General features: G+C 41.9%; 2 long non-coding RNA genes across 2 annotated transcripts; one reads left to right on the top strand and one right to left on the bottom strand.

Annotated features, from left to right (window-relative positions):
* Nucleotides 1–20,934: 20,934 nt before the first annotated feature.
* LOC135964594 (uncharacterized) lies at nucleotides 20,935–32,527 on the top strand. Its single transcript, XR_010577097.2, has 3 exons — nucleotides 20,935–21,072; nucleotides 23,488–23,637; nucleotides 25,966–32,527. It is a non-coding gene; the product is annotated as an uncharacterized lncRNA (long non-coding RNA).
* Nucleotides 32,528–33,205: 678 nt separating this feature from the next.
* LOC135964593 (uncharacterized) lies at nucleotides 33,206–41,966 on the bottom strand. The gene is made up of 3 exons (XR_010577096.2): nucleotides 41,900–41,966; nucleotides 34,264–34,345; nucleotides 33,206–33,537 (listed from the first exon to the last, which is right to left on the bottom strand). It is a non-coding gene; the product is annotated as an uncharacterized lncRNA (long non-coding RNA).
* Between the last annotated feature and the right edge of the window lie 15,739 nt (nucleotides 41,967–57,705).

Here is a 57,705-nt window from a genome sequence, read left to right as displayed (position 1 = left end):
GGAGCATCAGGATGGCTCCCTGGCCCTGCTCTCTCTCCTTGGGAGGGTTTGTTCCTTCAATCATGAACTCCGTGGGTGTATCCTACATGCAGAAGAAGCTCTCTATTTCTTCACATTGACTCTCTACTAAATGTGCATATCATCGACCTCGGGGAAAATGTGCCTTCGGTCCAAAATAATCCATTGTCTTTCCTAATCTCAAGATTGAAAAAAGTAACCAGCCCTTGTTAGAGTAAAAGCATTTTTATCTGGATGCAGATTTTATCCAGATGTGATGACAGAGCCAGGACTAGGGTGAAGCGAGGGAGGCTCTGGCCTCAGGTATAAAACGTAAGCATTAATATATTCCATACTTAAGACAGATGATCTCATAATGTGATAGATTTTTACAAAAATAATATTCATGAAAAAATCACCATAATCAACAAAACGTCCAAAATTTAAATCAAGATGGGGTCTAATCCTGTAATTGTCCAACTCAGTCACACTCACCTACCTTGATGCCAGGACAGTGAGACTCTGCCTTTATTTAGTCATTTACTATTCACCATGTATACATTATTATTTTGAATAAATTAGTGGATTTCCTGGTTCCTGGAAGCATATATCATTTGATTGTATAAAAGAAGTGAAGTTTCACAAGGAAAAAAAAATTAAAATGTCACCATGACAATGACATTCATCCCTATGTTCTAGGGGAAGCAGCAAAACTCTCTTAGGAAGAAACTCTCCTTTTATTTGAGAAGACCCTGTAATGGCCATTTGGGTCTTGAAAGATAGGACAGGGAGGAAGACTCCCATGGAGACCAGCATCCTGTGGCATTGAGAAGACCGAGGTCAAAGCTCACACAACACAATACTCCCTGTGTTAGTCTGTGTGTGTTGCTCTAAAGGAATACCTGATGTGGGATAATACAGCAGGAAAGGAAGTTATTTTGGCTCACTATTCTGCAGGCTGTGTGAGAAGCATGATACCTGCATCTGCCCCTCGTTAGGCCTCAATCAGCCCTCAGTCCTAGTGGAAAGTGAAGTGGGAGCAGTAATATCACCTGGTGAGAGCAGAGCGAGAAGGTGAAAGGAGGTCCCAGACTCTTTTAAACAACTACATGTTGTATGAAGTCGGAGCAAGAACTCACTCATTATTGGGAGGAAAGCACTTAGTCATTCATCAGGGATTCACCCCACAACTCAAACACTCCCCACTAGATTCCACTTCCAACATTGAGGATGAGACTTCAGCATGAGGTTTCGAGGGGACAAACATCTGAAAAATATTATTCTTCCCCTGGACCCTCAAATCTCATGTCCTTCTCACATTGCAAAATACAATCATCCCTTCCCAATCACTCCCAAAAGTCTTAATTCCTTCTGGCATTAACTGAATCAAAAGTCCAAAGTCCAAAGTCTCATCCCCTGAGACTCAAGTTCCTTCCACCTTTTAGCCTGTACTATCAAAAACAAGTTATTTATTTTCAAGTTACAATGATGGTTCAGGCGTTGGCTACTCACCATCATTCCAAAAGGCAGACACTGGACAATAAAAGGGATTACAGGCCCCACACATGTCAGAAACTCAGCAGGGAAGCTATTAAACTTCAAAGCTCCAAAACAATTCTTGATTCCCTGTTCTGAATTCTGGTGTGAGGGTGGGCTCTGAAGACCTTGGGCAGCTCTGCCCCTGTGGCTTTCCAGGGTGCAGCCCACATGGCTCCTGTCACAGGTCAGAATCTGATGCCTGTGGCTCTTCCATGCTGAGGGTACAAGCTGTCAATGGTGCTCCTATTCTCAGGTCTGGACGGCAGTGTTCCCCGTCTCTCAGCTCCATTAGGCAATGCCCCACTGGGGATACTGTGTGGGGAATCCAACCCCACATTTCCCCTTAGCACTGCCCTGGTAGAGTTTTTCTGTTGGTATTCTCCCTCTGCAGCAGTTTTCGGCCTGGAGAACCAGGCTTGGCCACACATCCTCTGAAATGTAGGTGGAAGCTGCCAAGCCTCTTTCCTTTTTGCACTCTGCATACTTGCAGGCTTAACACCACATGAAAGCTGCCAAGACGTTATGGCTTTCACCCACTGAAGCAGTGGCCAATCTGTACATTAGGTCCTTTGAGCTGAAGCTGGAGCCTGGGCAGCCAGGATGTGGGAACAGTGTCTTGGGGCTGAGCAGGGCAGCTGTGCCCTGGGTGTGGCCACTGAAACCATTCTTTCCTCCTAGGCCTGTGGGCTGTAGTAGGAGGGAATGCCTCAAAGTTTTCAAAAATGCCTTGTAAGCCTTTTCCCCATTGTCTTGGCCATTAGCACATGGCTCCTTCTCAGTCATGGAATCTCTCTAGCAAGTGATTCTCCACAGCCCACTTACATTCCTCTTCTCAACATGCTTTTTCTTTCTCTACTAAATTCCTAGGCTGCAAATTTTCCAAACTTTTATACTTTGCTTCCCCTTTAAATATAAGTTCCATATTTAAATCATTTCTTTGCCCCTGTATCTCGCTGTAAGCTTGTAGAAGGAGCCACATATCTTGACTATTTTGCTCCTTGGAAATTACTTAGATCAGATCCTCTAAGTAATCACTCTAAAGTTCAACTTTGCTGAAATCCCTAGGACATGGACACAATGCAGGCAAGTTCTTTACTGGAGTTTAACACTGGTGACCCTTGTTCCAATTCCCAATAACTTCCACTTTTCCACCTCACACCTTGATAGCCTGGACTTCACTGTCCATATCTCTATGAGCATTTTGGTCACATACATTTAACAAGTTTCTAAAGAGTTCCAAACTTTCCCTCATCTTCCTATCTTTTGCTGGGCCCTGGAAACTCTTTCAGACTCTGCCAATACCCAGTGACAAAGCCACTTCCATATTTTCTGCTGTCTTTACAGCAATGCCCCTTGCTCAGTACCAATTTTCTGTGTCAGTTTGTTTTTACTGCTATAAAGGAATACCTAATGCTGGGTAGTTCATAAGGAAAAGAAGTGTATTTTGGTTCCCTATTCTGTAGGCTGTATGAGTAGCATGGTGCCAGCATCTGCTCCTTTTGAGGCTTCAGAAAGCTTCCATCTGGGTAGGAAAGGGAAGGGGGAACAGGAGTATCACAAGTCAGGAGAAGGAGCCAGAGTTGGGGAGGTGCCACACTGTGTTAAACAACCAGATCTCCTATGACTCAAAGAAGGAACTCACTGATTATCTCTGGGACAGCACCAAGCCATTCATGAGGGATCCACCCCAATGACCCAGACACCTCCTGCCAGGTTCCACCTCCAAGACTGGGGATTACATTTCAACATAGTATTTGGAGAGTACAAACAGCCAACCTGTACCAGAGCCCAATTTCCAGTGCACATATCAGAGAGTGGGCCAGTGAAGGAAGCATTGATCTTGAGTGTTGGAGAAAATAAGAGTGCTTTCACTCTTGGGCTATGTCATGACGTGTGCACACGTGGGCTAAGATTATCCAGGCCAGAAAAAAGCAAAGACTCTGTAAGGGAGTGAATGGCAGTTTCAGGAGGACAGACAAGTCTTGAAAACTCTTCATCCCCACAGCAAAGTGGAGAGAACTCAGAGTCCTCAGAAAGTCATCAGCAAGTAGTGGTGCTAGTCAGCTCTAGATTAAACTGTTCTGCAACTACTGCATCAAGACAATTTGAATTCATTCCTGAAAAAAAGCAAATGAATGTATAGAACCCCAAAAATGAACCAGATAATCTCTAGCATTCTTTCGGAAAAAAAAAAAAAAAAACCAACAACCAAAATTGTTATTCAGCAATTTAAGCTGATCAGGCGTGGCGGTTTATGCCTATAATCTCAGCACTTTGAGAGGCCAAGACAGGTGAATCACTTGAGGACAGGAGCTCAAGATCAGCCAGGCCAACCTATGTCTACGAAAAATACAAAAATTAGCTGGGCATGGTGGCACAGGCCTGTAGTCCCAGCTACTCAGGAGGCTGAGATAAGAGAATTGCTTCAACCAGGGATGCAGAGATTGCCCCAATGCATTCCGGCGTGGGCAACGGAGCAAGACCCTGTTTCCTAATTTAAAAAAAAAAAAAAGGCCTTATTAGATCCTGATTCCAATAAAAGATTTCCAAGCATGAAAAGAAGTAGGAAAATATGGCCCAAAACTAGCAGAAAAGTCATTCAGTAAAAACAGACCCAATAATGACAAAGATACTAGGATTAGAAAAAGGAATGTAAAGGAGCTATCACAAAAGTTATAAATATGTCAAGGGCTGAAGAGTAAACCTTTTTGATGAGGAAGAACACATGTAAAGAACAAAATGGACCCTCCAGCAATAGAACAAAATGAGCGTGTGAACAAAAAATATTCTGAATTGGATTTACGACGTATGACAGTATAGAAGAAAGGATCAGTAAGGCTGAATCTACATTAACACAAACAAATGAGGAAATGAAGCAAAGGGAGAAAATAAAAGGCTGAATAAAAAATAAACAGTGCACTTCATAGAAATATCAAGCAATCCAGCACCTACGTGTGTGTGAAGGCAGAAAGAAGTTCCGGGAGAAAATATAAAGTTAATGAAATAATAGCCTATTTTTATTAATGCCATGAGACTAGAAACATACAAATTTGGTACTGAAAGGCATCCAAGAAGAATAATTATTTTAAAAAAACAGAACAAGAATATCATAATTACACAAGTTCATTTTCAGACTGCTGTAAAGATCTACCTGAGACTGGATAATTAGAAATAAAAGAGGTTTCTTTGACTCACAGTTATTCAGGATTAACAGAAAGTATGGCTAGGAGGCCTCGGGAATCTCACACTCATGATGGAAGGTGAAATGGAGGCACGTAAGTCTACCATGGTGTCAGAAAAAAGAGAGAGAAAGAGAGAGAGGAAGAGAGACAGAGCTCAAGAGCAAGCACAGAAGGAAACTGCCACTTATAAAACCATCACATCTCTTGAGAATTCACTCACTATCATGAGAACAGCCTGGCAGAAATCACCTCCCCATGATCAACACCTGCCACCAGGTCCCACTCCCCACACTGGGGATTATAGGATTATAATTCCAGATGAGATTTGGGTAGGGACACAGAGCCAAACCATAAATAATCAAATTGTTTTGAATCAAAAATAATGAGAAAATCTTAAAAACATGCTGAGAGAAGACACCGCTTACAGAAGTACAAAAAATAAAGTGACATATTTAAGTACCAAATGAAGAAAGCTATGTCAACATAGGACCCTTACAAGCAAAAATACATTTCTAGATCAATGCTAAACACAGATTCCAATAATAAGTAAAGGCATTTTCTTTTCTTTTCTTTTCTTTTCTTTTTTACTTTTTTTTTTTTTTTTTTTTTTTTGAAGAGACGGAGTCTCACTCTGTCACCCAGGCTGGAGTGCAGTGGCTGGATCTCAGTTCACTGCAAGCTCTGTCTCCCAGGTTCATGCCATTCTCCTGCCTCAGCCTCCTGAGTAGCTGTGACTACTGGTGCCTGCCACCACGCCCAGCTAATATTTTATAGTTTTAGTAGAGACAGGGTTTCACCATGTTAGCCAGGAAGGTCTTGATCTCCTGACCTCGTGATCCGCCTGCCTCGGCCTCCCAAAGTGCTGGGAACTACATGCATGAGCCACCACACTCAGCCTTGGGTGAATTTCTTAATGTCCAGGTGTCCTTGACTGAGAAATGGTAGACTAGATTCATTCCAAGCAGATGACATTATTTGTGTGCATAGAGGGGAATGCGGAAGGCCAGGCATTTTCTAATGACAACAACAAAAACTAAGAGAATTCCTCACTAGCAAACTTGTAGTATAAAACAAGACCCAAATACATGCTGTCTATAAAAATCCAATGTCTTTATCAAATGTAAGGACAAAGATAGGTTCATAGTAAAGGGGTAGAAAGAATTATCGTATGGAATCATTAATCTAATGAAAACAGAATTAGCTGTATTGGCTAATTGGCTATAAATCAAAGTAGATCTTACAGCAATGTGTATTATTACTGGTGAAGAGGCTATGTTTTCCAATGATAAAGTTGTTAAATCCCAAGAACAGATATTATTATTATTAAATTAGTATGCACCAAATAAGAGAATCTCAAAGTTCTTAAAAAGAAATTAATAGAACTAAAAGAAGAAATTTAAAAATTAACAATTATCATTGAATATTTCAACTCTTTTTTCTTTGAAATGGTTTTTTTTTTTTAGCAGCAAAGTATAAATAAAGATAGAGAGGACTTGAATAACAGTATCATCCATTGCGACCTATTTAAGCTTTATGGGACACTCCTCCCAATAACAGTAAAATGCATTAAAATATTATCTAAGAGAGCTCGTACTGGTCTAAGAAACAAAAAATCAAAGCAATTTAAAATCATATGAAACACAATGTCTATCCACAGTGGAATGTATGAAACTGTGATTAAAGGAAAATAGCTGGAAAATTCCCCACATATTTGGACATTACTCAACATATTTCTAATGAGTCAAAGGAGAAATTTAAAAATGTTTTCACATGACAGCAAATGGAAACATAACATACCAAAATTTGTGGCAATACAGCTAAAGCAGTGCTTGGAGGGAAATTCATAACATTAACTGCTATTATAATGGGAAGTAGAAAAGCTCAGAAATAGACAATCGAATATTCCACTGTAAAAACCCTGGGGGAGAAAAAGAACAAATGAAGCTGAAAGTAAACAGGAAAATGAGTGAATAAAAAAGAATGTGGACACAAAAGAGAACATTAAAAATAAATAAATGAAAGCTAATTGCTTGAGAGAATGTATAAAATTGTGAGAATTCTCAATAGGTTCATTAGGGGAAATGAGAAATTACTAGAAGTCTCAGGTGCACATCCAGGCTTCAGGCAGCCAGGAAACTGAGATTAATCTGCGTTTCAGGGTCAGATAGATGAGCCGCCAACAGGTGGCAGTAACTGCGCGTTCATTCCCTCACCTCCGCCAGGTCAGGCTCTGGACTCAGCACTCAGCTCAGGAGATGGGAGAGGATGACAGTAGCTCCATGGACTCTGGCCTTAGGCAGAGCATTACTGTAGCTTTGGCGTTGTAGGAAGAGGAAGAGCGGAGGTTGTCCGGACACCATGTGGCAGTGGTAAGGAATACGGACTTTGAAGAGAGGGAGATTTTATTTCAAATTGCATCTCTGCCACTTAGTAGCCAGGTGACTTTGTCCTCTAACCTTTCTAGGCTCCAGGACCTGCCTCTGTAAACCAGGGTAATACCGCCCTGGCATGTTTGCTTCTGAGGATCAAATGAGATAACTTGTATAACAATGGCCATGGCAGGGCCGGCTACAAAATTCCCAAGGCTCAGTGCAAAATGGACATGCGGGGCACCTTGTTCGAAGAACAGCAGAAGAAAGTGTCGTGAAAGGCGGGAGGATATTCAGCTTTCTCAAGCCTATATTTTTTATCATTTGAAATATGTAATAGGGATAATATTTATAGGAGAGTAACAACAGAATCATATAAATCCCCACCAGAAATCAGTGTCATAGTTTTAATAGAATAAATAATATTACTTTATTAATTGGATCTAGAAGATTCCAATAATTTTTCTAGCCAACTTTTCTGTCAATTTATTTATTAGGTCAACGAACTTTATGCCTGGAACAACTTCATTTTTCCTTTTGAAAAGAATCTGCTGAAGCAACTCTTTCTGGAATATTATCTAAGCTCTGACAACACTGGGACAAATTATTTTGACACAAATTTTAGTATATCTGGAGCTGGTGGTTCTTGTGGAACTATTTTTTTCAAAGGATTAAACTCTTCAAGCAAATCAGTTTTATGGAAGTTTGAATTTAATTTTAAATGTAAGTTTCTCCTGTGGAATATTGATGCATCTTCTGACATGTTCTGTAAGTTGCAGAGACCCATAGCCGACCAAATGTGGCATCATGATTTGTAACTTATTCAAAACTCTTGTTTTTGAATTCTATTGTTGTATCTTTAACAAGAAGAACTTTATTTTTAAAATTACTCGACTTGTTAATAATTGATTGATCAGAAGTTTTCTTTTCTTTTTTTTTTTTTTTTTTTTTTTTGAGATATGGTCTCCATCTGTTAACCAGAGGTTATCGTGGCTCACTGCAGCCTCAAACTCCTGAACTCATGTGATCCTCCTTCCTCAGCCTCCCAAGTAGCTAGGACTATGGGCATGTGCCACTGTGCTCAGCTAATCTTTTTTTTTTTTTTTCAAAATGGGGTCTAACTATACTGCCCAGTGTGGTCTCCAATACATGGCTTCAAACATTCCTCTAACCTTAGCTTCACAATGTGCTAGGATAACAGATGTGACCCACCATGCCCGTCCCATCAGAGGTTCTATGACTATCATTATATATTTAATTTCTATTTCTGAGCCTTGGATAACACCTTGAAGAACTCTAAACCCTCTGAGGAATTCCAAGAACTCCCTGGCATACTCTCTCCCTGGTGTACTCTCTCCCTGGTATACTCTATCCCTGGTGTACTCTATCCCTGGTGTACTCTATCCCTGGTGTACTCTATCCCTGGTGCACTCTATCCCTGGTGTACTCTCTCCCTGGTGTACTCTATCCCTGGTGTACTCTCTCCCTGGTGTACTCTCTCCCTGGTGTACTCTATCTCTGGTATACTCTGTCACTGGTGTACTCTATCCCTGGTGTACTCTATCCCTGGTATACTCTCTCCCTAGTGTACTCTATCCCTGGTGTACTCTATCTCTGGTATACTCTGTCACTGGTATACTGTCTCCCTGGTATATTCTATCCCTGGTATACTCTGTCACTGGTATACTCTATTGCAATGTCCACCGGCACACTTTTGTTTTGTGATTCTCTCCTCCCAATTTTCTATCTGAGCACCTACGGTTCCTGTCCCGGTGCTCAGGTCAGGGGGTAAATATTTGTGCAGAAGCTCCAAGGATGACTCTGAGAAAGCACAGGCACAGAAGTTTCGGGGCTGCCTCCACACAGAGACCCTCCTTTCACCCCAGGGCTGAGGACACTGCTGCTGCTGCTGCTGCCACCTCCCATCCTGGTCTGTTGCCATCTTCCTTCCCAGTCCAGATGTGCCTGGGCCACTCCAAGGCCCTGTGCTCAGGGCAGCAAGCTTTAGCATGTGGCCTTCGTGTCCCTTGGCCTGAGCCTGCCCACCTCGACCCCTTCATAGCCACTCTGCCCATGCGCCTGCTCCATTGTCTCAGTGGACTTCACTTACAAAACACAAGTTCAAAGAAAAAACTAAGAAGGTCAAGAGGGTGTCAGCAGAGCCTGATACCAGGCACTGACCCTTCTGAGGGCATGTCCCTGTGTCACTGCCCAGTCCTCAAGCTCATGAAGTTGGCCCTGCCTCCAGCGTTGAGAGCCAGTAAAAGTGCTTCTGTTATTTACCATTGAGGACAGAGTGCAAAGAAACTTGGCTTTCTAAAATTATAGATATGAGAGAGTTTGCTTTCTGGGAGCCTCTCTGAAGGAATGCCCACTCTTGCCTGGGGAACTGAACCAGTTTGCCACAGATAAGAGCCTCTGGTTTTGGAAAAACCCCTTGTCTGTGCTGGTGAATAGTCTTCCTTGCTGAAGCAAGATAATCATCCTACCTTTAAGACAAAAGTACTCCTCCCTTGATCTTTATCAAACACTTCATCACTAGGATGAACACTGCTATGAAGGAGTCACGTTGGGCTGTTCCAGGAAAAAAGAAGCAGCTGCAACCATAGGAATCTTCATGGGAACAGTCAGCCCAGCTGTCCTTGAGCGACCAGGCCAATGTTACCTAAGCCCTGGTGGTTTCTTCCCCAGGGACACAGAGGCACTGCATGTCACAGTGACTTTCCTATTTCAGAGCAATTTCACCTCCTTCTCTAACAAGGTCTCACAAACGTACTGAGATCTAGAGAGGACAAGTATAAAACCACAATGCTATCGGTTTTGCGATGGGATTATAGGAGAAATTCATGCTCTTCTATGCGTGAGTTTTTAAATGCGAGTGTATTACTTTTATAATAATCATGTTAAGCATAGGAGTCATTAAGAACATATCCATCGGGAGTGATGCCACACATGAAAAAGATGGGAACCACTTTCTTAACTCAAACTCTCATTTACATATAAGAGTTATGTAATAACTCCAGTAAGGCCCCTTGCCAGGTACCATGGCATTTCCTTAAGAATATTTACTCAACAAAGAAAGAGGTGTGACAACCTAATTCGATGTGTGAATCTAGATTGAACATGTACCCAGAAAAATCGACAGCCATCAAGTTATTCTTGGAACAATTTCAATGTCTATGCACACACTTTTGTTTGGCAATAATTTACTGACAGTTTGCTTCCTGAGTACCTATGGCTCCTGTCCCAGTGTTCAGGCCAGGGAATTTTTCTTGTTAATGTGCATAAATGGTATTGTGATTGATGCGGGAATTTTTTCCTTATTTATAACAGATTCAGGTTGAGATAATTAGGGTGAAGTGTCATGACATTTGCCTGTTACTTTCAAGAGGTGACAGTGACATAGAAAGTATATTTTTAAAATTATTTATTAATTTAGAGCACATATAGACTTTTTTTTTTTTTTTTCACATTCAGTTTTTCTATTTGGCTTCCTTGGCCAGGAATAAATAGTCTTAGTGTCAGTAATGAATGAGTCTGTCCCTCAATTCCAGCCTGCTCAGCACAGAGGAAAACAAAGCCCTGACAGAGGAAGTGACGCCCTGGTGAGGCAGCAGCAGCCCCGGATGCAGATTCTTTTAGCAGTTCTGAGGGCACCCAACCCAGCCCTCTCTTCGCATACCCCATCAGAAACTTTCTTTCATGATAAGAAAGACATTAAAGATCTTGGTCATACAATGCATTGCAGCTTTCTTTAAAAACACCTCTGGCCTGCCTCAAACTGTGAGGCTTCAAAGTGTGACATTTTCAGTGTAGACCACGGCTCGAGGCTCATTGTCCCCAAGGCTGTCACTGCTACACTTCCGTGACAGTATAGACACTGACACTGGGGCCTGCTCGTCTCTCGAACTTCCCTTAGATCCAAAGAGGGAGGAACCAGGATGAATGCCACTTATTTTCCCATGAAAAGCCCCACCCTTGAGCATCTGGCACCAGGGGCTCTGTTCATTGCTTGTGGCCACCGATTGCTACTCTGGGTTATGGAGGAAGGACAGAGTCCTGAGAGTCCCCAGAGACCTCACACAGCCCTGAAAACACAGCGCTTCTGCAGAAGTGGGTCCCATCACCAACATGGAGACCATGTGAAGGCCTTGCACCCCCACTCCGTGCTTTTCCACCAAATCCCAATGGCAGTGAACTCCCTTAGCGCTGACGTCTGTGGAAAGCAGAGAAAGCCTGGCTGGCAAAGTCCTGAAGTCCTGTGGAGCGGACGTTCCCTGAGTGACGGTGTGAATGGAAGGAACTCAAGTGTGGGCCATAGGCCACCTCCTGGCCGGGCCTGGGTGGACTCTGAGGGGACACATGTAGTCACAATCCTACCCTCCCATTCTCCTTCTCAGAGGAAGCAAGTGGGCACCCATCTGCCTCATCTCTGTCCCGGGGGGAAGATGGGGAGTTTCGGGGCAACTTTCGCATGAATTTCACCAGCTCAGATCTCCTGGGAGGACGGGGCCCACCATGCTCCTGGTACTGCCGGAAGTCGTGAGCCCCTCCAGGGCCCCTGGGTTTGAGCCAACCCTGTTTCATCCCCAGGAGCTGAATGTTCCAGCAATAGATAGAATTAGATGGAACCGGCTCGCAGTTTGGCCTGAGACTGTCCCTTGACATTCAGGAAAAACAGGACGTCCCACAGAGCAGGCAGGTGATCTCCAGTTCACAGGCCCTGAGTCTGTTCCCCTATAAGAAAGGCATTGCCCCTCACTCCACTCACATCCCAGGTCCCAAATGGCGCAAGACAGAAAGAAGTCCTGGTCCTAAGAGCAGAACAAGGGGATTTTCTGGGGTTTCCTGAGTCCAAATTTGCCTAGGAGCTCCTGGGTGTACTTTGCTCTCAGAGGGCCATTTCTCTGATGCCCCGGTAAGGTGGTCAGTTTCAATCACTGTAATCACTAACATGGCAGGCAATACCTGTTCTGAACTCTGCCCAGTGACCAGGGGCCAAGACCTGTTTAGGTGGAAGGCTCGGTGTCCTCCCCAGCCTCAGCTTGTGGTGAAGCTCCCAGCCATTGCCCATGAGGGCTCTGTATCTTCTCTTCTCGTTCCTCTTCATATTCCGGATGCCTCTTCCACGTGAGATGGGTCAGGGAAACAGGAGGCTTGGACAAGTGGAAAAATGGGGTAGAGACTCTCTCTTGCCACTCTCTCACCTCTTTCTCTCTCATCCAAGTACTAATTAGGCCCACCCCTGCTTAGCTTCAGGGGTCGGCCTCTGCTAAGATCAGAGGAGATCAAATGTGTTCAAGGTGGTATGGCCGTAGACACTGTCTCTCTTTTTCTCTGTCTCTCTTAGGTCTGTATCTCTCCCTTGTCTCTCTTTCTTCTTTCTCTGCCTCTTGTATTTCTCTCAGTGTCAGGGCACTCCCTCTCTCCCTGTCTCTCCTACAGCTTGACTCCCTTTCTCTCTTTCTCTCTTTCTTCTACGCTCACTTCTAGACTGAGTAGATTGCATGCCTTGCTTTATTGAACCAAACTCTATTTCCTTCAATATGAAAGGAGTTGAAAAGCCTCATGGCTGCCTCACTCCCTCTTCTAAGCCAGAGGGGCCCAGTAGCTTGTAAATCTCATGTCCTCCCTGATCTTCACTCTATGACCGCGAAAACGATGGTTGAAACCTGTCAGGTGACTTTTATTTTTCAATAAAAGCGAGAAATTTTGGTTTTATCCAAAGAAGTAAATATAGAATGTCATTTTCTAAATTTTAGAATTTAAAGTGTAGATTTGAGTGACCTAGAGAATTTCAGGGAATGATAAGGCACAGCCCGTACTTTGGGAAGTTGTGTTTGGGACACGGGCCCTTCGTCTTTTCAGATGGAAGGCCATGGAGAACACTTACCCTCTGTGGCTGCTCTAGGTTCACAGAACAAAAAAGCCTATTGAACACCACTTTTAAAATCGAATGCCTAATTTTATTTTCTCCTTGATATTATAAGAATAAAATAAAAGGGTGAAGGAGGAAAAGGAGAGTGGAAGGGAGGGAGAGAGAAAGATAATTTGAGACCAAGACCTGAGATATCAAATCTGATAGAAATTACATTGAAAAAGCCTCATTTTATCCATATTGTTTATGGGTTTGGGTTACAGAGAAGCAGCAGCGTTCCTGGAGGCACCAGACACTGGCGATATTCCACCACTTAGGAGAGTAGGAAGGAAGAGACAAAAGGGAGGGAGGGAGGAGGGGAAAGAGGGAGGACTAATGGAAGGGTGAGATGGAGAACAGAATTTAGAGATTAGAAACAATTCATTACCAAGATTTACTTCTACTATTAATTATTGTTTTTAATTGTAAGCTACTTTATTTTTCTTTTCTTTTTTTTTTTATTCCCAGCCTCCCTCCCACTGACCCTCCCTGTCCCTCTTTTTTTTCTTCTTTTTTTCTTTTTTTTTTTTTTGAGACGGAGTCTCGCTCTGTCACCCAGGCTGGAGTGCAATGGTGCTATCTTGGCTCACTGCAACTTCCACCTCCCAGGTTCAAGTAATTCTCCTGCCTCAGCCTCCTGAGTAGCTGGGATTACAGGTGCCCACCACCACACCAAGCTAATTTTTGTATTTTTAGTAGAGACAAGGTTTCACCAGGTTGGCCAGGCTGGTCTCAAACTCCTGACCTCAGGTGATCCACCCACCTGAGTCTCCCAAAGTACTGGGATTAGAGGCGTGAGCCACTGGGCCCGGCCCTAAGGTACTTTTATATTAAATTCACATTAAACAATTTCTACCCTTTGAGCCACATCTTTTTCTTCCATCTCAGTTCAAATACTTAATGGACTTCATGATCTGGGAAGCAGAGGTTACTGGCCTGTGTGTGTAAATGGAGGTAGGGTAGCTTTGAGGTTATTTTTTTTGTGGTGGAGCTGAATTCTCAAAAAATCCTCGTTGAGCTCCTACCTGAGCCCATCTGGAGGCCCCGGTCACTTAGCAGAGATCAGTCTTTCACATTCTGGTTCCAGGAACTAAGCATCCCCAAACCACAGCAGGGCCAGCCTCCTTTTAAGAAACTGAGGTTCATATAATCATTCACTCATGTCTCATGATCATGATGGAAAAGCCCAGACTTGGAAAAGAAACTCACCACAGACTGATTCAAGATGATACTGACACAGGCTTTGTGCCTTTCTAACTTGGGATTTTGAATTCCAACACCCTATCGCTCCTATTGTTCTTTGGTTTGCTTATCGTTTATTGCTTCTTTTTTTTTTCTCTCTCTTTTTTCTTTTTTTCCTTTCTTCAGGTTTTTTCTAAAGACATAAGAAATCCTGCTAGCTGACACAGGAATAAAGGTGTGTGTGTTCTGAATGTTTGCTCTACAAGCTTGAAACAGATTGGCACCTATGGCCATGACAGAATAAAATGCTGCAAAAAGTAATGAGGAGTCCAAGAAGTTGCTGTGGTTGATGTGGGTTCAGAAAGGGCTCCCTCAGCAGAGACATGCGACATGTAAACCAAATTAAGCTACGGTGTTCAAAGACGTGGAATCTTGGTCTTAGTAATTGTAATTGTGACTGTGTAATGTTGGTTTTGGACAAGCCAATCTCTGACATCCTTGGAATGTCCTTCCCAGCTCCCCAGACCAGAGGTCAGGGATGGTACAGGAGAAATTTTTTAGGTTGCTCCTCCAGTAACCCAAAACCAACAAGAGCAATAGGATGCTAGAATTCAAAACCCCATGTCAGAAAGACACAAAGTCTGTGTCAGTATCATCTTGAATAAATCCACGGTGAGTTTCTTTTCCAAGCCTGAGCTTTTCCATCACCATCATGAGTTGTGAGTGAATGATTATGAGTCGTATGTTTCTGACAAGGAGACTGGCACTGCTGTGATTTGGGGGACGCTTAGTTCCCAGAACCTGGAATGCTTTCCAGGCTCATTGACATCTGTTCCCTTTAGATCCCTTGACCTTCCCCAATTATTCCCATTGTTTTCCTATAACCTGTGCTTTGCTCCTCCTACTTCCTCTCCTTGCATGCCCTCACCTACCCCATATCTTCCCTGAAGACTGTGACTCATTATTGTCCCAGCTCAAAGACCTTTTTCCTCCTGGAATCAGGGTGATCCACTAAGGAGGGAACGCCCTGACCTCCTGTTCTTCACAAGCACTCCCTCCTTCTGGTTTAGGCTGCTTATGCAATTGTGCCTCCTGCTCATGTGGATACAGTTTTACTTCTCCATTAGTCTATGAGCTCTCTGCAGGTATGGACTTTCTCTTATTCATGTATGCACTGGTTATTGAGGAAGAGGTGTTACTTCATAAATTATTATACATTTAATGGCAAAATTGAATTGCACAAAGCATTTCCTCACATCTAGACATAATTTCGATTCATGTAAAAGCTCTTAAAAACAGGTCCTTTTAGAAGGTACAGTTAAATGAGGGCAATATAGCACAGAACACAACGAGAGGGGAGCAAATATTAAGAAGAAAGACAGCATAGACTCTAAGGGGAAGCATCAAGATAACTGCCTAGCCCTGCCCTCTCTCGTTGGGAGGGTTTGATAGTTAAATCGTGATCTCTGCAGGAATACTCTACATGTCTATGAAGCTCTCTGCTTCTTGATATTAACTCTTCACTTAATGTGCATACCGTCAACCTCTGGCTAAATGCATTTTCATCTAAAATAATCCGTTGGATTTCCTAGAGTATCAAGATTGGAAAAAAAAATCAGACCTAGAGATTTTGTCTAGATCCTTTAACAGGGCCAAGGGGTGAGGGAGGCACCAGATGCAGGTGCAAAATTTGAGGATCAAAAACTTCTGCACTCAAGATAGATGATCTTATAATGCATTTGTTTTGTAAAAAATAATTGATTCAAAAGTAACCCATGATCAACAAAATATTCCAGTTTTAGATAAGGACAGAATCTAATCCTGCTATTGCCCAGCTCAAACTTACCCACCTCACCTTGATCCCAGGCCTGTCTAATAGTGTATTTATTTAGTCATTTAATTTTTATAATATGTGATATTTTTAGTTTGAGTGAATTTGTTGCTCTCCTGGTGCCTGGAAGTTTAGGTAGAGTCTACATTACATATCCCATGATATTTGCAATGTCCATATACTCAAAAGTTATTCACAGACATTTTTCTCCCTTAAAGACAATTTTTGTGGCCAAAGTATTTATTTGCCACACCACTGAGTTTTATTTTACTAGATGTAGTAGGCATAATAATGGCCTCCCAAAGATGTCCACATCCTAATTCCTAGAACCTATGAGTATGCTTCTTTACATAGCAGATGAGAATTACTGTTAGCATATAGAATTAAGGTTGCTAATCAGCTGACTTTCAAATAGGGAGGTTATCTTAGATTAGGTAAATGAGACCAATGTAATCAAAAGCATCATTAAATTTGGAAAGAGAGACACAACAGTCAGTGTCTTCATGATGTGATGTGAGAATGACTTGACAGGCATTGCAGGCTTTGAGATGAAGAAGCCACAAGCCAAGAAAGCTGGGCAGCTTCTAAAGCTTGAAAATGCAAAACAAAACAAAACAAAACAGCAAACAAAGATTCTCACTTAGAGACTCTAGAAAGGAACACAGTCCCGCTGACACCTGGATTTTGGATATTTTATTCCCCCAAAGTGTAAGATAATTAATTAGTGTTGGTTAAAGCCACTAAAGTTAATGACAATTTGCTACTTCAACAGTAATTCACAAATACACTTGACCCTTGGTATCCAGTGAGGGATTGGTTTCAGGCCCTCTGTGGATATGAAATTCCTCAGATGCTGAAGTGATTGATGTAAAATGGCATGGAATTATCATATAACCTTTGCATTTCCTGCTATGTACTTTAAATCATCTCTAGATTACCTGTAATACCTAACTCAATGTAAATGCTAAGTAAATGGGTGTTATCTTATATTGTTTAGGGAATAATGACCAAAAAAAGCCTATACATGTTCATATCAGACACATTTTTTTTCCTGAATATTTTCAGATGTTGGACCCGTCAACACAGAGGGTCGACTATATCTTGGTTTCACATCATGAATTGAGCAAAAATTAGTAACACAAAAGACCTAAGCCTACGTTTGTTTAATGGAGAAAAAAAATGATGAAAAACTCACAACAAGTTACTGAACTTAATATGTTTTTTTCATAGAAACGACCAAGGCTCATAGGAGAGACAGAGAAGAGGGAAGCACCATTTTTAAGCCATCCGATTTCATGAGAACTCACTCACTATCACAAGAACAGCATGGGAGAAACTCCTCCATGATCTAATCACCTCCCACCAGATCCCTCCCTTGACATATGGGAATTACAATTGGAGATGAGATTTGGGTGGAGACACCAAGCCAAACCATATCAGGACTCCAGCAATTCTTTCTCTCACCTGCTCTATCTCTTATTCCCCTCTACTGCATCTATGCCAACTAAAAGAAAAACACTTCTTGGACACACAAGAGCTGTCATCTTTTGTGTTTGCCCAGCTTTTAAGGGAAACCCTATGAAAGGGGTGCCTACACAGTCCCCACATCCTACCACACTTCTTTCCCTCGCTGCCACTCAAACCTGACTTCTGTCACTAGGGTCATAATGCCTTCTGCAAGACCTAACTCAGCCCTGCCTCTGCCCATTGATCTGACCCCTAATTATGTGGTCACTGGAAGCTGCTCTCAGGTGTCCTTGCCCAAAGGGACATACAGCACACAGCCTGTGGAGGGTGGAGGAACCAACTGCAAGGTGGGTTTCCAGTAGGACCAACTGGGGTTAAAGAAGGAGTGGGAGGCAATAAAGAAGATTGCTTTCAGGGTGCAAGTGTAGGAGACAGGAATGTAGACAACAGCTTTCAGCCTCCACTTTACTTTCTAGTGGCATTATTATTATTATCAGTATTATCATCACTATCATTATTTGCCATGGTTTGAGTGTTTGTGTCTCTCCCCCAAAATTCATGCTGAAATCTAATCCCCAATACGATAATATTAAGAAGCGGAACCTTTGGGAAGGGATTAGTTCATGAGGGCAGAGCCTTCACAAATAGTTAAGACCCTTGTAAAAGAGGTCCTAGAGAGCTCCCTTTCCCTTTCTACCTTGTGAGGGTCCAGTTAGAAGCCACCCTCTATAAGGAATGGGCTCTCACCAGACACCAAATCTGCCAGGGTCTTGATCTGGGACTTCCCAGCCTCTGTGAGTGACGCATTTCTATTGTTTATAAATGACTCATTCTAAGGTAGTTTGTTATAGCATCACAAAAGGACTAAGACATTTTCATCATCATCATTATTACTATCACAAAAGTCCTATTGTTGAGGCCAAGAGGCAAAATCCTCACAGCCTCTGTGTTAAATTGTGTGATTTATTTAAAATATTTTACCAGAAACATTACTTTTATTCCAGGTCAGGATCACTAAACAAAAATAGATCTCTATGTGGTAAAAGGTTCAAATACTGATTGAAAATTTCAAAGTGGAAACATTTAATTTCTACCTTTCCCCTGGACCAAGGGAAAATGTAAGAAACATACTTAGTTCATTTACTGAGAGTTTCATGCAGTTGTCTAAGGACAGAGGTAAATGAGGAGCAAGAATGAAGACTTGATCGATGGCAGGCTGAGGAGGGGGCTGGAGGAGGCTGCTTGTGCCCAGAGAGACTGAGGATAGGCAGATTAGAGCATCCTCACCAGACCCCCTCCCAACCCAGGAGGTGATACATGGGCTACAATATTAAAGAAATTGTTCACTGATACCCTTACCTTGTTCCAAAAATAATTTGACATTATCCTTGTGTGATGAGGATTTTCTAAGAGATGACGGATGAATTTGTACACCCCCCAAGAATGGGTAAGCAGGAAAACCCACTCAGCATCTCCTCCCGGAAGAATGCTTACCGTGACAATGCTGTCTCTTTTAGGATGCGATTGTGGATGGTATGTAGTTAGAAGTAAAAGTGTGTTCAACCTTAGCATAAAATCAGAAATGCATACTAATTGAGTTGCTGAACGATTTCCCAGTGGAAGAAGGTGGTACTCTTTCTCAAGTCTTTTCCTACCATAATCTTTGGCCGAGAGACAAAACTGGAATGAGCTAGAAAGAAGCCTGTGCCATCAATGATCTCTGTGTCCTAGGAGACCCCTATGATTGGTCAATGTGTTGTTGACAATTTCCAGGGTGGTGACGGGGAGGACAATGGAGAGACAGTGATCAACTCCAAGGCTTTAACTAAGCCTGCAGCAGAGAAATTGGTGGTTACCAACAAAGGAGTTTCCTTAGGGACAGGGTAGCGATATATCCAGATTGTCGGGGGGCAGTCCCAGTTTATGTTGTTGTTCAAGCGTAACCATCAATAATAGGCCCCTAAAAAGTATTTCTGTTTGGGTTATAAATTATTTGGTGAGCTTGCTTAGGGAGCGCTAGCCTTTACCCACTTGACCCACCATGCTCCACCTGATGCAGAGTTTCCCCTTTGTTAGGAAAGTGCAAGTCAGACAACCTTTTATGCACGACCCTGTTCATTCTCTAAACCTCTAGCTCTTTTGCTGTCAAACACACAGAGCTGGTTTATCTCACCAGAGATGTGTTCCTTTATTCAAAAAACATTATCTTTCTTTCTTAGCAAGAAAGACTGTAAATTAAGCAAAAGTTTTGATTGTGGCTAGAGTTCAAATCCCAGCTCAATCACTATTTGTATAACCTACACTGACTTGCTCAGAGAAAATGCCTATCCCTTATAAAAGTTACGTCGGCCGGGCGCGGTGGCTCAAGCCTGTAATCCCAGCACTTTGGGAGGCCGAGACGGGCGGATCACAAGGTCAGGAGATCGAGACCATCCTGGCTAACACGGCGAAACCCCGTCTCTACTAAAAACACAAAAAATTAGCCGGGCGGGGTGGCGGCGCCTGTGGTCCCAGCTACTCGGGAGGCTGAGGCAGGAGAATGGCGGGAACCCGGGAGGCGGAGCTTGCAGTGAGCTGAGATCTGGCCACTCACTCCAGCCTGGGCGACAGAGCGAGACTCCGTCTCAAAAAAAAAAAAAAAAAAAAAAAAAAAAAAAAAAAAATTTACGTCAACTAAGATACCACTTTCAAGATTCATGGTACGTGATAGGTGTTCAAGAATGTTCATTCTTACTGGAGTGACAGAGGAGTTTCAGCATTATTTTATTAAATTCTGTAAACTTAAGTTATGCTAACATTTAATAAGTGAAATTCAGTATGTTCCTACAATTTTAGGTCTTATCTAAGACCATCTTTCTCCCACACCCAAAATGGCCAAAGTTTCCCTACCAGCCTCTAATTCTATGGACCCTAAAAGGCAAAGTTGTCCTTATTAAGTTTTAAGTTTTAGGGATTTTTTTGGAGACATTCCAGGCCTTATGGAGGAAAGTAGTATCTTGTATGATTTCAGGTATCCAGAAGTTGACTTAAAAGTTCTTCTTACACTTTAGGTTGATTTACATTTCTCTAATGACAAGTGATGGTGAGCTTTTTTCAGATGTTTTTTGGCTGCATAAATGCCTTCTTTTGAGAAATGTCTGTTCATATCCTTCACCCACTTTTTGATGGGGTTGAAACTCTTGTGGTGATCCTAGATAAAACACAACTTTCTGTGTGGACAGGTATTTGGTAGCAATTGACTCCCCCTAAGATTTTTTTTTTTTTTCTGAGATAAAGACTAGGAGGTTGGCACTATAGCCATCACCAAATAAACAGGAGACACTGGAGCTTTGAAAGGTTGAGTTATTTGCACAAGATCACTCAGTTAATGAATGACAGAGCAAAACTTTGAAACAAGGGTTATCTGATTTTAGAGCTCTTTTGCTCTTAGGTACAAAAAAAAAAATCTCTATTTCCACAAAGACCACAGCTTACATCATAGCTTGGCTGATTTCTCTGATGCCTACGTCTCAGCAACAATCTGTCTTTTGGCTTCTCAACACATACTGATCATTAATGAAGGGTAACCACTGTTAGAGAGGTCAAAAGGTATGCATCCCTGAGTTTCCTCCCTGCTTTCCTTTCTTGTTTTCTTCCTTCCTTTCTGCCTTAGTCCATTTGGGATGCTATTGAAAAGTAATATAAACAGGGTGGCTTATAAAGAACAGAAGTTTACTTCTCACAGTTCTGGAGGCTGGAAGTCCAAGATCGAACACCATCACTGGTGTCTGGAGAGAGCCCGCTTCCTTCTCTGTGTTGTCACACGGTGAAAAGTACAAACGAGCTCCTTCAGGCCTCTTTTTATAAGGGCAGCAATTCCATCAGAAGGGCTTTGGCTTCATGACTTAATCACCTCCCCAAAGCCCGTACCTCCTAATATCATCGCCACCTTGGGGATTGGCATTTCAACAGATGAATGGGGAGACACAAGCATTCAAACATTTAGGCCGCAGCATTTCCTTACCTCCTTCCTCCCTCTATCAATGTATTCATCTATGTATTGATTGTTTCACTCAAGTCTCATTTGTTTAAACAAATACGTGAGAACCTTCTCTCTGCTAGGTACTGCTCAGGGGCTGAGGAAGGAAGGTAATCAGACAGTGCCTGTTACTTTCGAAGCTCACAGTGTGGAGAAGGAGAGAGATGTAGAAATAATATAAAGCAACACAGATGTGGAGGGGAAAGAGACAAGGAAGAATTTCAGTGCTTTACCTTGTATACTTTCTGCTGTTTAATTCCTTTACCATAAGAATGCATTGTACTACATGGATTAAGAAATCCTTTGGCCGCTAATGGGTCACCTAGTTGTAACCTATGCAAGACTTTGACATGGTCAGAGTCTGCCTAGAATTATCTCTTTTAACTGGGTAACAAAAAAACAAAAAACAAAAAAAAACAAAAATTGAACTCGACAAAGGAAAAAAGGTAATTTCCATTTACAGAATTTCTTCTCCTTTTTTAGCTTCTGAAATGGGTGGTTTTCCAAAAAACCATATGTTCTCATTTATAAGTGGGAGCTAAGCTATGAATACAAAAAGGCATGCAGAGTGATATGATAGATTTCAGAGACTCAGATGGTAGGCAGGGCTAGGGATACAAAACTATACATTAGGTAAAATGTACTCTACTCAGGTGACCGGTGTAGTAAAATATCAGAATTCACCACTATATAATCCCATCCATGTAACAAAAAACTCCCTGTACCCCAAAAGCTATTGAAATTTGTAAAGAAGAATTTAACCTCTCCTTAATGATTCATGAAGCACTTTCAGATCTTGAAATAATGTAATGCCAATGGTATTAAATATTGGTTTATTTAATCCATAGATGTGTGGAAACAGGCAGTTGACAGAAAGTAATCATGCATTAACTCAAAATTCAATTTTAATCAAAATGCTATTTTAAAAAGCTGCCCTTACATGGTCTGGCATTAAAAATAAACTTTTTTATAGAATGGAAAAAACACAATTTTTTTAAAGGGTGGTTTTCTTTGTATTTCCAAAGGGAAAGCTGACAGATGCAGGGATATGAAAAGAATGAGGATAGATGAATAAATGGATGGATACTCAAAATCACTATTGTATAATAATTTATTCTGAGGGAAAAAAGGCACCAAACCTCAGAACCATAAGCAGAAATGAAAATCCACCAGAAAATGCAAAATTACTCAGAAGCTCTTTTATTTGAACAGGAGGAGACTTGGATCTGTATTCACCAGTTCATAGATAGAACATTCTAAGGTTACACCCATGCGTAATTTGAACATTTGAATCAGGAATGCAAGCTTTTTCTCTCTGGTTGAACTGTTGTTGTTGTTGTTGTTGTTGTTGTTGTTGTCGTTCTTCTTCTTCTTCTTCTTCTTTCTTCTTCTTCTTCTTCTTTTTAAATTTTGCAGTGATTTACTTTAAGTGGATTCATTTGCTCTTGAGAAGAAGCATCACCACTAAGGGATGCTTTATTTTATTTCTGAAAGGCATTTGCAGGTAGCTCAGCATATCTCTTTTGTCATTTTTGCATCACGCCCTTGTGGTGTGCATAGCCACACACATGCAGAAATTGGCTAAAATGAAACCAAAGTGCAATAAAATGCTGCTTCTTGGATTTAAGTATTAGTTACCCAAAAATATTTCAAAAAAGGTCCATTTATTTGCTGTATGTTCATTTTTTAAAATTTCAATTTGTTTTAGGTACAGTAGGTACATGCACAGATTTGTTACATGGCAATATTGCATTATGCTGTGCTTTGGAGTATGGATCTCATTACCCTGGTAGTGAACATAATACCAGAGAGGTAATTTTTTAACCCAACTCCTCCTTCCACCCTCTAGTAGTTCACAGTGTCTATAATTCCCATATTTGTCCATGTCTGCTCAATGCTTAGCTCTCATTTATAAGTGAGAACATGCAATATTTGGTTTTCTATTCCTGTGTTAGTTTCTCAACTGAATTCAAACTCATTCCCAGATCACTTGTCCTCGTCAATTAATGTACACTGGAGAAAGAGCTACCTTCGGGCTGTGAGGTCATCGTATAATCCTGACCACTCATTTCCCATCATGAGACTGCTGTTCCTTCTGTTTCTCCTTCTTGGATGTCTAATACAAACAGCCTCAGGTAAGCTATGAGTCCACCTGGAGGATGATGAGGTGGATGCCCTTGGAGCTGACATGGGCCAAATTAATTCATCAGCCAACGATGCACTGAAATATGGAGTAACTGAACAGCCCCATAGCTGAGAAAAAGCATAGCATGTACAACAAATTTCATTTTACAAATCAGGAGAGAGAAGCTTAAAGAAATTTAAAATTTTTTCCCAAGATTACCTTAATCTAGTTGTTGCAATAGATACCAGACTTAACTAACAATTGTGATAGATAACATTAATAGTAGGCATCACAGCTTACAAACCATTTCCATGTGAATCAAAACAATGGCAACAACAACGCTAATACTAACAACAAATAATGCTGACCACTTTCTCTTTACCAGACATCACAGCAAAGATGTGTTGTGTTTTCACATATTATCTCCCATGTACTCCTCTTAATATTTCTGGGGCAGGTATTTTTTTAGCCCTGTCTTATGAGTCTTAAAAAATGGCATCATTTGTCCAAAGTCACAAGGATTGTATATGGTGAAGCCTAGATTCAAGCTTAAGTTGGTTTGATTCCCAAGATTACCCTCTTACCAAATACTCAACAGTACCTGAAAATAGATTTACTTATTAAATTATATACAAAAACGAACAGTTTTAAATATGGGTATGTCCCATGCAACACTTGGGACAAGCTTATACTACAAGATTATTCATTGTTTATCTGATATTCAAATTTAACTAGAGGTCTCACATTTTCCTGGCAATCTTCTGCATATGTTAGCATGGGCCAGGTAACGATGTGGTGAAAACAACGTTCAAATCTTGGTATCCTAAAAGAGCAAAGATTTAATTCCCACTTCTGGTACAAATGCATCATGGCCACAGGGCTGCACTGCTCACTGTAGTTGCTCAGCTCCCCCTGGTGGAGCAGCCACCACCTTGACTACTGTTGGCCACTGCAAAGGAAAGAGCTCTGAGGTTCTTACACTTGCAGGTAAGGGCTTCAGCCCTGAAAGGACACATCACTTCTGCTCAAAATTTGTTACCCAAGTAAGTCTCAAAGGTAGGGAGGCAATCCTACATTGTGTCAGGAAAATAGCCAGATCTATTTGGGAAATAGCCTAACAGCCTGATTGTGATAGATAGATGATTGATGATAGATGACATAGATAGATAATTAGATAGATAGATAGATAGATAGATAGATAGATAGATAGACAGACAGATGGTTAATAGAATATAGATGATAAAGGATAGATTACATAGATGATAGACAGATACATAGCTATAGATATGGATGTAGATTCAGATATGAATATATACCTGTATCTATACATGTATCCTTCTCTTCTTATGAGAGATTAGGAGCGTCTGTGACTCACATAGCAAAACCTGGCTGCCAATAACTATAGTTGTGGTGGATGGATCAGGAATTAGAAACCAAGATTCCTAATCCTAGTTGAGTATGCTTTCCATCACAATGCCATGCCTTTAAGAGACGTAAACTCTAACGGAAACACTTCATATTCACTGTTTTCTTATGGTTGTTGGTCATTCTCTCTCTGGCTCTCTAGACCTGCTCTCTGTAGGACTAAGCTCAACCTCCTGGATGTTATGTCATTCTCTTTCCAACCTAGCTCACTGAGCACAGGAAGGCAGGTGCCTACTCCATGTCTTGGCTTTGGCATTGAAAGGATCACAAACTATGAAAGAACTCACACTTCACAGAATATGGAAGGCACCGCATTCAGGAATCAGAATACTCAGGACATCAATCTAGTTATCTCTTCATTAAATACTTATTGACTAATTTGCACTCAATACTTGTAAAGTTTTGCCATGTCAAGAAGAAGGCAGGCACTTTAGAAAGCTTTTATGGAGAGCATGTGGAGCGAAGTGAATTTTATATTTCTAGCCTTGTGGCACAGTCAGAAGAGACTACTATAGCAGTCAGTGAGCTTTTCCTGTAAAGGACTAGGTAATGAATTCTTTGGGCTTTATGGACCATGTGATCTCTGTCATAACAACTCATCTCTGCCTGTATACAGTGAAAGCAGCCATAGATAATGTGTAAATAAGTGAGCATGGCTGTCGTCACCTAGAACTTTACTTATGGACACTGAAATTTGAGTTTCATATAATTTTCATGTATCACCAAAAATTTGGTTTTGAATTTTTAAAAATAATTTAGAGATCTAAAAACTGTCCTAAGTTCACACGTCATACCAACAGAAGCAGAGTCAGTTTTGCCCTGTGGACTATCGTGTGCTAAAGAAGATGAATTCTAGTAACTTTTTTAAAACATAATTTCACTTTTTTGTTTCTTTCCCCTTCTTCCCTTATAGGATATGAGAGAAAGGATAGATTCCATGAATGTGAACACATGGGTGGTGTCTGCAGGCACCAAAAAACCCACGGTTGCTCTATCCTTCCTGCACAGTGCAAAAGCCGGTACAAACACTGCTGTAGGTTGTAGCTGCAACAGCTGGAGGGGCCTCAGGGTAGCCCAAGAGAACCACAGCCCCTGACTTCTGCTTAATAAAGGCATCACCACCCATGTGGACCCTCTTTCTGATAACAAGCTTAACTTTTAGGCCATTGAACCAGAGGCAGGATAATGTAAAATCTGGATTTGGTCACACCACTAACTCCCTGATTGATTTTGGATAAGCCCTTTCTTTTCCTAGATTTCAGTTTCTTTCCCTCTAACCACTGACATGTGTATTCTCTAAGACACCTGTATGCTGTTCATATGTCTGTGAATCTATGGAATTTTGGATGAAGGAAGGGTGTGTGTGTGTGTGTGTGTGTGTGTGTGTGTGTGTGTGTGTTGGCTATAAGTTAAAAAGTCACAGAGGTTTTATTTTTGTTTTCATTTTGAAGACAGGGTCTCACTTTTTCTCCCAGGCTGGAGTGCAGTGGCACGATCATGGCTCATTGCAACCTCAGACTACTGGGCTCAAGCGATTCTCCCACCTCAACCTCCCTAGGAGCTGGGGCAATGGTCATGCGCCACCATGCCTGGCTAATAAAAATTTCTTTGTAGAGACAGGATCTCGCTGTGTTGCCAGACTGACTTCAAGGGCTTCTCCCATCCAAAGTGCTGGAATTACAAGAGTGAGCTACACACTCAGCTCTCACAGAGATGTTGTTCTCACTTGCTGTATCCTTGACCCTTAACGACTCTTGGGCATCAAGTGATGGATCCAGGTTGATTATTAAACAGCTAGGAAAATAAGTTGGCCTTCTACAGAAATATTTAACTTGGCACTTAGGCATTAACACATAGAATCAGAACTCAGACATTACTGAAATCAACTCATTGATTTACAGAGGATCAAGATTTAGAGAGGCAGTGATTATTTTCTTCTGTCCAAAGGCACCTTTCCAAATATCAAGATTTCTTTAGGACCATTTTCTTAGAACCCAAGGAATTGTTTTCAGCGTAGATAAGATCAAATTTTACAGCGGAAGACTGCTGATTAGACTGGAAAGTCCAATATTCGGCAGTAACTTAATTTCTCCCATTTTGAAACAGTACAAAAGCAATTTCTTAATAATCTTTTCTCTTAGCAGCTTCCTTTATTGTACCAAACTGAACTCTCAATCACCACTGATGGGAATGCAAAATAGTATGGCTACTCTGGAAGACAGTTTGGCAGTTCCTTGTAAAGTAAAATATACACTTACCTAATGACTCAACAATCCCTCACAAGGGTATTTATCATAGAGAAATGAAAATGTATGTTCAAACTGAAAACATGTATGCAAATGTTTATAGCAGTTCTATCAATAATTGCCTCAAATTGTAAGCGACACAGCTGTCTCTTGACCAGTGAATTGACTTTAGTACATCCTGTAATGAAAGACTATGCAGCAACAAAAAGGAATAAATCATTTATGCATAAAATAACATGGATGAATCTTAAAGGCCTGTTGCTGAATTAAGGAAGCCAGACATAAAGGCTACAGATTGCATGACCCTATTTATATGACACTAAATGCAAAACTGTAGGCTCTGAAACCAGATCAGTGGCTGTCGTGGTTTCAGTGTCATAGGAAGGGTTTGTCTATAAAGGGTGATATGGTTTGGCTGTGTCCCCACCCAAATATCATCTTGAATTCCCATGTGTTGTGGGAGGGACCCAGTGGGAGGTAATTGAATCATGGGGCAGGTCTTTCTTGTGCTGTTCTCCTGATAGTGAATAAGTTTCATGAGATCTGATGGCTTTAAAAAGGGGAGTTTCCCTACACAAGCTCTCTTCTCTTGTCTGCTACCATGTAAGACATGCCTTTCACCTTCTGCCATGATTGTGAGGCCTCTCCAGCCACATGGAACTGTAAATCCAACAAATGTCTCTTTTGAAAATTGCCCAGTCTTGGGTATGTCTGTATCAACAGTGTGAAAACAGACCAATACAGAGAAACTGGAAGTGAAAGCAATGTTCCATACAGAAGTGTGGCAATGAACACAGAGCTCTGCATATGCAAATCCCTCAGAACTTAACACCACAAACTTTGAATTTTACTATATATAAAGTAATCTAATGGGAAGAAAAATGGAAAGCAGATTGTGACAAATAAATATAACTGTATTTAAAAAAATTAATCATATGACCACACTGATATGGTTAGGCTTTGTGTCCCCACCCAAATCTCACCTTGAATTATAATTCCCATAATCCCGATGTACCCAAATATGTGGATGTAATAGAATCACAGGAGTAGTTTCCCCCATGCTGTTTTCATGATAATGAGTGAATTGTCACAAAAGCTGATGGTTTTATATGGGACTCTTCCTCCCTTGGCACTTCTCTTTCCTGACACCTTGTGAAGAAGGTGCCTTGCTTCCCCTTTGCCTTCTGCCATGATTGTAGGTTTCCTGAGGCCTTCCCAGCCACACAGAACTATGAGTCAATTAAACCTCTTTCCTTTATAAATCACCCAGTCTTAGGTATTTCTTCATACCTGAGTGTGAAAACAGACAAATATACACACTAAACTGGAAGAAGAAGAAAGGAATTGACTTAAGTAACTTTGAAAGACTGTTTTGATTGAGTACTACAAAGATGAAAAGGCTTTATATTGTCTTTCATCTGCACTGCATTCCAATTGTTAGATTTGTTTCTCACAGCAGTTGTGTTACCAATTTTAAAACAATGTGTATCCTAATGTTGAGCAACTAAGAAAATATATAATAAATAATAACAGGCAGGTTTCTCACTATTGGAGAAAAAGGGTTATAAATAAGGAAATGGGAAAGGCAGAAGGAATACTGTGATTTTGGGTTGCAGTTGAAGATATTAATGTGGAGCAAGGAATTTTTTAAAATGTATACACAGATATATATATACACACACACACGTGCGTGTGAGTAGATAAATTAATATTCACATGTATGTTTCCTAATTCTAACCTCTTAAGAAAACAAGAAACAGTAACACCTCAGTAGCAATGAGTATACCTGGTGCTCAGGTCTTGGTTTCTAAGTACTATGCTTCAGTAAATGGACCCAGAATCCTTAAAGAACCAATTCATTCCAGTACAGGGGCAGAGAAAATATAAGATAAACCTGGAACATCTTGTAGTGTCAGAAAGTAAGGCAATGCTAAAAAAAAAAAAAAAAAAAAAAAAAGAGTGCGTAAAGGCAAAAGAAACCTGTAAGAGCTCCCAATGGTCAAACTTGAACCAACCTAATCAAAAAATACAGTTTGGAATTATAACCCAAAGTATAAAATAAATACCCATGAGTCATATTTGAGATGAACAAATAACGAAATCAATAAGGGACAACTCTTCATTAATGAACGGTTAATAAAGGAAGGGGCGATGAGGAAATAGAAAATTAACAGTAAAAGACCACACTAATAATTACTACAGGCAAGATCCATCATTAAAGAGTGAAAATTTAAGCAGAAATCAGATATTTGCATAATTGCAAAGTATCTCCCCCAAGTTATTTAGTACGTTCCAAGAGAAACAATAGCTATGTAAAGAAAAATCCTAGCACACACCACATTAACCAAGAGATTAGCCATTTTGTGAAAGCATTTTTCTGGGATTCCAAAAACTAGCAAAGTCCTTAAAAACAAAATGTTGGGGGTAGTAGGTCAAAGTCACACAAAGGTCAACAGAAAGAGCTCCTGATGGCCAAAGCTGGAATATTTGAGCAACAGGAAAAAAAGTGTCATAGTCTTGGATTATTACCTGAAGTATAAAATAATATCCATGTTTATATCGATATAAATAAGTTATTCAATAAATAAATGAGGAGAAGAGACAAATTTCCCATACAGAAACATTGCAAGTAACTTAGGTAGATACACCACTTCGAGGAAGTGGAGTCTAATTCCCCACACCTTAAGCATGGCCTGAGCTTAGGGACTTGCTTCCAAAGAGTACAGCGTGGAGCAAGGAACTTCCCTGGAGGAGAAACACTACCTTAGCCAGAGGATCAAGGTTGACATCATCAGACTAGGTTTGAAAATGAAAGTTGTATTAGATAGAAAGAACGCTGCAGCCGAGTGCAGCAGGGCGCTTCAGCGAGAAAGGACTGAGCGTGCTGCAGTGGATTCTCCTTAGGGGTATTTATGGAACTTAAGGTAGAAGCTTAAGGGTAATTTGGACCATATTAGCCACGTAGGTCATGATAAATATATTTGTAGACATTTTGGTGCCCTGATGTCAGCAAGGGTTGCACAATGACTTCATGCATGCGTTCCAGAAATGTATGGGAATGCTAGTTACTTACAAAGTTTTGGGAAAGAAGCCAGCTTGAAATAATAGGGAAGCCTAATTACTTCTGAATTCATATGTCACTGGAAAGGGGTCTGGATCCAAACCTCAAGAGAGGATTCTTGGATTTCGCGCAAGAAAGAATTCAGGGTGAGTCCCCAGAGTAAAGTGAAAGCAAGTTTATTAGGAAAATAAAGAAATAAAGGAATGGCTACTCCATAGACAGAGCAGCCCTCAGGGCTAGTTGTTATGGTTATTTCTTGATTATATGCTAAACAAGAGGTAGTTTATTTACGCTGCCCCTTTGTAGGCCAAATAGGGTACTTCCTGAGGTTGCCATGGCATTTGTAAACTGTCATGGTGCTGGTGGGAGTGTAGCAGTGAGGACCACCAGAGGTCACTCTCATGGCCATCTTGGTTTTGGTGGGTTTTAGCCGGCTTCTTTACTGCAACCTGTTTTATCAGCAAGTTCTTTATGACCTTACATTGTGCCATTATCCTACTTCATCCTGTGACTAAGAATGCCTTAACCTCCTGGGAATGCCGTCCAGTAGGTCTCCCACCTCACACTCTCGAATAGCTGGGATGACAGGTGCATTCCACAAGGCCCGGCTAATTTTTAAATTTTTAAAAGTTTTTGTGGAGATAGATACTTGCTATATTGCCCAGGCTGGGCTCAAACCCTTGGTTCAAGCAATTCACCTGTCTTGGCCTCCGAAAGTGCTGAGGTTATATATGCGAGCCACTGGTTTTCCTGAAAGGTGGTCCCTGAGATTGACTGACTATTCCATTTAGAGAATGCTATGTTGTACACCATAAATACAAACAATTTTTCACTTGTCAATTAACAAATACTGTGAAATACATAAATAAAAAGATAGGAAAAACAGGGTTACCTAATGAAAGCCAATAGGGCCAACAGGCATGGGGCAGAACCTCAGATCAATATATTCCAAAATCTGGCTATATATTTTAGGAGACCCAATAATCCCTGGGGATGCCCGAGAATGAACATAGCCTCAGATTCAGAACAATCACCTAAGTAAAACCCACACAAAACAGAGTTGAGTATTGAAAACTGATCTTCATCACTCATGTATTGCTCTGTGAGGTCCTACCTGGACATCTTGTCATATACTCCTCCATACTTTACATCCTTTTTCTTTGAAATGTTTTTCTCAAATTTTGCACATAATGTATTAAATATATCACTTGTTTCTAGTGTTTATTTTCTATCTCTGTATTATAATATAAATACCATGAAGGTAGGAATTTTTTATTGCTTTGTTCACTGCTAGGTAAATGTTTGTGGACAAAAATCAATGAATGAAAGTTAACATAATCATCAATTTTCTCTGAGTAGTCAGGCAATATGGGGAGGCAAATCAGAATCTACCTCACTCTACTGATTGACCATGAACATTATTACAAATTTGACAATACGCATATATAACATTTATATTTGGTGTTCCCAGGCTCTCCTCTTTCTTCATCCACAACCCAGTGTTACCACTAGGTTTTTTCCCACTAGGGTTGTTTCCTTTCCCTCCTCTCCTCCCTGAGGTTTATTCTACTACCACTGGACCAATCCTATGTGCTTGAATCAAGAAGAAAAAGGAAGCAAGAAAAGGAAATAGAAACAGAGGGCTAGAGCTGGGATTTTTCAAAAAATTTGGAGAGAGATGATGGTGAATCTGTGAATACTGAGAAAAATATATGGAAGAACAAAGAAGGTTTTCATTGCATAGTAAAGAAATATAAGAGACTGAGTGATTTCTAAATTACTAACTGATTCTAAACTCTTGTGGTAATAGTCGACCATTTTCCTGATGGACGGATAAACCGTTCTGACAGCACACTGTGAACCAAGTTCATAGGCACCAAAAATATTCAAAATCCTGTAATAATCCCTGTAGACAGACTGTATAGGAAGCCAGTGCCAATGAAAAAACAATTGGAGAAGTTAATGTTTGTATCTTTACTTGGATACCCTTACTCATTGTTCATTTGCAAACCTGTGTTGAACTTTCTGTAGTTGCTCATTGATTGAGACCTGACCAATGGTTCTGTTTGTTAGTCATCACAATGTCAGTCAAACTCTTCTTTTCCATATGATTGTTTAGGTTTTTGCTGCATGTTAGTGTATCTCATCTTTCTTTTTGTCTTCTACCTTCCCAGGCACCTTGCAGTAGTTTCTGTCTCCATCCTCCCACCCCAAACTTGCATTGTAAATTATAGAAAGCAATGGTCATCTCTAAGCTAACTCCCTCACCAGAGCAGGAAACAGATGCTCATAGTTGAGGGAAGACTTGCTCAGGACACCACAGCTGATGCCAAGATCTGGACAAGAAAAGTAGCCAAGGAAGACACACAATAATCACAACTGCCCCAGGACTCCAGCCTCACAACAGAAGCCTCTGACCTGCAACTGGAATTCCTACCTCTCAACAGACTTCTGCCTACATCTGAATGTGGGACTGGCTACTTTGAGTGGTCTCTCTGGAGAGGTGTGCCTTCCACCTGTACATCCCAACACAGCAATGTTCCCAGCACTGTGGACCCTCAGTAGGTTCCTCCTACTCAGCACAACACCCACTGCAGGGGGTCCCAAGCCCAGCTCTGTCCTCACATCTCCTCCCCAAACTGTAGTAAATTTGTTCATATCCACTCTCCCTTCCATGCAGATAAAGTGTTGCCAAACCACTGAAAAGAAAAGTCTTAGACTGTGTGATCTTGGGCAAGTTATTTAACCTAGCTGAGTTTTGGTTTCTACATCTGCAAAATGGAGTTCATAAACCAAAACGGGTTTAAGGATTAAATATGTTATGTTAATAAAATGCTTTGCAAACGTTAAAACATAATACAAGTTTAATTATAATTTTCTCCTACCTAATGCTTACCCCTTCATGGGAAACATCTCTTTCTTTAATCAGTCCTAATGACAATAATCAGTTATGTGGACTTGAGTAATGTTTGCTCTCATTTGGACTAAAGGAGCCACGCTTCAGATCCTGCGCCTATGTTCCTTGCCAGGCTTCTCCATCAGCTTCTCCTTATTTTACAGCAAACGGTGAAAGCTCTGCAGGGTCCTCTGAAAGGCTCACAATTCGGTGTTCCTCGCTTCAGACAGATCCCACCTCTAAGGTAGCAGGGTCTTTCAAAATGGAGTGCCCTAGTGATGCCTGAAAAATGGAAAGATGTTTGTATGAAGCCAAAAGTCTGAGGAGGAAAGCAAGAGAGCTCACCATGTGGATGAAATCTCCATCTTTCCCAGCTAAACATCAACATGAAGTGGGTTTGATTCCAAGCCCTCAGCCTCTCCTCCCTTCACCCTCTCAATCTCCCATAAGATCCCATTGTTGTTGATGTAACTACTGACCAAATCATCTTTCCTCCCTCGAGAATAAACAGGTGTTGGTCCATGTGTCAGGGATGCAGCACGATCAATACCTATCGCCTGGTCCATCTCTCCAGGCACCCCTGCTTCCCTACCCCACATGACCTGGTCCAACTCTCACAGTCTCTTAAGATGGAAGCCCTGTCCGGGCAAACTCAAGCCACCACTGTGATGAGTGGCACCAGGTCTCTGGTCAGGGCAAATAAAAGAATCTTTATCTCTACCCCAGTTTATACTGATCATGTGAGTCAATAGATTTGGTCCTCACATCATCCAATTCATTGGGGGAAAGCCGAAGAGTCGAAGATAGTGACCTAACAGGACTTTTGACATCATGAAGACACAGCAGCCAGTTACAGAGGAATTTCTTTCACCTTTTTAGTAAGTTATTTTGAGGTATAGTGATGACCTCTGAGTAGCCCCCCTAATCCTTAACCTTCCAACTGTTGATTTAGGGAGAGGAAAAAACTAAATAATGATAATAAGAAAGGGCCATGGTGTTGGTATTTACCGGGTAGTACCTGGAAGATGGCAAAAAGAGCAGTGAGGAAAACATGGAGTCTCATTGTTAAAGAGCTGAGGTTCTTGAAGACCTGATGGGAAGAAACAAGAAGACAAAGTTAGACAGCTAAGGCTCTGTCAGAGGAATTTGCAGTGATGTGAAGATTATACAGAGATCAACAGCTCACTACTCCAAGATCCTGCTCCTCCATCACAGCAGGATCCACCTCTCCTGCTCCCTAACTCCCAGCAGACACTTGCCCTGGTTTTCCTCAACACGTGGGTATGACGCTGTCCTCTAACCATGTCGTAGGAGAATGGCATCAAGGTGACGTAGAGGCCCGTAGGCAAGTGGTGGGGCTGAGAGTCAAGCTGTCAAAACAATAGAATAAGGAGGGTCCTTCACAGGTGAGGAAAGTAATTGGAAAAGATTTTGAGGCAAGTTGGCTAGATGTTTCAGACTTCTTAAAAGGATGATCCAATATGGCAGTTGGTTCATTACAACCTCCCTAGAGAATCTTCATTAAAGGAAGAAAGAGTTGGTTAAAAGTTAGTGGAAAAATAAGTCAGTCCTAGAATTTGAATGTTGTAATTTGCTTGCACCTAAATCTATTATTCTTCCAATTTTAAAAAATAATATTTACATGTTACAAAATTCCAAATAATAGAGAAATGTAAAAAAAAAAAAAAAAAATGAAGGTAGAAAATCCCCATAGCGTCTCCCTTCAACTATAACCACCATTTGTCATTCAAAGCATTTTAATTCATTCCCTTTGCAAATAAATCGTGTAAATCTCTGTCTTAAATTTCAAATACAGGATCATACTTCATAGCCAGCTCCATTGCATGTTTTTCATATTTAAATATTAGCTCAAAGGTTATTTAATATTTGTTCATCTATATTTGCCTCATATATTTATATGACTGTACATATGTCTTTAAAAATGTATATGCCTACTACTTTGTAAAAATTCCTAGAAATGGAATGTCAAAAGCTATGCATATTTCAAGTTTTATTTTTATTCATTCATTTATTTATTTTTGAGATGGAGTCTCACTCTTTTGCCCAAGGCTGGAGTGCAGTGGTGTGATCTCAGCTCACTGCAACCTCTGCCTCCCAGGTTCAAGCGATTCTCCTGCCTCAGCCTCCCGAGAAGCTGGGACTACAGGCGCATGCCACCACACCCAGCTATTTTTTGTATTTTTAGTAGAAATGGAGTTTCACTATATTGACCAGGCTTATCTCAAACTCCTGACCTCGTGATCCACCCACCTCAGCCTCCCAAAATGCTGGGATTAAAGGCATGAGTCACCTCACCTGGCCAATTGCCCACTTTAGAAACTGTTCACCCACTTTTTTCCTCTTCCTGAAATGTATGGAAGTATCTTTTAACTATCAATATTCTTACCAATACTAATTATTATGAATTGTTTTAATCTTTGTCAATCATATTAGTGAATATAATATTCCCGCTTGTCTCACCATACCTTGTAAAAATTATTTCTGAGAATAAGCTTTTTTTGAATGTTCATTGGTTATTTTTATTTCTTGTTAGCTATTTTTCTGCTGGGTCACTCATCTGTACTTACTGATTTCTAAAACTCTGTGCATATTTAACGTCCTTTATCGTAGGTATTGCAAGAATTGTTTCTGGCTTACTTTTTACTTTGTGTTTGCTCATCTAGCAGCCAAAATATGCACAGTGATCACTTTTTATGTAGTTCATGTTTGATTTCCCTAAAAGACATTTGTTTTGTGTGTTTACCTAATTATTTCTCTGTTCCTGTTAGTTTTTCAGCCTTAGGATAAAGGCTGTTCTGAAAAGTCATGCCAGACTTGTCTTCCCAGCAATGACGTAGAAACTGTTTCTTACTGCATCCAGAAGTATAAATTTTCTGAGCCTGCAGAAATGTCGTCACTCGCCATATGCTATCTCACACAAAAGGCACATGTCTGGGTTCATGTCACCGTTCTCTTAGAAATCTGAGTCTGTACAGTAAAGAAACAAAATTATGCAGGATTCTAAGGAATTTAAAATGCTAGGCCCATCTTGATTCTGGAGGACAGCTGAACATCCTACAGAGAACACACAGCACATTCTGCACACTCATTGCAGGGCAAACGCCAACCTTGCCACGTATCAAATGCCCAGGCATTCCTAGCTCATCCAGTGGATTCCATTCGCCTCTACTTTTCTGTTTCCTGTCTCTCCCTGTGCCAGTACCATGTGCTTTTAATGAATGTGGTTCCTACCAGTCTTTGTCAGAATTCATGGCTACTCTCTACGATTCACTCTTACAAAATAACTTTTGAATTACTTTATCAAGTTAAAATAATTTCATTGCTTCTTTAACTGACATGAAATTGAAACTTCAGGTTTTAAGAAAAAAAAAAGATATATGGACTATTGAGCCTTCCTAAGAACAGAATTTTACTTGAAATATTTTTGTCTCATTTTAATGTATCTTTTTGGTATTCTTCAAGAAGTTTCTTCATATAGATCTAAAACATTTTGTAACTTAATTATAAAAATAACTAATTTAAATCATTATTTTTATTTGAGTCACATTCTTCTTTCATTATATTTTATAATTGGATACTGTTTGCATAGAGAAAGCTATTGATTTTGTATATTGAATGTATCACTAGCCCACAAGTTGAGCTCTTACTGGTTTTGATTTTTTCGTAGTTACTTCTCAACAGTTTTTCAGTCACAAAATCATACATTTGTAAGTAATTAGCATTTTGACTCCTCATCTAAGTGCATTGATTAACAATTACTAAAGCCTTCAGGGATCATCTAACACAAAGTACTCACTTTACAAATGAAGAAACCATGGGCACATGAGAAATGTCAAGATAGCATTACCCAGTAAACCTGGCAGATGTCCCTTACATTTGCAGAATTCTCTCTCAGTTACCACAGTACAAAAATTGCCTCCTTCTCTTCCATTTATTCCACCTCTTCTTTCTTGTCTCTCTACTTCTTCCCTTCTCATGTCAAATACCAACTTCCTTAATGTTCAAAAACCAAACAAGATATTTAGTTTTTTTTAACAAACAGATGCTTCAGTTGTTTTTCAATACACGTGACTTCTTCTGTAAAAGGCTTTGATTTTTCTTCCAGAACTTGATTAAGAGTTTCAACTCATGCATTAAGCACAAGTTGTAGTTAAAGCCCAAATGTCCTTGGGGATCAGAAACAAATCTGTCTCTGATGAAGGAATTGAGAGAATTTTAATGACAGCCCACACACAAGAAAAAACAGTGCTTCTGTTGCCCTTGCACTGAGCCTACCCCATGTAGGCGTCAAAATTGGGGTGATTTACTTCAAACCATGATTTCCACTTAACAAGTTAGAGCCAGAGATAATCTGCTTTGGATCTAGGAATATTTAGGGCCACTACTTTTTGTAAACCCTGAGGGAAATCACTGGGGGAAAGTGAGAAAAATTAAGTTCAACATAATGATGGTTGACATTTTAAGGAAAGAAACATAGAAGAGAAGTAGGGGGAAAGGGAGAGAAAAAGAAGGAGAAGAAAGAAGAGAAAGAGGAGGAGAACAGAGGATAACAGAGAGTTATATTTTATGTGAATCTCTTGCAAAATTCTTCTGCACCTTGGTGCAGTCAAGGTCCCTGAGTGCTTCTCATCAGCGTACACTCGAGAAAAGAAGGTCACTGCACAGACAAGCTTGGGTTAGAGCACTGCTATTCTCTTCTCTTTGGTGAGAAAACAAAATGCCAGCTGTTCTCTCCTTCCCCCAACTCTCAGGCCCACAGAAGCCTGAGCTCATCAGCACTCTCCTTGACACATCAGGTCTTACTGAATCAACCTTCTCTCACTAGAAAAAGAACATTGTCGCCTTGTCACCATGAGCCTGTTGGATCCTCCATGTTTGTTAACCTATTATTTGTTGAGACTATGAGTTGTTAACCCCAGGCTGGGTTTGTTTACTCTTTGTGTTCTCAGCATTGAGCTCCTCAGTTCGAACCAGACAAAGAATAACTGTCACCTAAAAGTATGAAACACCATTTACAAAACCATAGAAATGCAGTTTCATCTGTCTTCTTGGTGCTAACCCTTTATGTCTCTGAAGACACCAGTCATGCTCTCCTGAACATTCCCTTCTTTGTTCTGAAGAGCCCCAGAACTCACAGCTGCTCCTCAGACAACGTTTGCTCAATCCCACACCAGCCTCTTTGTTCACTTCAGGGTCATTTCCCATTTGCCAATGTCCTCCTTGAAATGAGAACACAAGAAAGTCTATGTCACTGTAAGTCAATGAAAATGAAATATTTCACCCTCCATATGTAGATATGGGGCTTTTGGTCTTCTGTAATGTAGCTGTGAGCATGGAAACGAGTGTGATTTTTTGCTCATCGTCAGGGCTTGCCTCCTGGTGCTTATGAGCCCTGACGATGAGCAAAGGATCATACTAAGTGTTTCACATGCTCATCCTCAGGACAGTCTTTAGATGTCCTAAGAATGATTGTTCTAGAGTTGAAGAAACAAGACCTCATCTCTAATGAGGTCAAACAGAAATTCAACTCAAGCTCATGTTACACCTATGCTCAAAACCAACGTACAGTACCACTTCCTGTAGCCTAGACTCTTCCATAGGAAAAGCTTCAGGGAACTTGAGAACATTATGCAGCAAATATACAAAACACATGAAGATTGGGGGTAACTAGGTCCTGGCTCTGAGTCTGCTTCTGGTTTACAGGTCATATCACCTCTCTGTTTCTCAGGTCCCTCATCTGTGAATGACAAAATAACCTCATCTGTGATGGGGTTAGATGATCTCGAAAGTCACTTCTCAGATCTGGAACCTGTGGACCTACAGGCTTCTAAGAGTTGTGCACATGCCACAGGGAAGAGGCACGCCACAGGGCAGAGGGAAGTGAGATGTGCATGAGAATGAAATGTTCTACTTGCTTCAACTACATTCCTGCCTAAGAATGTAGTATTAAAAATAGCTGGTCTGGAACGTACAGCCCAGCACCAAATCCTCCCCAGTCTGCAAAGTGCCAAGCACTCAGTTACCTCCTTTCCCACCTGTGGACAGGAAGGGGGCTTGCTCAACCTCTTCCTCATTCTTGAATGATTGTTTCTGAATGTGCCGCTAATAGCCTGACCATGTTCTGACCACACTGGTGCTAGTGAACCAGAAACACTATTGAGTCAGCAACCTCCAGGCTAGTCTCATGTGCCTGGCAGTGGCCCAAGCACAAGCATTAGGTACCCCATTAGCATTTGTAAATGTGTTTTTTTCCTGCAGTGGACTTGGCTACTAAGAAAATGTTTTGGGAAACGGAGCCTACTAACATGCTGGAGTGCTTAGCATAGTCACTGCTTCTCAGGAAGGTCAAGAGAAAGCTACTTTACCGCAAAGAGCTAAGCAGGCACTCAGATGTACCAGCAATGTGAAGGGTGTCAAACAACCAAAGCTCTGTCTCTGGACAAGAGACTACACAAGCGATGGGAAGGTGTCAAACAACCAAAGCACTACCTCTGTGCAAAACCTTCCACAATGGCTGGGCCAGCTTTTCATGCTGCAAGTGGGAAGGCTGAGACCGTGAGAGCCAGAGGACATGGAAAAGATGACAAGAATGGGAAAGGAACTTTCCACGAAATTGTGGAACTTCATTAGGATTAAGATGGTAAATAAATGGAGAATGTAAGATCTCTGAGTGGAGAAGTAAGTGAAAAGGAAAGAGTATAAAGTTCTAGAAAAAAATTTAACAATAAGGAATAACTCCTGCTTAAAGTACTTCTGGGGGAGACAGACCTTGAAACAAAGTGTTTAAACATAATCGGACCCAGGTTTTAACCACTGAATGAGCAGTGGAATAAGAGAGCATTGTAGAGCAATGTAATTAATTCTTCTGAGAAGAGGTGAGGAGTTTTGATACATTCAGCGCTTAGGAGAGTGCCTAGAGGGTACTTTATAAAAATGCATTTGGAAGAGACGAATTTAAAAAGTTTTTGTTTGGAAACCACAAAAATCATTGTGAATTTTATTTTGAAATGTTCATTAAAAAAACAAAAACAATATTTTCTTTTTTCACATTGTTGTTTTCTTTTAGTGTGGCTCTAGTGACACTACTTGACTATGAATTTTTGGGCAAGTTTCTTCTTATTCTTGGAGCTTAACTTCCTCATCTGGAAAATAACAAGCCTGGATTAGATGATCTCTAAGATCCTTCTGACTCTGAGATGCTAAGCATTTAAGCCCAGTACTTACTCCTGGGGACACTAAGCACTGATGAATAAGTCCTCAGCAGAAAGCTGCCTTCAATACTAAATAAAAGCCAAATTATCTACTTCCCAAAGCAATTTTCTTTTTTATCCCTCCTGCTAATAACAGGAAATAAACTATTCAAAATGTAGAATTATCTGCCTTAAGTTGGGTTGGACACCAATCTAACATCCTGGCCAGGAAAATAATTTAAAAGAAGAGTAGTGAGGTTTTCCTTAATGTATTTTAAAACGGTAGCTATAGTAAAAAGTTAAACAGTGAGGAATAAGCAGAATAAATAGATATATTAGTTACAATGAGACAAAAAGAAATATAACTATGTATGTGAGAGTTTAGCATTTTAAACAATGAAGAAATTTTGGATATTTTAATCACTAGTATAAGGAAACCAAGCATTTGGCAGAAAAAAACAAAACTTGATTCCTAACTTACTCCTTGCACCAAAAGACACTAATAATAGCAAAAGTTTAAATGTAAAAATAACTTGCTGGGCACGGTGGCTCACGCCTGTAATCCCAGCACTTTGGGAGGCCGAGATGGGCAGATCACGAGGTCAGGAGATCGAGACCATCCTGGTTAACAGGGTGAAACCCCGTCTCTACTAAAAATACAAAAAAAAAAAAAAATAGCTGGACGTGGTGGTGGGCACCTGTAGTCCCAGCTACTGGGGAGGCTGAGGCAGAAGAATGGCATGAACCCGGGAGGTGGAGCTTGTAGTTAGCCAAGATTGTGCCACTGCACTCCAGCCTGGGTGACAGAGCGAGACTCCATCTCAAAAACAAACACTGGACTCGAACTAGAAAGACCTCAGAGGCCATTTAAAATGACACACTGCATGGCTGCCACGTGTGTGCCAAGAACAGAGCTAAGAACTTCAACGCCCTTACCCTTTCTATTCCTCAGACAATCCTGTGAGGTAGGTGCTATTGTTATATAATTACTGTTATGCTTATCCCTCTTTAGAAAGTGTGGAAACAGAGGCACAGAGAAGTTATGCCACTTGCTCAGTATCTCAGAGTCAGCACACGGCAGAGTTGGGATCTATCGCAATTCTTTACCACATGCCTCCCAAGGACGCACTTCCTAGGAACTGCGTGCTGCCGGGTCAGCCCACTTTTCTGAGCCTCTGAGCCTCAGGAAGCTTGCATGAGTTAACCCCTGAGGTCTTTTAAATTCTTCATGAGTAGGTTGACACGCTGCTCTGGCAACTTCCCTCAGAGGCCTAGGGAGGAGCTCAGATCCAGAGTGGAGCTTGAGCTGGCAAGAAGTCATGGGGCACCAGGGAGTAGTTCCTGGCTGCTTAGCTGTCCCTCCCTGACCACCTCCACCCAGTTTGCATAACAGCAAAACAGTGTTCTAATCCATTCAGGGACAGGACACTTACCTCCCTGCTCTATCCTTGCTTAAAGACAAAAGGAGGCTGTTACACAAAGAGACAGACTGGAAAAACCAGAAAAATAGCCTCTTCTCTGCCTTCCAGTAGGTCTATTTCCAGGATCTAACTTAGCCTCACCTGGAAGGGTTAATTTGCAAAGGATTCTAGGAATTAGAGTCCTGCCATTGGCTTCCCAAGGAGAGACTTTGCTAGGGGCTGTGCAGAGTAGTGCAGCGATGAAAGCCTTGAAAGATTAGTTAATGTATACAGTTCATCCCACAGGCACGAACAGACAATTAGACAACAAATAACAACTACTTAAAGCTGTCTTAGCCTAAGCTGCTTTCAGAAACTGTCTGTCAAAATTTCTCCAGGCTCTACAATACCTTCGAATATCAAATTTTTAACCCCAAAGTCCATGTAATTCATTCAGACAATCACCCAATATTATTCAATTTTTATGTAATTCACTAAGGCAACCACCCAATATTACTGAAATTAAAATCTTCTCTTTAATTCATTCTCCATGTAATCCTTTCCAAATCTCTAGTGCTAAATGCTATCAAGTTTGGAATGATTCCTGCATTTATATCTTCAGTTCCAACCACCCAGCTGAACTCCAGACTCCGGAACCCGTGTCCTGACATGTCCACTAGAATCTCCCACAGGTATCTCATCCCTAGTGTCCAAAACCAAACTCTTCATTGTACATCTCCCCAGCTTGCAGGCACCACGTGCACATACAGGTGTTGTCATTTCAGAAAATGGCACTAGTGTCTCTGCAGTTGTTCAGGGCAAAAAACAAAAATATTCTTCACATAGCCTCATATTCCATATTCTTACATCAGCAACTGCTGTTGCCGCTGTACCTTCAACAAAAATTTTGAATGGGGCCACTTCTTATCCCCTGCACTGCTGGCACCCTGGTGCAATATACACTGGCTTCTCACCTAGGCTTCCACAGTCCCCTTGTAACAGGGCTCCTGCCGATACTTTGGTCCACTGTAGTCTATTTTCCACTGAAAATATCAAGGCCTTATGATGGTTTGCAGGGATGAGTCCTGACTCTTGACCACCTCTGTCATCAACTTCCCCCACTGTCCACACCAACCACTAGGCTTTTTTCAGAGGAGGTTGTTAGGGACTGAATTGTGTTACCCCAAGATTCATGTGTTGAAGACTTAACCCCTAGTGTCTCAGAATGTAGTACTGTATCTGAAGAGTATTTGAAGAAGTCATTAAGTTAAAATGAGGTAATGAGAGTGGGCATTAAACCCAATACAACCAGAATTCTCGTAAGAAGAGGTTAGCACACAGTCACACACAGAGGACAGACCATGTGAGGATGCAGGGAGAAGACGGCTGTCTATGAGCCAAAGAGAGAGGCTGCAGATAACACCAGCATGCTAACACCTTCAGAGTTCCAGTCTACAGCACTGTGAGAACACCAATTCCTGTTGTTTTAGCCACCCAGTCTGTGGAAATTTGTTATGGTATTCTGAGCTGACTAATCCAGAGGCCAACATACAGGGTTTCCACGGCTCATCAGCTCAGAGCACTGGCAGAATCTTGGACAAGAGAAAATTCTTTGGCAGCGATTGCAAAGTTTCAAATGAGACAGTAAGAATGAATAGTGAGAGATGAACATCATTCAAGTCTGTCCTCCAGATACGGCTCAGAGCTAGTGCACAAAGCACAATGGTTACCACAAGACAAACTCTTCCAAATTGTGTCACTGTCTGGACCCCAGAGGGCAGTGAAAGTTTACCAAAGTGGTAAATTTCTCTTCTGCAAAAACTCTGGCTTCCTCAGCCTGACACCCTCTCTGAGAAAGTGGGCACCCACCTTCTCCCCCACCCCATCCAGGGCCCCTGCCTCCCAGGAAGGAGAGTAGCCTGCTGATGCATGGTCCAGGTGGTGCGCCTCTCCTGCGTCTTTACCTGAAACGTCAGAGGCCGGCTTTCATTTTCACATCTGCATTGATAGACCCTCCCGTATGAGCATTTTCCCCAAGAATGTCCACTTTCCTCACAGCCAGAGCAGGATGGCAGCTCTGCTTTACAGCATTAATCAGCGCTACCCCTGAGCACCCCTTTTGGAGAGCTGGCCAATACCCCTGTCTAGCGAGGCTCTTTCCCAGCCATTTTCAAGATGCAACAACTGTGTACTAAGTCCTGACAGGCACTAATCTCCATGGTTCTCCAGGAATGAACAAATAAGGGAATAACCACACGTATCCACATGTATCCACAAAAGTAATGCATCTTTCTTAAAGAGGATGGGGAGCTCATTGCCCTTTCTTAAAGAAGCACTACTTTTGTGGATAAATGTGAATACATGTGGATACATAGGATGTCCCCACAGCTGTGCTCTTGCAATTGGTGTCCGGCAGCCTCTGAACAAGTGAGGAAGTTTCATCCAATAGTGCAAAACTGGCTGTAGGTGCCCACTAGGAGGAGCCAGAGGTCCTCATGTTCACGAAGGCCCCCATCTCTCTCCCTCTCCTATCTGCTTGCCTTATTTTTTGAAGATGAGCCCTGCTATTCTCTGGTGGTCTAGACCCAGAGGCCAGACCTGGACTCCACTGGTGTAGAGAGTAATTTATTGCAGGATTCCGGGACATTTCCATCCTCGTGAAGGAGGTTTTTGAGGTTCTGGAAGGCATAGTCTCCTGCCGCTGCTAGTGTGGAGAGGACAATGGCCTCATCAGGGTATCAGGGAAATAAGCTCAGTGGAATACTAGCTAAAGAATTGGTCTGAATAAGATTAAGAAAGTTTTTTTATTCCCAACTGTATTGAGAGGAGTGACAATTAGAAATTATATCTGTTGAAAGTACACAACCTGATAATTCGATGTCTATCTACATTTGTACCCTTCTCTCACACGTATGTAAAAATCAACTCTGAATGAATTGAAGACCTAAATATAAGTCTTGAAATCATAAAACTTACTAGAAGAAAGCATAGGGATAAAGCTTCCTAACATTGAACTGGGAGATTATTTCTTGGATATTACATTAAAGGCAGAGGTAACAAAAGCAAAAATAAACAAGTCGGAGTTCATTTAACTGTAAAACATCTGCATAGCAAAGGAAACAATTAACTGAGCAAAAAGGCAACCCAGCAAGAGAGAGAAAATATTTGTAAACCATACATGTAATAAAGGTAAATATCTAAATATATAAAGAACTTAATAGAAAAAAAAGTATTAATGAAAAATGTGACTAAACAACTAAAAGAAACCATTATTATATAATTAAAGGAAACTGATGACAATATCTTTTCAAAGACAGAATATAATAAAGGGAAGTTACAGAGAAACACATGAAATTCTGGAATTGAGGAGTAGAATAATTGAAATGTAAATGTTATTAACGGCTGCTCAATAGTATACTTAAACTGGCAGAACCAAGAATTAGGAAATGTGTACACTGATAGATAAAAGATTACACAGTCCAGAGAACGGAGAAAAAAGATGAGGAAATAAGAATACACTTAGTGAAATATGAGACACTATTAGGCCTGAAAACACACACTGGGTTTACACGGGAGTTCTCTCCATCTGTTAAGGCAGCAGTCCCCAACTCTTTTGGCACCAGGGACATCTATGACAAACCCGCAACTAACATCATACTTGATGGTTAAAAAATAAATAAATAAATAAATAAATAATTAAAAGAAAATACTGTCCTACAGAGCTCAGAAACCAGCCAAGGATATCTGAAGTCACCACTTCTACTCAACATTGTGCTGGAGGTTCTAGGGCAATCAGGCAAGAAGAAAAAATTAAATGACATCCCGGTTAGAAAAGAAGTAAAATAATCTCTGTTTGCAAAAACATGATCTTTTATATGTAGAAAATCTAAAACAATTTATTAAAAAACTGTTAGAAGTAATAAGGGAGTTTAGCATGGTTGAAAAATAGAAGACCAGTGCACAAAAATCAATTGTATTTTTTCTTTCATAATAAACTTTTCAAAAATGAAGCTAAAAACTCCTTTTACAAATAGCATCAAAAGGAAAATAGCTAGTAGTTGAATTAACAAAAATGTGCAAAACTTATACTCCCCACACCACAAAAAGTTGAAACATTTTTAAGAATATCTCAACAACTGGAAAGAGATCTTATGCTCATGGATTGTAAGGCTTAATGTGAGATGTCAGTGAGCTGGAAAGAGATCTTGTGCTCATGGGTTGTAAGGCTTAGTGTGAGACATCAGTGCTCCCCAAACTGATCTGCAGATTCAGCTCAGTCTATTCCAGAATCCCTAATGACGTCTTTCTAGAAACTGACAAGGTGATTCTAAAATTTATATGGAATAGCAAAGATCCCAGAATAGCTAAATCATCTTGAAAAAGAAGAAAAGCTTCCTGTTTTCAAAGCATCCTACAAAGAAACAGTAATCATGACAGGGTGGTCCTGCTGTAAATATAGACGTAGATCAGTGGAATAGAATTGAGAGTTCAGAAATAAAAATGTGTCTATGGTTATTAACTGATTTTCTGCAATGGTGCCCAGGTTGTTCAATGGAGTAAAGAAAATTCTTTTCAACAGATGGTGGGTAAACTAGATGGTCACATTCATCAGAATGATTGGACCCTACCTCACACTGCGTTTAAAACTAATTCAAAATGGGTCAGAAATCTAAATGTAAAATCTAAAAGCATAAAACTTTTATAAGGCAACGTAGCCGCAAGCCTTCATCACCTCTGTTTGGCAATGGATTCTCAGATAGAATATCAAAAGCATGAGCAACCAAAGGAAAACCAGGTAATTGGATATTATCAAAATTAAAATCTTTTGTGTTTCCAGTGACACTATCAAGAGAGTGAAAAGGCAAGTCACAGAATGAGAGAAAATACTTACAAATCACGTATCTCGTGGAAGACATGTATCCAGAATATACTCAGACCTCTTATGACTAAACACATAAAGCTAAATAAACAAATTTAAAAAGGGGAAAGGATCTCTTTAGACATTTCTCTAGGGAAGATATGCAGATGATCAATAAGCACATGAAAAAATTCTTGACATCATTATTGATTAGGGAAATTCAAATCAAAAGCACAGTGAAATACCACTTCTTATCCACCAGGGTTTTCTAGAATCAAAAAGGCAGATAATAGACAAAAGTTCTCGAGGATGTGGAGAAATTTACTGCTCTTGGGGGTGTAAAATGGGGCAGTCTGTGGGGGAAACAGTTTTAGGGATTCCTTAAAAAGTTAAACATAGAATTACCCTGTGAACTAGGAATTCCGCTCCTAGGTATGTACCCAAAAGCTATGAAAGCTTATGTCCACACAAACGCTCATGGGGAAGTGGAAGAAGCCAGACTCAAAAGACCATGCCTTACAAGATTCTGTTTATACGAAATATCCAGAATAGGCAGATCTGTGGGGACAGAAAACAGCTTAGTGGTTGCTCAGAGGTAGAGGGATGGGAATAGAGGAAGGGAGGAATGGAAAGCCCTGGGGTCCTTTGTGAAGTGATGAACATTAATTTGACTGTGGTTATTGCTGCACATAACTGTGAACACACTAAACACCACTGAATTCTGCACTTTAAATATGTGAATTGTATGACATGTGAATTTTATCTCAATAAAGTAGCTTTAAAAAACAAAATAACACAAAAAATGGTATAACCAATTTTTTTTTAAGTTACCAAATGCATTTCCTTTTTCTGTATATGGTGCACTAGTGCTTTGGGGCCAAATATAAAATGAAATATGCGTGAGATGATGGAAATTGTGTTATATTGCTACATTAAGTGTGGTTTATTATGTGACCTGGATTAGTGTAATCTGAGAGATATTGGTCCTTAAGTTTTTCCAAGCAAACCTTGTTTACTCAAATGTCGAAGCAATTATTACAACTTTTCTTCACTCTCAAATTTTTTGTAAGATCGTTTGTTCAAAAAGCTCTTTTGGGGCAACTAAAATGTTAAATATTTTATGCTATATGATACTATTATCATTTTTGTTTGTTTGTTCATTGAGAGATAGAGTTTGCACTGCTGCCAGGCTGCAGTGCCATGGCACGACCTCGGCTCACTGCAACCTCCACCTCCCTGCTTCAAGCAATTCTCCTGCCTCAGCCTCCCCAAGTAGCTGGGATTACCAGCGTGCACCACCACGCCCTGCTACTTTTTGTATTTTTAGTAAAGACAGGGTTTCACCACATTGGCCAGGCTGGTCTTGAACTGCTGACCTCAGGTGATCTGCCACCCTCTTCGGTCTCCCAAAGTGCTGGGATTCCAAGTGTGAGCCACTGTGTCTGGCCTATCATTTATTTTTATCGTGTATGTTGTTGGAGTTCAATATAATCATCAATTATAAAATGCCTCTCCCATTTCACATTTCATAAGAGTGAAGAGGTTTCTTAAAAAGAGATTTTCTAGAATAGATGATGTGACATAATTTTGTTCTCTTTTGAGATTGGAAAAGTAAGGATTTTTAGGAGATTTCTAGGCAGGGCAGAGAACTCATTTGTGCTTTAATTGGATTTCCGTGGTTGGGACTTCTTCTCGGCATCAAGGTGAAGGTGAGAACACTATAAAATTTATGTGGGCTTAGTATTTGGCATTTGCCCAGGGAGATGAGAGAGTAGGGGGAAAAGATGAGAGAGTAGGGTCCTCATTCAATAGTGATTAAGTGATGGAACATAGACCAGGGCTGGATGTGAAAGAATTAAAAGAGTTTGGACAACTGATTGGGAAATAGTGGTGTTCCTAGAGAGTGGAGGTGTTGATGACATTGAGTGACAGTGTGGGAGTGGCTGAGTCAGAAAGATTGAGCGGTGGGGACCAGGCAGGGTAGGACGCTGGAATCTGCATTTTTAAGATGAGAGTATCTCCAAGTGATAAGAAGATTGATGTTATGGCTGTGGAGAGGGTGAATAAAACAGAGTATGAGGAAGGTTTCTGAAACCAACAGGTCAAGGATCCCTGAGGTGTGATGTTGGGAGCCATGGGAGAGCAATGCCATTTGCCACACCACAGCAGGTGTTCTCAAAGCCAGAGCTCTGAACCAGAAGCACCTGCATCACCTGGGAACATGGCAGCAATACCAACTCCTGGATCCCGCCCCAGACCTACTGAATCAGACACTCTGTGGAGTGGGTCCTAGCAATAGTGTTTTACTGAGACCGCGGTGGACCTAGGGAAGGTTTACTGCTCATAGACCATCATCGCTCAGGACAGAGACTCTTTCTCCCAGGTCCTTCAAAAAGCAATGAACATAAATGCTTTTGTTAAATCCCATTGCTGAGGTCTGTGCAGAGTGAAAGAATTCTGAAACTTTTCAGCCATTTCCAGAAATGTGCATTTTGTGTGTGTTTGCATTTGTTTTATATTTACTTGAAGTTGGCATTCATTTATCCAGTGTGAGGTGGCCTTTTAACCAAGAACCGGGTTTCCAATTAAACCTGCCTTCTTCACCCCAATTTTTTTTGAGAAAGAGTCTTGCTCTGTCACCCAGGCTAGAGTGCAGTAGCACGATCTCAGCTCACTGCAACCTCTACCTGCTGGATTCAAGCGATTCTCCTACCTCAGCCTCCCAAGTAGCTGGGATTACAGGTGCACGCCAGCACTCTCGGCTAATTTTTGTATGTTTAGTAGAGACAGGGCTTCACCGTGTTGGCCAGGCTGGTCTCAAATTCCTGACCTCAACTGATCCACCCACCTTGGCCTCCGAAACTGCTGCGATTACAGGTATGAGCCACCGCGCCCAGTCCTTCACCCCAAATTGTACTTGTTCATTATGAATTAAAGCTGTTCACTCCACTTTCCCCATTTGTTCAAGGGGAAGACAACAATTCCCCTATCACCTGGCAATCCTACCCGGGAGCTATTACTCAGCTACCCTGATCTATCTAAGAGGACAAGATTCTTCTAAGGATAAGTGGTCTTCATTTCCTGGTCTTGACTTAAAGGGGAATTCTGGAACTGTCTGATCTACCTTTGGGAAATAAGAAGTGGCCCCAGCTTACTCCAGATGGAATAGGAGATATCACAGGTTAGATCACATGGTGGTTGGTAAACATACAGACAGACGGGAAGCAGGGAATCTTATCACGATCTGTATCACGACTCATGAAGTCATCAGAGGCATCAAGCAAATAGATGGCAGACCTGGAACAAGAACATCAAAGGTCTTTGGAGACAATAAGGGAACTTCAAATGGTTTGCTTTCCTCTCTCCCCTCTCCTCCCAGCCCCCATACTCACATATGTACAAACGTCCAAGCCCTATTCGGCAAAGCCCGTTACTCTTGGGTCCAGCAATCAGTGAACAAATGCAAACACAGGATGGGTATGATTCCCCCTCATTAGGCATCAGGATCCTGCAGCTTCGTGAGAAGTAACGACCATCCTCTGTGATGACCGGTGGTCATGAGGACCTTATCTCTGCTCAGCGCCCTTCTCTCGTTCACCCCACCCCACATCGAAGCCAGAGCATTTTCACTGAAGTGCAATCTGTTTGTGCCAAGGGCTGTTTGTCCTTTTTCTCCTCAGTAGCTTCAGTATGTTTCCACCTTGAGATGTGCTCAGTCATCAGAGGGCGACCTAGCAGTGCCCACACTGTACTCCCAGGCAAGGAGAACCTGCCCTTACAGAAAGATGGGCCGGCAGCGCTACAGTAGCATGTTAAGGACAGTAGGCGGCGCTCCTGCCCCTTATAAACTTACCCAGAGGGAAGTGCATAGGTACAGTGCTGAGTAGAGGTATCCAGCAAATTCTTTTTCTTTTTCGTTGTGGTCGTTGTTGAGTAGCTGGGATTACAGGCACACACCATCATGCTTGCTAATTTTTTTATTTTTAGTAGAGATGGGGTTTCACTATGTTGGCCAGGCTGGTCTCAAACTCCTGACCTCAGGTGATCCACCCACCTCGGCCTCCCAGTGTGCTGGGATTACAGGCATGAGCCACCACGCCGGGCCTGGAACCATTTCTTTGTTGGACACAGACCCGCTCTGTCCTCCCCGGGATCTGTATTGGGTTCCCCAGTCGTGCAGTGTCTCAGTGAGTTGCCTGGACCCTCTGCCTGTCTGAAGCTGCCTCTTCAGACAGGCAGAGCCTCAGTCTGGGGCTGAGACCTGCTTAGAATCTGCATGGGGTGACCGTGGAGAACACCAGCTCCCTTCTCCTGGGGTCTGGGCATTTGTTGTTGGTGTTGCTGGTCACAGCAGTATCTGGGCCCATTGAATTATTTTAGTCAAGAATTGTAAATAACCCAGCTGAAATTCTGTCTCTTTGCAAACAGTGGTCTCTCTGTCACTCCAGAACTTCTTAAGGCATTCTACCAGAGCCCACCTGGTAAGAGTAGCCTTGGCTCAAACAGACATATTCTTATTCCAAATATGTGTTGTGGAATCACAAACTGAAACTGCTATATTCCAAGTAAAATAAGGAGCTGGCACTCACGCTGGACGCCTCCCCAGGGTCTTGTGGTCAGGGATTGATTGGCCATTTGCAGGACATATTGGATAAGTGTTCAAGGGACAGTTGGAATCTGGAGAAGGAAACAGAGGGGGACAGGAGGAAGAGTCGCATTATACCTCAATAAGATGTCAGCCTGGCCCTACAGAGACACCGGGTTTAGGCAGTGACCATGTCCTCTTGGAAAGGAAGAAAAAGACAAACTCAAAAGGACACAGGCCCCGAGAGTGAGATATTAAGATGAGCAGCAGTTGGAGACAGCGTGGCAGAGGAGCCATGACCATCCCGGCACATACTCTGAGGAGCTAAGAGGGTATTGCTGTTGCTGTTCCTCCTGGAAGGTCCTGATAATGAGTCTATCATAGTGTGGTGCTCCTGGGCTCTTTGTCTGACTCATTACAGCTTTCTTAACAACCCATTCCAACCTTCAAATCAAATTGTTTTTTTTTTTGGAGACAGGGTCTCAGTCTGTTGCCCGGGATGGAGTGTCTCACTCTGTTGCCCAGGCTGGATTGCAGTGGTACAATCTCAGCTTGCTGCAGCCTCAACATTCCAGGCTCAAGCAATCCTCCCACCTCAGCCTCCCTGATAGCTTGGACCACAGGTGTGTGCCACCATGCCCAGCCAAATTTTTTGTATGTTTTTGTATAGATGGGGTTTCACCATGTTGCCCAGTCTGGTCTCAAACTCCTGCAACACATTCCAACCTTAATTAAAGTTGTTTCAATAGAATTGATATAACCTACAAACTTAAAAGGCAGACGTGTGATCCAGGTTGGTTGAATAAAACTCCTACACTTTTGGAAACAGCATGATGGTTTTTCCTTAGAAGGAATGATTTGTTGACTGCATAAACTTTAAGCTGGCACTGATTGTCCGCCCAGCACACCGGAGTTCTTTGAGCGTGGATCCAGTGAAAACGAGGCAGAGTGAAAAGACAGAGCAGCAGATGGAGAGATCAGGGGCATCATTTGACCTTTCATATAAATCTGTGTCTGAAACCGAATTCTTCCTTGAAGTTCCTAGAATTTGGATCTTTATTTTATTTAATTGGCTGGGCACGGTGGCTCACGCCTATAATCCCAGCACTTTGGGAGGCCAAGGTGGGTGGGTCACAAGGTCAGGAGATCAAGACCATCCTGGCCAACATAGAGAAACACCGTCTCAACTAAAAATACAAAAATTAGCCGGGCATGGTGGCGGGTACCTGGAATCCCAACTACTCGGGAGGCTGAGGCAAGAGAATTGCTTGAACCTGGGAGGCAGAGTTTGCAGTGAGCGGAGATCCCGCTACTGCACTCCAACCTGGGTGACAGAGTGGGACTCCACCTCAAAAACAAAACAAAACAAAACAAAAAATCCGAAAATCATGTTACCAAGTATTTATTTGGGATGAGGACAGCAAATTGAGGACAGCAAATTCTATACCTTCTACAAGGTATAGAAATAAAGATTCCTTTTAATGCTCAAAGCATATTACGAACTCTTTTTCTCTAGTCTGCAAGCTTAGTAGCAGCAGATTGGGGAGCGTTCACCATGGATGAAGCAGGTCCCACCAAGATGTTCTCCAAAAAGGCAGTAGAGTACTCTGCAATGGCAGATCAAGCCCTTCGTTGAGCCTGGGGACCCAGAGAGAGCATCAGAAATTGAGTATGGGGTCAGCAGTGGGTGGTAAAGGGAATCTTGGAGAAGTCACATGTTGACTGATGAGTAATGTTGGCTGTATTGCAGCCGGTAGCAGAAACAATCTCAGCCAATAGGAATAAATACACAGAGCAGTGCTGGTCACATAGGACTTGAGACTCATTCTCCCTGGCTTCACTTTTTTGCCCTCCTGCCCCATCACACACACACTTGAACACACTCTTAGGCTCCTCTCCAGGTTCTAAAACCTCCTACATAGACACGGTGAAATATTTTCTATATACTTAAGCTTATTTGTCTGGATCCAGAAGGAACTAGGTAGCATCTCCTTATATCTTAAACCTAGTGAATTTCAGTCATATCTTGGAATCATGTTTTTGGAGAAACAAAAATCTCTAGATTTATTTGGTTCTCTATCCCATTTAGACATGAGAACAACCAGGACCAGAGATGTTAAGTAAAGCCACCTAAGTGACATCTGCCACTGAGACCCAATTCCAGAGCCTGTCTCCCGTCCTTCCCTCTAGTCTGTAGCTCTGCATGCTGGTGTCTCTCACCTGGAACCTGAAGAGAGGAGCTGTCATCTCCTGAAAAGTAAATGACCACATCTTGGTCGTTTGCTGGAGGCTGCTCCTGGGCTGGCATCTCATCAGTTCTTGCCTGGAGTGGCTCTGTCCAGGCCTGGAGGTCCACCAGGAGAATGGCAGAGAGGAGGGTGAGGGGAAAGGCAGAGAGGAGCCTCGCTGGGGGTGGTCACGGTTCCAGAGCAGTGGGGTCACCGCCCCTCTGAGAAAAGGTGAGTTCCTGAACTGTAGCAGGACCAGCAATTCCACCATTGGAGGAAGCGGGCACTGGACTCATCCCAGCAGAGGAAGAAATTCAGGCCGTTTGGGGAACTGGGCCCTAGATGATGGTTTTAGGTTCTAGGGCATTAGTAGGTGCCTGAAGGGCTCAGTGGATGTGGATGTAGAGGCAAAATGAGGAGGGGTGTGTGTGCACGTGGGGAAGGTCTGGTGGTTTGGGAAACGTCCAGTGTCCTGCAGAAGTGAAACCTGGACCAGCCTCCTGCACAGAGCACACACTCCAATCCATAGGCATTTCCTCAGTAACTCATGAGAGAGCTGTTATGGGGAGAGCTGGTTAGATTTGGATGTGGTGTTGTGACACACAGGTCTCCCAAGTCCACAGTTTTTGCATAGCTGTAGGGCATCCTCATGGTGTGACCTAGGCCCTATGGTTTCCTTGTACTAGAGGGTGTAGCTAATGGGGTTACATGAAGACAAATGGTGTTCCCAGCAAAATACCACTCTATGAAGTCACCTGCAGGGTACTCAACAAGGCATGAGCTAAGAGAGCAGCAAAGCAGGGGTCCAGGTACTGGTAAGCCAGCACCATGTCCTGGGGGTTGCGAGGTCCCTACCCTGTAGCAGTAAGGAGAGGCTGGTTTAGTGGTGACCTCACCATCAAGGTGGGATTCCTTGGAGTCCCCTGGTTCTGGTGAGGCTGTGGTTTTTCTTGACAGCCCCTTGCATTGGGGCACTGTGGTCTGAGGTTGTGGCCATCCATGTCTCCCAACCCAATAGATTTTTCTAGGAATTTCTACAAGTGTAGACTTCCAGTGTAGACATGGTGGAAACTGTTCTCTCACACACATGCATTTGAATTTCCAGAGAATATTGAAGAGAGCCTGCACTAAGTTGGAGCTGACTCTCCATAAGAGTGTTGACACCATCAGGCTGGAGTAAATTTTCTGGGGAAGCTGTGGGTGGGGGGTAGGTGTAGGTGTAAGAGGAGAGAGGCCTCTAGGAGCAGCAAGGATATTTGCACACAACTGAGGCTGTCTGGTGGCCCCAGCAGACACAGAGTGTGTGGACCTTGGGCAGGGCCCTGGAACATGGTTTTGACCTGGTAGGGAAGGGCAGTCGTGGAACATAGCGTGTGTGTTATCATGGGGCAGGGCGGAGGCTGCGTGGGGGTGAACTCTAGGACCCTCCACCTCCCAGCTTCTCAGAGAGCACTGCCCTGTCCCTCCCCTCAGCCCTTTGTCCACCATCCTGAAGGGAAGGTCCTGGTGCTGCCTGTGCCAAACAGTGACTCCCAGGCCTGCAGATCCAGCTGGGACAGGCAGGAACTCCGAGTCCCTGCCCTTTGTCCCCTTTTCCCAGTCACCTCTCACAAGTTTTCTATGTGTCTGCTGTTGGCATCTGCAGCAATTTTCCAAAAACCTGTGAGGGAATAACTCCCTTGTGCTGTTTAAAATGTGTCCCTAAATCACTGACTCTCCTCACACAGAAAAGGAGGTGACTTGTATCCTGTTTAATCGAGACTGGGTAACATCTTGACCAACTGAATGCACCTGACTTAGTGCCATGCTGTTTTTCTGGGATCGGGCCTGATGAACTGGAATCTTTCACTTCCTCTCTATTGGATGGTGCTATAACCTGAATGTTTTTGTCCCTCTGAAAATCATACGTTAAAATCTTGAATCATTAGTTGATAGTGTAAGAGGTGGAGCTTTTGGGAGGTAAGAAGGTCAGGAGGGCACAGGCTGTATAAGTAGCACTAACGCCCTTACAGAAGATGTCCCTGAGAGCTCCCTCTCTGGTGAGAGGGTTCACTAGGTGAGAATACAGTGAGAAGATGCCGTCTATGAATCAGAAAGGCAGTTCTCATGACACCAAATCTCCTGGCACATTGATTTGTACTTATCAGTCCATGAGAAACACATTTCTGTTTTTATAAGCAGCTTGGTTTATGGCATTATTTTGCTAGCAGCCCAGACACACTAAGAGCGCTGGTGACTTTGGAGCCCAGGCATCGCGCTTGGAGGAAGCCTGAGCGTTGCACAGGGAGAGGAACTGAGCCCACCTACAAGGACTGGCTAGAGAATGCAAAACAACATGCTTCCTGGGAAAAAAAAAAAAAAAAAAACCTCTGATTTGCAGTGTTTTTAAATTTATGTTCTTAAAATCCTCCCAGCTATGGATGATTTAACAATTATTTCACAAAAACTCCTCTTCCATGAGCCAGCATGATCCGACCCCAGCACGTCACACAGTCCCTTCCCTCAGTCTTGCCGGAGCTGTCAGCTGAGCCAGCACTTCCTGCCCCCGTGCAGGAATGTCTCAGCCCTGAGGTCTTCAGATCCCAGCAGAACCTCTTCTCTGATGCCCCTGGAGGGAGCCAGGCCCCAATTGCAAATGTGTGAGTGAGGACATGATGATGCTGTTTCCATCCTCTAAATTTTGTGGTGGCTTTTTACAAAGCAGCAGGTGAACAGGGAGAGAAGTTTTCCTTGTCACGGAGAGAAGTTGGACTTGAGCACTTTTTGCATGTCAACTTTAGTTCTTCTCTAAAATATTGATGGATCTTCTCACTTTATTTTCAAAGTGTGACACAGATCCCATCACGGTGGGTTAATGGGATTGTGGACTTTTTCTAGTGACCAACCGATCCCCTGTCAAATGTTCTTAGTTTAAATTCTTCCTTGGGGAGCAGGGGCAGTATGGGACCCAGGTGTGGTGCCAACCTCCGTGACAGATTCAGAGTCGGCCATAGGACTTGGACATTGGCTGAACAATGGGAAGGAAGTAGGGATTTTCTCCAGGAGATCAGCTACGAAGGTCACAGAGAGATGACCATGATTCACATGGCTGTTGTCTGCGGAGAGAGCCCAAAGTAAAACCAAGAGAAATAAATGGGAAGACAACAATGTGACTCATGCTTTGAGTCCTTAAATCAAGCATTTCCTGAAGCCAGAATTCCCCCTCAATTCCAAGATATAAGAGTCAAAATGTTAACTCAGCTTGTCATGGTTTGACGTTTGAATTCAAGACCGCACTAAGATGTCTGAAAAACATCAAAAATACCAAACTCAGAGAACCTGAGAGACAAAGACGGTACAGTGCGCAAGGACAGGAGATGAGAGCAGATGACAGGTGTCCCGAGGGCAGCTTGGGCATCTGGCTCCCTGGCGATTCCCATGCACAGCCCCGGGGGAGAAGAGCCTTGTTGATGTTGATCAGCAGGGAAGGAGGGACGGCTACGAGAGAGGCTGGAAGGACAGCGAGTGAGTCAGGGATGGGGACCTTCATAGTTGATGTTCAGAGCTGGAGGAATTCCAGGTGGCAGCAGGAGTCAGTGGGTGGCCATGAGTGGAGGGCTGGGGCAAAGGGGAAGGGGGGGTCACTCACAATGTCATCCAGGAGGACAAAGCACTGAGAGGTTGGGAGGGTGATCTGCCAGGAAATATTAGAATGAACTCTTTCCCTTAGTTTTTATTTTTATGAGTTATTTGGCTTTTAGTGGCAAAGGAAGAAATACAGAACTTCAGAAAAGGAAACGAGTACTTTTCTCATCTCTTACCTTCTGGTTTTGTTTGTAAGTAGAGTTCAGAACAAACAGAGATACAGAAAAAACAACTCTATGCTTTTCTTGTAAAAGAAAAATTTCAGCAAGACTTTCAAGAAATGTCAAGAAAACGTTTATTGAAGACTGTTGCAATAGGGGTTGAAACATTGTAATAGGAAGAGCCCTTGGACTCAACTTACCTCAAACCAAAGGCAGGAGAATTTAAGCCTTGTGGGGAGCTAGCAGGATAGTTCTGGAGGTCGTTAGGAGGGAAGTTGGCTGGTGTGATTGGGCCATCTGTGTTTGCTCAGTTGTGCTTGTTGGAGTAAGGCTCCCATCCTCCCACAGAGACAGGGCTGCTGCCCTCTTGGGTAATTACATTT

Source organism: Macaca fascicularis, chromosome 8 (genome assembly GCF_037993035.2).
Source record: "Macaca fascicularis isolate 582-1 chromosome 8, T2T-MFA8v1.1".
Lineage (NCBI taxonomy): Eukaryota > Metazoa > Chordata > Mammalia > Primates > Cercopithecidae > Macaca > Macaca fascicularis.
The sequence above is the reverse complement of the archived record's forward strand: the minus strand, read 5'-3'. Positions and strand labels throughout refer to the sequence as shown.